We start from the raw sequence: 72,089 nt of genomic DNA, 5'->3' as shown, positions 1-72,089 counted from the left end.
CCTGCTAAAGTAGTACATCCATATTCAATCCTTAAGATAACTAAGGATTGTACTGCCATTTTGAGATCTGCTGGAGAGATGAATGGTTTCACTTTCCTAATATAGTTCAGGTGAAAGCGTGCATTTTTTGCCATAGATTTGATATGGGTTCTCATGTCAAGGTTCTTGTCTAATGTGATTCCTAATGATTTCGCTGAGTCTACTAGAGTAGGAGTGCGTTTAGTGCTGTGATCAATTTAGCCCGTTCTTTCACTTAAGTGTGGTTCTTAGGTGGAGAAATTAAAAAGAACTCCATTTTTTGTGCATTTAGCTTCAGATGATTGCTGGACAACCAGTTAAATGAAATAATTTTTAAGGCCTCGTTCATTAACATGATATCTTCCAGAGAAGCGATCTTGATGTATATCTGTGTGTTGTCTGCGTACATATGATAAGATATGTTTGCGACTTTAAGAATTTCTGTCAGAGGTTCGACATAGAGGTTGAAGAGTGAAGGAGATAGTGTAGACTCCGATCACATTACACATTAGGACATGATGGGGATAGTGTCTGGCTGACCAAAAATCTTTGAGTTCTATTCTGGAGGAAGGATTCAAACCATTTCAGCACATTTCCCAATATTCCCATCCTGTTATGCAGCCTGCTTTGTAATTTTTCATGATTTACCATGTTGAATGCAGCGGACAGGTCCAGAGTACTAGTAGACATGTTCTATTCTGATCTAGGGCCTGTAATGCATCGTCGACAAAATGCAGGATAGCTGTTTGTGTGCTGTGGCCTGTTCTATTTCCAGATTGGCAGTTGTCTAGCAGTGTGAAATTTGATATGTGGTGGCTCAGTTGGTTTTGTACACATTTCTCGATTAATTTGGCCAGTACTGGAATATTGGTAACTGGGCGAAAGTTATTAGGGTCTGCTGGGTCCGCTGTTGGTTTTTTGATGATGGGAACCACTTGGCCAGTTTTTAAGCAATCAGGAAGTATCCCTTGTGATAGCAAGGCATTTATTATTCTAGTCCATATAGGGATGACGATGTGGTTGATTTTTTGTAGACATTTGGCAGGTAGAGGGTCATTATAGTGTTTATTCGGTTTGATATCCAATAATGTTTTGGCGATAGTATTCTGATCATAAAGCTTGAAGGTATCCCAATGCGCTTTGTTTTTTGCCTCGTCGTGGTTGATTGCCAAGATGGGGTTGATCAGTCTGTGTGGTTTGTCGGGCATGTTGTCCATTGCCATCTTAAGCTCTATTTCCAAAGTGTTGGCCTTGTTGGTGAAGAAGGTTGAAAATTCTTCGCAGTTCAGCTGAGTTTTAGTGGTTTCTTGGCCCGTTTTGGCTAATTTGTTGGATTGTTGCTTTAAAATCTCGAAAAGCTTCCTTGGCAGGTTTTTAGCGTTATCTAGTTCTGATCTAATATATTCTTTTTTGGAATTGACGATCTTTTTGTTGTACTCATTTCTAATTTTTCTGAGTGATTTCAGTTTGGGTGTTGTAGAGTTTTGTCTCCACTTTCTTTCAGCTAGTCTTAGTTTACGCCTATCATCATTCAGTGCCCCATTGAACCAAGGGTTTTTGTCCTTTTCTGAGATCCTTTTCAGTTTTAGTGGCATGGTAATGTTGACTATGTTTGTTATTGTTGTAGTGTAATGATCCGTTAGGTCATTCACATTCTGCACGTTGTCGGGCGGATTCAGATCTTTCTCACAGCTTTCTACTAGTCTTTCAATATTGGCATCCTTGTTGTCCCGGGTCCACTTTTTGCGTTTAATCGGCTGCGTGGTGTTATTCCTTTTCAAGGTGGGTATTAGTAAGGTTATTACATAGTGATCAGACCAGTCACACTACATAACTGAGTGGATCACTATATTCTTGTTTTTTGATATTATCCAATCCAGTGTTGCTCCTTCTGCGTGTGTCGGCTGTGTGCAAGCTTGGGTAAGATTTAGCTCTGTTAAAAAGTCTTTAAGAACACTGATCTGTTTGTCTTTCTTGTCGTCCCAGTGTAAGTTAAAGTCGCCCAGGAATATGTCGTTAGAGTGGGTGTTAGAGTTTACCGTGATGATCTCCATTAAGTGGTCTATGAAAGTGGCATTATTTCCAGGAGGATGGTATAGGGCATGTAAGTTACATCTTTGATATTCTGTGGATCGTATATTTAAACCTAGGTATTCACAGGATTCGAGGGAGTCGCTTTGATTTTGGTTGATTTCTATGTCCGATCTGTGTATGCAGGCTATACCAACTCCTATCTTTTTTGGTCTGTCTAGTCTCACTATGTTGTATTGAGGGGGCACTAGCAGATCCATGATTGTAGACGATGATTCTGACAGCCATGTCTCTGTTAGGATTGCAAGGTCGATTTCATGGCTAATAATGAGGGACGCGATGTCTGAGGCATGTTTTACTGCAGACCTACAGTTGAGCAGTAGGCATTTCAGAGGATTTCTTGTGTTACTAGAGTCCTGTTCAGGCAAGTCTGTAGATAGTTGGACTTGTTGTAAGTTGTTAAGGTTACGTTTCCTTTCTTTATGTCTGGATGTTCTATTAGCATCAATCGGAACTGTTCTTATTTCTTCCCCTCTACTATGTTCCGGAGGCTCATATGTCCGGAGTAGGGCTAGGGTATCATCTTCTGTTAAATAACTAGGACTCCTATCTGGACGGTTTTGCCTATTTAGTGATGGTATGGCTATCTCCTTCCTTTTTTCTTGAGAATTATGCCAAACTTCTTGGATGTGTTCTATTTTGGAGTGGGTGCTTATCGTGAGTTCCAGAATCTTTTCCATTGTTTTCCGTTTGCTAAGGATGTCCTGTGATATATTGTCAATTTGTGCCTGTAACCCTTTGATATCTCTCGGGGTCTGAGGCGACGTATTAGGGGTGCCCATCCTCTCATTCCTGTCTTCACTGTTTGTGGTTTCTGTATTCTCCGTAATGTCTTCCAGTATCGATGATCTTTGTGTCAATATGGATGTTTCTGTTATCTCTGCAGTCTCTTCATCCAGACTGTCCTCCTTCTTCGTACTGTCTTCTAGTATCGATGATCTTTGTGGATCCGTCTCCTGGTCTAGCATTGATGATTCTTCCCTCTGTATTTTTGCCGGGGCAGTACACTCACATATTATCGCTGTTTCTGTGCTCTCTGCGTCCTCTCCCTCCAGGCTGTCTCCGTCCCTGTTTTGTTTCCTCGTATCGTAGATTGTTGATGATGCTGAGGTTCTCTTGGTAGTAGGATTCCTGTGACTCCTAGTGGTGTTTCTTGCTGTTGATCCTGCGGTTCACTAGGTGACATGAAGCATGTTGTGGTAGAATGAGTAATGCCTCGGTTGTTCACTTGTGCATTCCGCTGTAGTTGATCCTTTGGGTTTTCTACACATTCTTTTAATTTAAAAAAAATTGTTGTCAAATTTTCTAAATCATTATTGTCGGCTTGTAGTAGCACTATTCCATTCTTGCACGCAGTTATGCTCAGGTCCGCTCTGAGTCTTGATGATGGTATGATCAAGAATGTTGTGCCATGTGGGGTATTGCTAACAGATTTTATGTTGAGTGCGCCATTTAGCCGTTTTTCCGGTGAAAAATATCAGGTCGTTTATAGTCATGCCTTTGACTGGGTTAAATGAGAGGTATGAGATCAATGTGTTCGGGTTTTTCCTCATTAGATTGTATTTGTATTTCTTAACTGCGGTCTTGGATAGGCAGGATGGATATATTATGCAGGGTGCATTTATGCCTACCAATTCTAAGTTATTGGCCATTCTTGCTAGTTGATTCACTTGCAATGGTGTTAAGGTCTCTTATGGGTGGACTGTGCTCTCTTAAATGTTGTTCAGTTGAATTTCTTTTCTCCTATTGTCTTTATGGTTCACCTGGGGTGGGATGATCTATTTTCCATTTTTGTTGTGCTATCTCTTTCTGCACCTCTCTTGCCTCTTTCTGCATATCTCTTGCATTTTTCTGCACCTTTCTATCTTTTTCTGCACCTCTCTTGCCTCTTTCTACACCTATCTTGCCTCTTTCTGCACCCCTCTTTCTTATTTCTGCACTTCTCTTGCTTCATTCTGCACTTCTCTTGCTTCTTCCTCAATCAATCAATCAATCACGTCATTTGTATAGCGCACTACTCACCCGGGAGGGTCTCAAGGCGCTGGGGGAGGGGAAAGTTACTGCTCGAACAACCAGGTCTTGAGCTGCTTCCTGAAGGCGAGATGGTCTTGGGTTCGCCGAAGGTGGGTGGGGAGGGAGTTCCACGTCTTGGCTGCCAGGTAGGAGAAGGATCTTCCTCCGGCGGTGGCTCTGCGGATGCGTGGTACGGTGGCGAGTGCGTGGCCGGTCGATCGTAGCTTGCGGGTGGGTGTGTAGAAGGTCATGCGGTCGTTGAGGTACTTGGGGCCCAGGTCGTGGAGAGCCTTGTGTGCGTGGGTGAGGAATGTGATTCTCTTGCTGACGGGGAGCCAGTGCAGGTCTCTCAGGTGTCCGGTGATGTGGCTGAGTCGGGGGATGTCGAGGATGAGTCGAGCGGAGGCGTTCTGGATGCGTTGGAGTCTTTTTTGAAGTTTCGCTGTGGTTCCGGCATAGAGGGTGTTCCCGTAGTCCAGTTGGCTGGTGACGAGTGCCTGGGTGACGGTCTTCCTGGTTTCCGTGGGGATCCATCTGAAGATCTTGCGGAGCATGTGCAGGGTGTTGAAGCACGAGGATGAGACGGCGTTGACTTGTCTGGTCATTGACAGGGAGGAGTCCAGGATGAAGCCCAGGTTGCGTGCGTGGTCCATCGGTTTAGGAGCGGTGCCCAGGGCCGGGGGCCACCAGGAATCGTCCCAGGCGGAGGGTGATGATCCCAGGATGAGGACTTCCGTCTTGTCCGAGTTCAGTTTAAGGCGGCTGTTCCTCATCCAGTCGGCGACGTCCTTCATCCCTTCGTGTAGGTTGGCTCTGGCGGTGGTGGGGTCGCTGGTGAGGGAGAGGATGAGCTGGGTGTCGTTGGCATAGGAGATGATGTTGAGGTTGTGCTGGTGTGCGATGGCTGCGAGGGGGCTCATGTAGACGTTGAAGAGGGTTGGGCTGAGTGAAGATCCTTGTGGTACGCCGCAGATGACTTTGGTGGCCTCGGATCTGAACGGAGGGAGGCGGACTCTCTGGGTTCTTCCGGTGAGGAACGAGATGATCCACTCCAGCGCTTTTTCTAGAATTCCGATGTTGCTGAGGCGCTTCACTAGAGTTTGGTGGCAGACGGTGTTGAATGCCGCAGAGAGGTCCAGGAAGATGAGGGCCGCTGTTTCCCCATTGTCGATCAGGGTTCTGATGTCGTCGGTGGCTGCGATCAGGGCGGTCTCGGTGCTGTGGTTGGCCCGAAACCCGTACTGCGAGGGGTCGAGGGATCCGTTCGTCTCGAGGAAGGCGGCCAGCTGTTTGTTGACGGTCTTCTCGATGACTTTGGCTGGAAAAGGATGGCTCGAGATGGGACGGTAGTTCTTGAGGTCGGTGGGGTCCGCCGTTGGTTTCTTCAGGAGGGCGGTCAGCTCGGCGTGCTTCCAGCTCTCCGGGAAGGTGGCGGTGTGGAAGGAGGAGTTGATTGTGTCTCAGAGATGGGGTGCGATGGTGGCGTCAGCTTTGTTGAAGGCGTGGTGTGGGCACGGGTCGGTTGGTGATCCGGAGTGGATGGAGTTCATCGTGCCGGTGGGGTGGTGTCTTCGGTGCTGATCGGGGTCCAGTTGCAGAGGGTGGTGGTGGCGGGCGTTGGTTCGGTGGTAGGGTGCGTGATCTGTGCGTCGAAGCTGTTGTGTATGTCGGCAATCTTGCGGTGGAAGAACGAGGCGAGTGAGTTGCAGAGGTCTTGCGAGGGAGTGATGTCGTTGTTTACGGCGCTGGGGTTGGAGAACTCTTTGACGATGCTGAAGAGATCCTTGCTGTCGTGGGTGTTGTTGTCCAGTTGTTCTTTGGGTGCCATCTTCTTGGTGGCCCGGATCAGCTGATTGTGTTTGCGGATGGCGTGCTTGAGGGCGGTCCTGTTGTCTGTGGTGTGGTCGAGCCGCCAGGCTTTCTCGAGGGTGCGGCAGTTCTTCTTGGATTCCTTGAGTTCGTCGGTGAACCAGGGGGTTTTCTTGCTGCAGTGTCTGCTGGGAGGGTTTTTTAGTGGTGCGAGGTCATCGGCGCAGGTGGTCAGCCACTTGGTGAGGTTGCTGGCTGCTTCGTTGGGGTCCGTTGTGCTGGTGGGAGTGTTCTGGCTGAGGGAGGCGGTGAGCTGCTCGGCGGTGATCTTGCTCCAGCATCGGCGGGGGACCTGTTGCGGGTGGTGGTGGGTCGTAGTTTTTTTGAAGCTGAAGTGGACGCAGCTGTGGTCGGTCCAGTGGAGTCCGGTGGCGTGGCTGAAGGAGATGTGCTTGCTGGATGAGAAGACTGGGTCAAGCGTGTGGCCGGCGTAGTGGGTGGGGGTGTTCACCAGTTGCTTGAGTCCGAGGTTGGCGAGGTTGCCCAGCAGGGCGGTGGTGTTTCTGTCGTTGTTGTTCTCCAGGTGAAAGTTGAGGTCTCTTAGGGGGATGTAGTCGGCGGAGGGAAGGGCGTGCGGGCTGATGAAGTCTGCGATGTCTTCGCTGAATTGTGTGCGTGGTCCCGGTGGTCTGTAGATGAGGGTGCCGCGGAGGGTGGTCTTGGGGTCAGTGTATATCTGGAAGTGCAGGTGTTCGGCGGCGGTGAAGGTTTCGTCAGAGTTAGTTGAGATTCGGATGGTGTTCTTGTGTACGATGGCGATGCCTCCTCCCGTCTGGTTGACGCGGTCCTTCCGGGTGATCTTGTATCCATCCGGGATGGCTATGGCGATGTCGGGCACTGAGGAGGCGTTCATCCAGGTTTCGGTGAGGAAGGCGACGTCCTGTGCTGTCGTGTCGAGCAGGTCCCAGAATTTCACGGCGTGCCTGTGGATGGAGCGGGTGTTGAGCAGGATGCACTTCAGGTGGTTGCTGCTGGTGCTCGGCTTGGCGGGGGCCGTGCAGGTCCGGTAGCAGGAGAAACGGCAGGCTTGGCAGGCGAAGGGTCCATGGGTGCGTCTTGGGGTGGCTCGTTAGCAGGCAGGGTTCCGTCCGTCATTGAGAGCGTGGAGGGTGGCGGCGTCGTAGGTCCGTTGGGTAGTCTTGCATCGGTGGGGGCCAGGGGTCCTGGCACTGTGCGCGGTCCAGGCGTGGACGGGCGCAGACGGGCTTACCTTTGGCGCACCTTCGGCGCTCAATCGGTGCTCCAGCTGTGTGCGGTTGCTCAGGGGGCGTCATAAGTAAGGAGCCGGGAGGGGGGAGCAGCTGGGTGGCGGGAGCGGGGAGGCGAATGGAGTCACAGGGCTGCGGGGCCGCAGGTAGGCAGCGGCGGGAATGCGGGCAGCGGGGATTCCAGGAGCTGCGGGTGGCGCTCGAGGGAAACTGCAGGCAGGAGGCAGCAAGGCAAGGCAGGCAGGAGCGGCAGCAGAGGGTGGAGCGACCAAGCCCTAAGGAGAGCTGAGCGGTCACAAGCTGAGGTCCCCTTAAGTAAGGAGCTGGGAGGGAGGAGCAGCTGGGTGGCGGGAGCGGGGCGGCAAATGGAGTCGCAGGGGGGCGGGGCCGCAGGTAGGCAGCGGCGGGAAATCCAAGGGTCTGCGGGCAGCGGGGATCCCAAGAGCTGCGGGCGGCGCTCGAGGGAAACTGTGCCTTTCTTCCTCTTTCTGTACCTTTCTTTTTCTTTCTGCACCTCTATTGCCTCTATCTGCATCACTCTTGCCTCTTTCTGCACCTCTCTTGCATCGTTTTGTGCCTTTCTTCCTCTTCTGTCCCTTTCTTGCCTCTTTCAGTGCCTTTCTTCTTAATTCTGTTCCTATCTTGCCTTTCTGTGCATTTCTTCCTCTTTCTGTGCCTCTTTTGCCACTTCCTATACCTTCCTTACTCCTTCTGTAGCTTTCTTGCCGCTTTCTTCACCTTTCACCTTACTTGCCTCTTTCTATGCCATTCTTCCTCTTTCTGCACCTCTCTTGCCTCTTTCTGCATATCTCTTGCTTCTTTCTGCACCTCACTCTCTTCTTTCTGTACCCCTCTTGCTTCTTTCTGCACTTCTCTTGCTTCTCTCTGTACCTTTTTTCCTCTTTCTGCCCCTTTTTCTGCTTTCTGCAATTCTCTTGCTTCTTTCTGCACGTCTATTAGTTCTTTCTGCACCTCTCTTGCCTCTCTCTGCACCTCCCTTGCCTCTTTCTGTGCCTTTCTTCCTCTTTCTGTACCTCTCTTGCCTCTTTCCGTACATTTCCTCTCCCTTCTGCAACTCTCTTGCCTTTTTCTGTACTTCTCTTGCCTCTTTCGGCACCTCTCTTGCCTCTTTCCACACTTTTCTTTCTGTTTTCTGCACCTTTTTTTCTCTTTCTATATCTCTCTTCCCTCTTTCTTCACCGTTCTTCCTCTTTCTGCACCTCTCTTGCCTCTTTCTGTGTCTTTTACCTCTTTTTGCACCTCACTCTCTTCTGTCTGCATCTATCTTGCTCTATCTGCACCTCTTGTTTCTTTTTTGTACTTCTCTTGCTTCTTTTTGCACCGTTCTTTCTCTTTCTGCACCGTTCTTTCTCTTTCTGCAGTTCTCTTGCTTCTTTCTGTAGTTCTCTTGCCCTTTTCTGAACCTCTGTGTCTTCTTTCTGCACTTCTCTTCTTGACTCTTTATGTACTTCTCATGCTTCTTTCTGCCTTATCTTGCCTCTTTCTGTACCTTTCTTGCATCTTTCTGTACCTCTCTTACCTTTCATTGTACTTCTCTTGCTTGTTTATGCACTTCTCTTGCCTCTTTCTGCATCTCTCTTGCTTCTTTCTGCACTTCTCTTGCCCTTTTCTTCACCTATGGTGCTTCTTTCTACTCTTCTCTTTTTGTACCTCTATTGCCTCTTTCTTTACCTTTCTTGCCTCTATGTGCACCTCTCTTGCCTCTTTCTGTACCTCACTTGCCTCTTTCTACACCTCACTCTCTTCTTTCTGTACCTATCTTGTTTCTTTCTGCATTTCTTGTGCTTCTTTTTGTGCCTTTCTTCCTCCTCCTGAAGCTCGTTTACCTCTTTTTGCACTTCTGTTGCTACTTTATGTACCTCTCTTGCTTTTTTCTGCACCCCTCTTGCCTCTTTCTGCACTTCTCTTGCCTCTTTCTGCATCCCTCTTGCTTTTTTCTGCACTTTTCTTGCCTCTTTGAGATGTCTTCAGTCATGTCACTGACCATGTCATGAATGATGTAATATGTGAAGTCATCAGCAGTGCATTGCGGGGGAGCGAGTTATAGGTAGCTGAACTAACTATAACAGCCGAATTTCTCTGGTTTTGTACGAGTGAAATGTCCAACTAACTATAAAGTCCCTGAAACCTATGGTTTTTTGGGTGAATTTCTATATTTATTTTAAATGCTAATTTCTAACCATAACGTCCCTGAAACCTATGTTTTTTTCAATGAATTTTGAAGGTTTTTTAAATACTATTTTCTAACTATAACATAGCAGTCATGTTTGCAGAGTGGTGGAGAAAGGTGAGCGTTGCCTCCAAACACCTTTTAGCAATCTCACTGTGTGGGATTTACTTGAGGTAACAGGAGGGGTAGTTAGCCCCCAACGTCAAACTTGGAGGCCAACTTCCCCTTTTATTACCTCCAATAAGTCCCACACAGCAGGATTGCTAACTTGTTATATCAGGCCCACCCCCTCCCCGCACCACTGTGCAAGCGCGCCCCCTGGTGCACTGTAAGTTAGGGAATTAAGTTCCCTTGAATCCTGAGGGTACCTGGGGGCCAAATAGACTACCAGGTACTTCCAGTAAGCACCACAGAGCTGTGTTGCAGAGAGGTGTTCCGAGGCCATGGCCCTTTTTACACCACACTGCAAACACAGCTTCTGGCACACTGCTGCTCGGAGTATACAGTCCACTTGTGTCCTGAGGTCCATAGGACACAAGAGGACCTCATCGCCCCACTAGCAGTGCATCAGAAGCCGCATTTACTGAGTAGTGTAAAAAGGGGCGGGGCTAAGAACCACCTCTCCGCAATGCAGCTCTGTGGCACTTACAGGAGGTACCTAGTGGGCTAGTTGGCCCCCAGGGACCATAAGTATTGAAGGGGACTTAATTTCTCAATTTACAATGCACCAGGGGGTGCATTTGCACACTTGTTATAACAGGCTCCGCCCCCTCCCTGCACCACTGGCGCGTTGTAAGTTGGAGGAGTAAGTCGCCTTGAATCATTGAATATATATTACAAGTCAAATCGACAACCTTGCCAACCTCAGACTCAGACAGCTCGTGACAACACCCACCATGCTGCCAGCCACACGCTTGACCCCATCTCCGCCGCAAGCCCTTATGTCTCCTTCAACCACACCACCGAACCCCACTGGACTGACCATCACTGCATCCATTTCACCTTCAGGAAGCCCACCACGCACCACCGCACCCAACAGATGCCAAGAACGAACACCAGATAGCTACGCAGCCCACAAGAATGCCACCCGCAGACACCATCAGGTCATCAGAGCTGCCAAGAGGGACTCCATCAAAGACCGCCTAGACAATAACGCACACAACAGCAAAGAGCTCTTCAACATCATGAAGGACCTCTCCAACCCCAGCTCCAACACCAATGACATCCCACCTTCGCAAGACCTGTGCGACTCGCTGGACACCTTCTTCTACTGCAAGATCGCCGACATCCACGACAGCTTCAACGTTGCGACCGCCCTGACTACCACTGAGACATCCGCCACCACAACCACCACCCGCACCAACTGCCTGCTCTCCTGGACCTGCATCAACGACGAGGACACCAGCAAGATAATGAACACCTTCCACTCTGGATCACCGTTAGACCCATGCCCACACTACATCTTCAACAAAGTCAGCACAGCCATTGCACCCCTTCTCTGGAAAATAATCAACATTTCCTTCAAGACAGCAACCTTCCTAGAAAGATGGAAACATGCCGAGATCAACGCCGTACTCAAGAAGCCCAAGGTGGACCCCAAGGACCTGAAGAACTTCCGGCTCATCTCCCTGCTCCCGTTCCCGGCAAAGGTCATCGATAAAACCGTCAACAAACAACTAACCTGCTGCCTCGAGGAGAACAGCATCCTGGACCCCTCCCATTCCGGCTTCCGCCCAACCATAGCACAGAAACTGCTCTCATCACCGCCACCGACGACATCAGGACCTTGCTAGACAATGGAGAAACAGCTGACCTCATCCTCCTGGACCTGTCAGCAGCCTTCGACACAGTCTGCCACTGCACACTACGAACACGCCTACACGACGCCGGGATCTAAGAGAAGGCTCTGGACTGGACCACCTCCTTCCTCTTCAGCAGAACACAGAGCGTCCGCCTCCCCCCTTCCGCTCCGATGCCACCAAGATCTACTGAGGCGTTCCCCAGGGCTCATCCCTCAGTCCAATGCTGTTCAACATCTGCAAGGCACCCCTCGCCCACGTTGCCCGACAACACGACCTCAACATCATCTCCTATGCCGACGACACCCAGCTTATCCTCTCCCTCACCATAGACCCTCACACCACCAAATCCAACCTCCACAAAGGAATGAAGGCAGTCGCCGAATGGATAAGGAACAGTCGACTGAAGCTGAACTCGGACAAGACGGAGGTCCTCATCCTAGGCTCTACCCCCTCAGCCTAGGACGACTCTTGGTGGCCGACGGCGACAACACTAATAACAGCCACGACTCCCACCTACCATGCATGCAACGTAGGGTTCATCCTTGACTCCACCCTCTTCATGACTAAGCAGGTCAACACTGACTCCTCATCCTACTTCAACAGCCGCCCACCCGCACGCACCATTAGGATGTGCCCGCCACAGTGGCGAGCACATCCTGTATTTATAGTATTGTGGCGGGCGGAGCTCTCTGCTCCGCCCGCCACAATACTAAAAATGCTTAGCAGCATTTACGTAATCAAAGCGGCAGGCACAGCGCGGTGCCTGCTGCTTTGATTATGCAAATGCACCCCCGTGCACCACCCCCCTTTGGCCTTCACTCCGGGGGCCCACAGGGGGCCCCCAGAGTGAACACCGCCTGCCTTTCCATGGCGGCATTGGCGCCTCGGAAAGGCATTGCACACTTGCCATTGTAACATGGCTGGCGGTGTCTCATAGACACCGTCACCATATTAATCATTTTCCGCCCCGGCGCAATGCGACCAGGGCGGAAAAGTGGCGGGCGGTGTTTCTCTCCGTTGCGGTCCCCCCGCCATTGTAATGTGGCGGGGGGGGGAAAGGGTGGCGGGCGGTCATTTCTGTCGGGCGGATCGCCACCGCCACCATGGGGGTGGCGATCCGCCCGACATCCTAATGGAGCCCTAAGCATTTCTTCTCTACCAATGTTAGACCTGTGAAGACCCGCAAACATTCACTTCTCATGACTAGCATGGGAAACCAGCCTGATTTCATTCATCCCGGTGACATGATGAGGCATTGCACATGTGATAGTCTTTCGATGGTGGTATGATGATACACCACTAGACTTTACTAAAGAACTTGTAAAAGAAGAAATCCCCCAAAGGAGGGGCAATGACTCCCATTATGATTTTTCCTACTTAGGATCCAGATGCTATGCTGATCGATCTTTACTTTTGGACTATTTGTCAATGCTACAATCGGTAGTTGATGGACTGAGACATTCTTTGCAAACCATTTCTAATTTTTATATATTCCTATTTTACTTTGTAGCTAATGGACTCACACCTAATGGACTTTACATCTGTACCTTTCACTTTGTCCTGTAGGACCTGAGCTGTTAGAAATTTGAACCATCGTTGTGCCTCAGGGTAGTGGGACTTTGCACTCTGAATTTTATAATTAACCGACAAAAGATTTGCCTAAATGCTTGGTGCTTTAATGCAAGCTGGGATGTTCTTGACTGAAATTCTTAAGAAACTGTTCATTCTGATTAAATTTGATTATTTAATACAATAACCAAAATGATTTGGAATTTGTTTGAGTCTATTATTCAGTCCTGTTGATTCTTCCATTTTGAGTGTGACAAAAGTTTTAAATGCATTGTTAGGAGAATCATTAAGCTCTATCAGAACATCAGGTTTTGCTTCTTCTGTTATGTGTAACAATTGCAGAGCTATTGTTTTGTATAATCCACACATGTCTTAACTTTGTTCGGAGGTTGGAACTTCCTGTTGCTATTCTTTATTTCTACAGCATGGTCTTGAGAGTGTTCAATCTAAATCTGATTTCTAATCTGTAAATTGGCTGTTAATCAATGGTCCTCATTACACAGCTCATGGAGTTTAGTCACCCTAATATCCACCCTTAGATTGGTGGTAAAAGATTCATCAGAGGATCATTGTCTCTTTCATAAATGGAAACACTTTTGACTGCCTAATCGTAAAGGGCCCAGTATAGTTAGAGAAGAAGAGTAAGCTTGCAATATGATTTTACACACTGCTTCACATTGAAACAGTAGCAAGGTGCTGTCCCTGAAATCACTTACATAGAAATATTTCCGTTCCTAAACCAGTGTTAATGCCAGGAATAAGCAATATTTAGCCATTCATGGAGACTATAATACTTACTTGCAAAATGTGTGGTGACTAGTCTCACCTTCCTCCTTTGGAGCTTTAAACCAATACTTCAACAATTTTTTGGATAAAGACAGTGGTAGCTGTATTTTGCAATGCTGAAAAGTTTCTAGTTTTAGAAGCTGTTATTCTACAGCAGAACAATATAGAGATGTCCTGGAACTGGGATCCAAGGTACTTCTATAGCTGTTCAGTTCCAGGGTACTCAGGTCCCAAAAGACTTTGGGACATACGTACAAGCCCCTATCCCCACGGGAACAGCACTTTTTGTGACTTTTCCACAGCGATAGGGACTTCGGCTTATTTACAAGGCAGCGATAAGCCACTAAACATGGCTTAACGCTGCCTTATAAATTAGCCCCCCTTTCACACTAAGCTTAGGGTGAAAGGGGTGGGCAGTGGGTGTTGCGGTGGGCGTTCCACCGCAACACCCATTAATTTTGACGCTGGCCCCTATTTACAAGGGCAGTGTAAATAGGAGGCAGTCCCACAATTAATACCAGGGAAAACGTGGTCTTAAGATCGATAAACGAGGAGAAATGCTATATTTCTCTTCGTTTTATCTTTTTCCATGTGTGCTGCCTTGTGCAGCACACATGGAAATAGCAGAAAGCCTCTTATTGTTTATGGCCAGGAAGGTCCCCCTTCTTGACTTAAACAATATTTAAAAGAAAAATGACATTTTGTGACTTCCATGTGTGCTGCATTATTCAGCACACCTAGAAGTGACAAAATGGCATTTTAAGATTGTTTATGTACAACCCTGTTGCTGGTATCATGGAGCAGGAATGCAGGAATGCAGAACTGTCCAGGGCTGCAGGTCCAGGGACTGAGCTCTTGCTGTTAGCAGCATGCACTTGGTCAGTGCATGCATTATTTAGTAACCAAGTTCAAAACGAAGAGCTGAATTCGTAGAGAGTTAATGCTTTCAGTGGTAAATGTGACGTCAAATAAACTACTGAACAAAAGCCCTAAAATGGATTGAGTGCTGAAAATAGTTCCACCCCTCCTGTACAAACTAAAATCACACAAGCAGTAGAAAAACTACAAAAATAAGCGTCGAATAGCTTATGGACTTCCACCAACATTACATATACATTTTTGGGATTCGCCTTTTAGTCTCATACATAGCGGGGAATGCAGGACGTCTATCTATTTCAGCATTGTGTAGGATACACATTCACTGCCGCTTTTTGGCGCTCTAATGAGCACAACCAGCTGCTCAACAAGCCGCTACCTCATGCTTCACTATACATCTTCTGCCAGGGTCAAAACATCTTCAAATCGAAGGTAGTGAATATCCAATGGGAGAGCATCAGGACCAGATGATTTATTAAGTGCCATTTCATTAATAGCATATTTTATCTTGTCTCAAGTAATTCTGTTTCAAGGTTGCTCCTTGTTTCACCAGATATAATTGATGCACTGTCAAGGAAATCACAATGTGTGCTTTTTACGTAATAAATGTCCTACTGTGTTTTGTATTTACACCTATGTTATTTACCAATGTACCAGCCCTTATATGATTGCAGATACATTCCCTGCTATTGTTATTTTATTTCTGGTCATATTCGATTTCATATTGCATTTCACTTGCAGCGACATTACTTCGTCACAATACTCAACACAATAAATGAACCTCTATAATGAAGGTTAATGTACTTTTGGTGCTGCATAAATTAATACTTTCTAATTTAATATATAGCTTAAAGTTTATTGTAATGTTAAAAAGCCAATACAAAACCCTGATTATATTCCATGAAATTGTAGTTTCTAATTTAAAAAGACAGTAGTACAATAAAAGCAAGCCCACAGCTACAATACTTTTTGCAAGTTAAAAGGGTTCTTCTCAGTGCTAACTTCTCCTCTGCATGTTTGTAAAAGGTATACAGAATCTTAAGGCACACCTAAATGCAGATTTTCACCCGCCCCATGTGAGCATTTTCAATTTTGGAGTATGCCATCCCAGTGCTAGCTCTCGGGAGTAACAGGGTGCTTTACAGAGAACTCTTTTATAGCCGCACAAACATTTCGACCAGGAGTGCTGTATATTGAACATTATGAAATACAGGGTCCAGTTAAAAACAGATTCAAATTTTTTTTTTTTTAAAGTGACAACTGCGTTTTTTGCATTGGCACAGGAAAATAAAGGGATCTGACCAGCATCCAACGATCTTTGGTGAAGTGCTAAAGCCGGATTTAAAATTGTAGAGCCGGATTCGCAAAGCCATTTTTAACTGTTAACATTTGTTTGCAGAAGAAAAAACTGCCAGTTGAGGTCCACCACAAGTAATAAAGCCCCTATACTATTAGGTCCAGTTAAAGGTTTCAGTAATTCAGAGCACAGCTCAAACCCTGGTAACTTTTGCACAGTGCAGCAGACTTAAAATATGTAAAGCATTTAGAAGTACCAAAACAGTATAACATTCAAACAACAAGAGCAATAAAAATCCCACTTCAAATAGAGTAAAACGTAATAAACAAAATGACAACAATCCAATAAGTGGGCCCAGAGATATGAATTTTATAATTTTTAAGTAAAAAGTAAAGTAAAAGTAACACCAAAAAGCAATAAGCAACAATGGTAATCAATGGTCACGGTAGACTGGGGCGTAGACGCAGTATGAATCTGACCGTGGTGGAGTCCAGGTCAGATAACCAACCCAGATTGGCCCGGTCGGAGGATTTAACATGGGACTGAGAGAATTTGGCAGAGAGAGTACTCCATTGCAAATGCCATGGAGTACCATCACCACCAAACCGAATGCCCACCGACTTTTCTTTTTATAGTCGGGGGCGAGCCTTCAGTATGTTGTCAGCAGAGACTGCTCCGTCACTGACATACCTCTCTGACAGCCCGGCAGATTAAGGGTGGTTGGAGGTTTCGTCATGTGTACACCCACCCTAGTTAGAGTAGGTGAATAAATGGCAGTTTTTTTCTGTCCATTCCTTAAGGTAAAACATGGAGGTAATGGGCAGAGAAAAATAAAATGGACCCCCCATGCCATGGGTAAAACTCCCATGGGTAAAACTCCCATTGAGAGCGGTCATTGCTTTATTTATTTTTTTAAACAACATCACACTTTGGGATTCTGTTTTTGAAAATTACAAAAAAACATTTAAAATTTGTCAGACCGCCCGTCTATCAAACTTTTAATATATTGACAGAAAATGTCATGGCCGCAGTTCCTGCATTCCAAGAGATGTCCACTGGGCCACTGGTCATCTTTAAATTCGGCAGGCCCAATACCCCAGGCAGTAGTAAAGCAGTCTGCCCTGCCCACGGTGCATACCCCGTCCACTGAACTATAAAGTAGGCCTTAGTCTTTTTTCTGGAAGTAAAATCCTTCAGCACTCCTCACAAAGTCGGATAAGTACTGGGCCAGGTACCACTGAACCATTGGTCATGGAAGAAAAAGCTCAGAGTGAGAGAAATACAAATGTCATGCCTAGGTAAGTCCTCTTACCGATTGGACACCTTTGATGTCTTCGCCCTGTCAAGATTTTAACCTTTAGGGTTAATCTCTTGCTTGGAGCTCAGAATCCTTCAGCAGGACAAGGCTGTGACTGGATCTGACATTGGGCTTCACATGGCCAGTTACCTTCTCACTGAGGGTCTGCTGAATCAGCATCTTGTTACTTTGGACGCCTATAGCCAGACAGTCTGCTTCTTTGTCTTGAGTACAAGGGGGAGCTGGTCCAGTCCTTCAGAGCTCCCCTCAGGTCACAGCCAGTGAGTCCAATCTCCTCTGTTCTTCCACAAATTGAGAAAGTGTTCAGAAGAGGGCACCTGCGGATGGCACCTTTATGATTTGCACTAGCTAGTGGATGAGAGCGACCTGTGGCCCCTCCCTAACCAATGGGGCAAAAGTTCACAGGCATAAATCTACCCACTTTTGCAGCAGTGTCTGTTTTTTTTACTACAAACCATCCCACCATACCCCTCACTATTAAGATGCATGATGGGAAAACCCTTATTCCCTTGTGCAGAGCTTGTGTGCCCACCCAAGGGTTTACCCCAGGTAATGAGCAGTGACATCCTCTTTGGTCATTTCAAACCAGTTCTGGTGGCAGTTGCCACCCTCCCTCCCCCTTAACTGGTTTTGGTGCCTGCCTGACTGGGTGGACAAAAGCTGCGGCCCTCCCAAGTGTTACCCAACATTTGCTTGTGACTGACAAGGCTCTTTTGAAGTAAATTATTTCCTGGGTACACCCTAAAAAGCCTTCCTGTCAGGGAAAGAGAAACCGCCTCGCCACACCATAGTCATTCTCTCTGCTCTCTGAGCAGTTTTCGAACGTCAGCAGGGCTGAGCACTTACTGGACCACTGCTAGAGAGCTAATGTATATTAGTCTCCATGAGCTTCAGGTAGGGAAAATATCAAAATATAACTTCCCAAAAGTTACTTTTCCTTACTATTTATTACAAATCCAAATTCATCATTGAGTTAGGATTGTAAAAAAATATTTTAAAATGTGAAGTAGTCTTGTTTTGGTTGGTCTTAATCCAGAGCATGCAGAATTAATATCTAATATCGCTTCTCAGTGTTTGTCTATGGGCCAGGCAGTCATGCTACATTGAAAATAGCTTTTAGAGGCTACTCACTGCAGGGGCATGTTAACTTTAAATGTTTGTATGTCCTACCTATTTTTTAATACCATGTACCCTACCTTGTGGGCATTCATAGACATGTTTATAAATGAAAGAAAGGCTTACTCTTGTCAAAAGGATTATTTTGTGGCTCAGCACAAGTTTTAAAATGCAGCTGCCAGGCTAGAGTGGTTGGCTGGGAGTCATGTTTGACTGGTTACACTAGTAGATGGCACAGTAGTGTTGGATTTCATAGGTGGTATACATGTATTCCATTGGTGACATTTAACTTTCCATGTCATGCATTTATTTTAGGCACCACATACTATCACTTTATAAAAAGATAAAAATGCCAAGTTCAACATGTTTTAAGGGTCAGAAAACATGTACTGGGGGCTGGTAAGCAATGTTCCAGGCACAGAGTAAATAAATACTGCAGCATAATTTTACAAAAAGTCTAAGGGAACGTGGAGGTAGATCTGACTATACTGGAATCTCTCACAGTGGTAGATTTGAAAGCCATATGCAGAAACAAGCGGTTAGAATAGGGCCTGAATTTCAGGAGAAAGCACTGTGCGGGGCCTTCAAGGCCTGGGATGAAGTATAACAGATACAGGTCACCTCAGAGGAGAATGATGATGAAGTGACAAAACCCCAGAAGGGGTACAAGCTCAAAGAAGCTTCTTATGTGCCTTTTTTCAGGACAGGAAGTGAAAGTGCCATCAGACTGAGCCCCTCACAACTGGCAGCCGGCCAGGTGTTGTTTCAGGACAAGTATTCAGAGAGGGACCTTCAAGCCAAGGTGGCTGCTCCAGCCCTGGAGGAGAAGCAGATGTGAGATTTGAAGAAGATTTGGCAAATAGTCATGTGCAAAAGGCTAAAATAGACAATACGGAATATGTAATACCAACAGAAAACCATCCTCTTTGTATAAAAAGGGAGATTTAGTTAGGTTGTCTTTTCCAACAATTGACTCTGCCCAATAGCCAGCTTGCTCCCAAATTTTCAATACCCTTTGTAATCACTAGTTTTGTAGGATCTGCAGTGGTTAAGTTAAACTTCCCTGACTCCTGGCAATTGTAATTGCATTTATATAATTCTTACTACCCTTGATGAGGCATTGAAATGCTTTACAGTGAGTACAATGCTGCTCTGGAACCCAAGGTCAGTGGTAAATGCAGTCGTTTAATGGTGGGTATTGTGATCACATGTTCACAAGAAAAAAACAGTGCATGCATTTACTCCAGTCACTTTGCAATAGATCATGTTAATACCACTCAGGTGTGATCATTAATGGGGGCTATATGGTTTCAGGTGAATTGTTGGCAAGATAGACTCGGGAGATTAGGTAATTTTAGGTGACAGGGATGGGTTTTTAAAGCAGGAGAGTTTGGTATCTATGAAATGAGATGTCAGCTTTTTGTAGAGTTACAAAACAAGAGAATAAGGCTAACAAGCATGAGACTGAGAGGAGGCTATACTCAGAAATAGAAAGCATGCAGAGGACGGAAGGTAAGCGGAGAGTCACGATGAAGAAAGAAAGAGAAAATTCAATCCTAAAGGAATCAAGTGGAATTAAGTCAAGTTTTAGGCATATTGTGGAAGGCGGCTTTCTGAGATAGTAGGTAATCTATGTATGGAATCTGTAGAAATCAATCTGAGAATGTAAGCTGTAAGAATAAAGCATTATACATGGTTCTCCATATCTGTTGTAGACAGCTTAAAACTTGAAAGTTCAAGGGTACACATCAGTTAAACATTAGGAGTCTAACCTGCTGTGTGCCACTAGGACAGCTCTTTTAAACATAGTCTGGAGTATGCTAACTTTGGTATAGGATCTTTTTGTTACGCAATGCCTAAGTATAGTTTATAAACCTTCAATGAAATGGGGACATATCTTCACAATCATCACTTCCTGGATTTAGGGCCCTACTCCGGATATTCAATAATCAAAGGCACTCCAAGTCACACACCTACTGAGCAGCGTCTTCCTATTTTTTTATCTTCTTTCTTACATTTCTTGTCTTTCATGAATTGTTCATCCTAATCTTGCTCTTTCTCTCTTCAAGAACATTGAGCTCCCTCCTTTCTTCAGTGGGCTTGGGCTGGCCCATCCCTGGTACAGTGTATAATGATTGATTGATGCAGATCATTCATCCCCATCTCTTTCCTCCTCAGGAACTGAGTGAAGAACTGTTGATTGGTCCCTTTATAAGGGGAGGCCACTGTTCCTGCTGCAGGAGAGAAATGTATTTAACTTGGCAGAGCAGGATGACAAAAGGCCTGGACTCCGATCCGTAGCAGAGCCTGAGAAATATTACAATCCTGAAGGACCCATAAGTTGTACAGATATTGTCTTGAAACTCGCGTATTTGGGTTTAGTCTATAGGTTTCACCCCATTTTGATGTCACTGGTCTCTGTAGGCCAAAGGGAAGTAAAACTATGCTCTATGGCAGACTTTCCCATCTGTATATATTTGGGAAACTCTGAACTGTTAGAGTTGCAGGGCAAACGAGATCTATGTTTGGACATTTCTTTTGCCTTAATTGACTTACCTGAGCTTCATTACTTCGATGAAGAAAGATCCGCCTCAGGAGCAAGAACGCATACATGCCCTCAAACAGGTCTTTGACTTCCGCAATAGCAAGTTTTGCTTTGAAACAAAGTATGTTTTTTTGGTTCATCTTGCACAGAGCACCATAGTGCAAGGGTGCCTGTGTTGGAGCAAGGCAGTCAGTTGAACGCCAGCGCAGGGAAAGAAGACAGGAAAGGGCCATATCTGATTGATAAGGTACATTCCTGCCCTTTTCCTTTGCAGTAGGGCCCCACAGCAGGAAGGCTTGTGGCGCTGCCCCACGGCAAAATATTGTAAAAGAGGCGCAAAATTATTCCAGGTCATTACATTGCAGCTTGCAAAATCTGGGTCAAGCAAAGGAGCAAATCATCTGATAGATGCCACAGTGCTGAGTCCGTGAAGTCAAGAATTAGGAGGGAAAAAACTCTTACGTTGGCTGGGTGCAAGAACTATCACCCTGACCCTTCATTCTTAATGGTTCGAAAATCGATCTCAAGTAGCCTTTACATTAGCAAACTATTCCACCATATTAGAGCGATCTGTCTACACCCTTGCCCTCTTCAATTTCTTACCATATAAGCTCAAGGAAATGAAACATGTCTGTGATAATGACGCCACAGACTACACACTTTTCTGAAAAAATGTATACATTATAAAATGTTTACCTGACTTGTCAAAGACAATACACTTTGAACCCCACAAATGATTAGACATGACCCAGATGGGATTAAAACCAGTAACAGGAACCAACACATCCATGATGTCAAGACCACTAGCACCCAGTGGACTTCAAAAAAGTGAAACTACTCTATCCCTCTTACTAGAGTGACTGACTTTTATTTATTTTGGATAAAGCAAACTGCATACATCTGCCACACAGTCCTGTGGGCGCCTGGGCACAACTTTGTCTTTCCTTTCCCTATTCAATGTCTATATTATACACACAACCTTCCCAATCCACCTCATCAGCATGATCGGTTTCAATCAAACTGCTCATGCTGATCAGAGTAACCAACCCACCACAGTCTGGTACCTACTTACTACTAAAGTGCCATCATGAAGTCCATATTTAGACAACCTGAAACTGCCTATTTCTCTGTGCATGTGGTAGTGCAGTTCTCGTGTTTCAATCTAGCACACTCAATTGATCCTTGTTCACCTCCTGCAAATATAAAAATATAATATAACTATAATATATGATAAAGGCTATATCAGACTCTCTGGGCTTAAAGAGCTAGTTACAATTTCTCATTACTTGGAAGATATATTAAGTAACAGAAGGAACATGGGAACATACCTTATTTGCCCATGCTCTCGGATTAGGGTTAGCTTTCCAACGTAGATTTCCAGACAAGCTTTCGCCCATTTCCTTTCCAGCCCATGTATCTGTCAAACCTTAGCCCAAAGAAATCTTATTTTCCTTTCACTCATTGTGTGGAGTGGCTGTAGTATTCAGTCAGATGGTCAGCCGGATCCAAGGAAATCCAACCAGCTCTGGGCTTTTCCTGAGCACCAAGAAAAAACAGGCAGGTGTATATTTCATGGAGCTCAGAATACTTTCTTACCCAGAAAAATTTGCAAATATCAAAACTATGTTACAAAAAAGCCTATTATCACTCTTTTTCGATGGGGGGGTGGTCACAATGTTTGAATCCACATGCAGGGAACCATATCAACCCTGGGTATTTCTGAAAACTGCATACACACAGAAGTGCAAGGTGCTGTGACTTCCTTGGATCCAAGCACATTTTCACAAATGCAATACAGATATCAAGCATGGGTCACAAAGTACACATTTACCCATATTTATTTGACAGAAATCTTGGGCACTTCTAGCACATGGTGAAAATCTTAACATCGTCCCCACACCTCCTACAACAACAGTAACCCACATGTGTGGGTGGGCCTAATGAATATGATATGGACCGCAACTGTAACAATGTTCTGACCACATTCACACAGCATTGACTTCAAATGGTCCACGTGTTAACTGATTCCTGCCCTGTACAATATGCCCACCCACAAAAGTGGGTGTCTGTTTTTATCAAGATAGATGTGGGAATTCTGGATGGTAGAAACTGGTAGATCACTGCAGATTGCAGAACGTTCCATCTCAGTATTGTGAGGAAATGTATTATTTTAGCAAAGTTTGATGTTTGCAGGGCAATCTGGGTACGAAAAAGTAATGGGGAGGTCACATAAGTCACACCACCCTGAAATCCATTGTATGTCTAGTGTTAAGAAATATCTGTCATTGGTAGGGTTCCTGGGGACTGGCAAACCCTGTACCCAAATACTGCATCTCAGCACATACCCAGAAAGATTGAAATTTCAAAGGGAAATCTTGATGTCGCCATGTTGCTTTGCTTTCACCGGTGACAATCTCAGACACACATGTGAAGTGCTATTTTTATCAGAAGTGTGGGAATGCAGGGTGCTGGCCCTTTGGCCAATCACTGCAGATACTGGAACATTGTCTCTTAGAAATGTGAAGAAATTGTATTATTTTAGCTAATGTTTGGTGCTTACAGGGTGTTTTATGTAAGAAAACGTAGTGTGAACCATTTAAGTCACACCACAATGGGCTCCTACAAGTGTTTAGTTTTAAGAACCCCAAGATGGCTCCACACCTGGAGTCCAAATACCACAACTACCCCATCCCAAAAAGAATAAAATAACAAGGAAAAATCTTGATCGCTCCATGTTGCATTTTGCGACCTTTCCTGTCAAGTGTGATAGGCCCACCCACACAATTGGGGTACTGTTTGTATTAGCAGAAGTGTGGAAATGCTGTATTGTAGAATTTTTGACAATGCACTAAGATTCTGGTACTTTGCCTCTAAGGAATGCGAGGGAGATGTGTTACTTTTTACAATTCTGGTTACTCCCAAAAGTTGGCAACAGAGTGATCTAATTACCACAAAACTTTTGTTGATTCCAGTTTTAGAAACAGAACACGCATTTTGTTTCACAACACTTTTTCAATTTAAAAAAAAGAATCGCTACATTTAAAGCTATGTTCCTGTTTCCCACAAGGACAAATAAGCAAACCCTAGGTGCCTAAAGAATACCAAACGTGTGGTAAAAAGGCACAAATTTTGCCCTGGATATCTTTTGTGGAAAAAAGTTATGAAGGCTTATGGCACGAAACTCCAAATATCATAAAGAAGGCTCTGAACATTGGGGGTGGGGGGACCTCAGGACTTAAGTCGTTAAACCGTGAAACATCCTTTAAAACTACTGCAGGTGATTTATTGTGTATATTTATAGTTATGATCTTGGTGTTTCTTCAAAGGCCATTTCATCCAGCAATCTGCTCCTACTATGGAATCATGTGTGGATCCAGTGAACCTTCATCAGACATTGCAAAGGTACAGAAGTGAAGCACTCGATGCATACACTTAAAAAATTCGAGTGCTTACAGATGTGGTATTCTAACACTTGTTCATACTGCGATGTCAGTTTTACAAGGTAATTTACACCTAACTAATGGGGAGGACGTTTGTAATCATTGAACTTTACCTTTTTGCCAAGCAGCATTCCAAAATACACAGGGAGTTAGAGGATTTGCTGCATATGTGCATGGCACAACGTTTAAGAAATAAGCATTGACAGTACAAAATGATGTGTGTAACGTCTATACATCTATTCAGAAATATAACATGTAAGCATTTTTTATCATATTAAATATGTTTACAATGTAATACCACATAGGATTTATGATGCACAAATTATTGAATGACATGTTAAAAAAAATCAAGAGAAACAAACAGTCAAGTGATTAAGAACATATTACGTTTAGGTAAGTATAAAGACTTTAGTTCAGGTAATTTGAAACCATAGAAAAAATACACACTTTCTTTTCGCTAACTAGCTTACATTTATAGGATTTTCTGAGAGTGAGGTAATGGTAATGGTGGGTGCACAAGAAAATAGTCAATTGTTTCCTAGAGGAAAGGTGCAGAAAATAAAGACAAGAGAAGCAAGAAACATGTTTACCCATCACATGTTAGAGCCACTTGTCCACCAAATTAAAGCATGTTTTGCTCAACTATTCAATAACTTTGTAGAAAACCAACATCCATAATTAAATATCTTCCCCTGCCTGTCATGGGATCTCTGTGGTTTAAGATGAGGCACTGCCACATTAGAACTTCAGAAGGCAATGCTGCTTTCATGATCATAAACGATATGGTTTAATATGGCCACTAATTAACTTTTTCATTAACAAAACAATTTTTTTTAAAGATAAAATATAAGTAATACCATTTAAAATCCCAACATGTGTGGGTCACCTTTAAACATTCATGTTTGGGTCCAGCAGACTTTCACCACCAGTTACAAACATGTCAAAAATGTATATGAAACATAGGCATTCAATATGTGTTACTGTGTGATGTCCATTGACCAAAGGGACAAGTTGCAACAAAACATTGGTCTACGGTTTGCACCGTCAGAGCCCAAGGAGACTTCACCAGCAAAAATATGATTTTGTCAGATTGTTAATTGTACAGGTGCTTCAATATTTTTGGACAGAGTAGTAGGCCATGTTTGAGGTATAGGCCTATGTGTGCTAACGTTTAAATAAAGACCTCTGTCTATGATTACCTGGAGCTAGTTGGTCACTCTAGTGTCATATATTTGTAGGTTGTAGGGATGGTAGAAGTGGGGACGGATAGTGAACTCTTGCTGTTCAAAATATTTTATTGTATTTTATGATCAGACAAAAGACCATAGAAAAAAGGACACCAGTTGGTATTTGTGGTGTGCTGTGTTAGAATGTGTGAGGTTAACTTGTCTGAGGTTATGTTTGTTGACAGCTCTATGGTTGAGTCTAGGAGCTCTGAGAGGATTTGTTGTGATGGCCTGGATAGTTCCCTGACTATCCATGTTCTGAGAGTGAGTAGAGTTGTATGAAAAGAGTAGAGTTTGGAGATCATTGTAGGAGCTTTACATCTATTTGGTTGTGAGGGTGCGTTGGACTCGGTTTCCTAATCCAATGCGAGGGCAGAGTAGAGGGAGAGGTCTGGTTGGCAGGGAGGCGAGTTCAAGGTATGGTGGAGAGGTTGGTGGGTTGATCATATGTGGATGTATACGTCATGTGGTTTTTATTAGGCACCAGATAGTTGGTTGTCATTGTTGTGATGTGAATGAGTCTGTGTAGGTCCACTTTGAGATCTTGCAAGCTTTTTGCCATTTCATCCAGTTTGGAGTCTAGTGAGGTATAGTGGTGGGTTGACCAGTCTTGAGGCATTGCACATGGATGTGGTGGTGGGCATCAGCAAGGCCTACCAATGCAAGGTGGTCACCCTTCTCTGCACAAGTCCTCAGACCAATAGGAAGAAGTTGGCACAGAAACTGGAATAGAAAATACAACGTTTATTAAACCTCATGAGGTGGAACTACATTCACACAACACCCTTCGGCAATGTATGAAGTAGCCCACTGAATGGAAGGAGCTTGGTCCTTCCATCTGGTTCCCAAGTGCCATTGCTCTCTGATTGGTAACAGCTTCCACAGCACAAGTTAATCTCCTTATTTTTCTACTGTTCAATGCAGCACCCACGAAAAAGAATAAGCCTAAGTTAAAGTCAACATATTGTTGCAAAGCGGTGTCAGTTTGGTCAACTTCATCCATACTTATTGTCCTCTTATTGTTCTTGGAAATGTCATTGTACAGTCTATAGTCCTTATGATACGATGTAGGTGCCAGAAACACAGGGGGCAACAGAAAGGACACGTAGCAGACCCCAGACCACCCCACAGGTAGTTGGTAGTATCCCTTATTACCGCAAACAAAGTATGTATTATGCGATGAAAGAAAGCTGCTATTATTGGTACCTTCAAATGTCAGAATTAAAGTACATTCACTTCTCCCCACTGGAATTCTCCCAACACTACTAATACATAAGTCTGCTTTAGCTCTTTCACAGAGGCAGATATCTGTATATCTAATACTTCTTCTCTAGCATCATGCCAACGTTCAGCTTGTGATTTCACTACGTACCTGGATATGGTGCTTTGTTGCATCGCAGTCTCACGAGCTACGCGATCTGCAAAGGCGTTGCCTTGTCCTATCTTATCAATGACTTTCTTGTGTGCACTACACTTAATAATAGCAATTATCTTTTGATATGTAAGTGCAGTCAAGATATTATGCACTAATTCTCTGTGCATTATCTGCATCCCGTGGGAAGTAAGGAAGCCTCTTTCCTTCCAAAGTAGGCCAAAATCATGGGCCACTACAAAAGCATAGCGGCTGTCTGTATAGATGTTTACACGCAAGTCAGTGCTAAGTTCACACGCTCGTGTTAAAGCTATTAGCTCAGCGGCTTGAGCCGACTTCTGAGGTATGCGAGCAGTCTCCACTACTGTCTTAAGTGTTGTAATTGCATATACAGCTGAGGTCGTGCATCTGGTAACTTCAAACAGGAAGAATCCACACCTAGATGTTCTTTAGTGGTCCCTACAATGGTGGGGAGCACACTGTGTTCTTTAAATACCCCTCACTCACCAAAAGGACCTGTGGTGTCATGCTTCATCATTGGGGTCCAATGATGAAGCATGACACCAAGGGTCCTTTTGGACCACTGAAGAACATCTAGTTGTGGATTATTTTTGTTTATTTAAAATTGGAAAGGGAGAACGGATCCACTTTTTCTCTCCACTCCCCCCTTTGCTATATTTAACTTCAAACAGGAGCCATCAACCCACAGTTCCCCATCTACATCTGAAAGGAGCGTATCTTGCAAATCAACGCGACCTTTTGTCTGTTCCTCAGTAAGGAATATACAATCGTGAGATTCATGTGACTGAGCCTGAGTTGCTGGATATGGCAACAAAGTAGCTGGGTTTAGAGTCGCACACCTCTTTAAAGTAATGTGAGGGGCCAACAGTGTCAACTCGTATCCTGTTAAAGGAGCACTAGTCAAGTGTTGCGTCTTAGTCTGATTCAAAAGCGCATCTACTGCATGGGGTACTAGCACCACAGTTTATGTGACAAAACTATCCCTTCACTCTGACGTATGGACACAGCTGTTGCTGCAACTGAATATAAGCACTCAGGCAATGCACGAGCAACAGGATCAAGAACTGCTGAAAAATATGCACAGGGACACTGCTTGTCACAGTGTGTCTGTACTAAAACTGACAATGCACACCCATCGTTCTTGTGTACATAAAGTGTAAAAGCCTTTGTATAATCTGGAGTGCCTAACACTGGTGCCGAACAAAGAGCTTGTCCTAACTGACGAAAAGCATCCTGGCATTCAATTGTCCATGGAAGGGGCATTGGAGTGTCTTTAGTCAAAAGCGCTAGCAGCGGTTTAACAATGTGTGAAAATCCTAATATCCATTGCCTGCAGAACGAAGTCAAACCAATGAATGCACTGACATCTTTCTGAGTTGAAGGTACTGGTATATCTAAAATTGCTTGATTGCGATCTGGTGTAAGTGCACAGCCCTCCTTAGACAGAAGGTGACCTAAATAGGTTACCTTCGGTCTACAATAATGCAATTTCTTCCGTGGCACTTTATGGTTGTGGGTAGCAAGAAAAGAAAGTAGAGACAAAGTACATTTTACACAGTGCTCAGGCTAGCCCTTTAAAGCAAGTGTTTAGATAAGGCACTACGAGTAGCTCCTGTATCAACCAACAACTGATCAGTAGAAACCAAAACATGTGCTTTCACATAGGGACCCTTCTGATCTACTGGAACTTCAACTGATTCCTTACCCCATCCTAGACAATCCTATGCATAAGCAGAATCTTTCAAATCAGACGGCACATAATCAGACATTTGATATTGATTTTGTCTATCAAAAGTGTTAAACCCATCCTGTCCACATGTATTAGCATCAAACCTAGCACGATCGTCCGTGCTTCCTCTAGGCCCTGAAAAGCCTAAGCGATTTCTCATTTGTCCCCGTCCACGTGGATACGGCTGAGCACGCAATGCTGGACAATCAGAAGCCCAATGCCCAAATTTCCTGCAGTACGCACACTGGTCAACAGACAAATTCGAACGAGTATAAGAAGGAGAAGGCGAACCATAAGATACAAGTCCACCTCTATCATTACCGCTAGAAGGCGGACCATAAACCTGAGCCATCATAACCTTCATTTTTAACTCCTTAGTCTTCTGATCCTCATTACCCTTCGCTTCTTACTCCTGCCGTTCATAATACTGAGCCATAGTTAAAAGAGAAACCTGAGAAGAGGTAGTCTATGAGCTCTCACTGGCCTTTAGGCGACTAGCTATTCCTGGCAACAGGTTTGCGACATATTTATCAACAAACAGATGCCTGACTGCGTCATCTGTCAATGACTGGCCACTAAAACCGTGGAATGCCTCCTCAAAACGCATAAAGAAGTCAGAAACTGATTCATCTGCTTTTTACTTACAAGACGCTAATACAGTCCAATCTATCTTTTTAGGGGGAATAATCGTTTTTAACATAACTAATATGGCTGCGGGAAGATCTAAAATTAACTGACATGGTTTCTGTGCGGGTTCCCTCGCTACATCCAGCCGTTCTAAATCTTTCCATAATGCCCCAAAAGTCGCATGATCATCAACCTTACGTACAGTTCTCCACATATCAGGGGCTAATATCAAGCCAAAAAACAGGTCAATATCAGGGAGAGTCATAGTACAAGAACTAATGGCACCCTCAACTTCCTCATAAAAGGCTGCTGGATTTTTCCGCGGATCGGGCAATGCAGTTTTAAGAGCCATAACATCTGCTCTATTCCAAGGAGTGTAAACCCAATTATAAATAAAATAACCCTTTGCATCAGAGGAAGCCTTATCATCACTCGTACCCTCTCCTTGAGGAGGAACATACAAAGGTGCGTCTTCCCGCATAGGTTTCGCATGAACTATCATAGTCTTATCTGTTCCGAAGATAGAAGCTTGTGCCACGCTAGTCTGAGGTGTTTGTGCAGCTTCTTCTGCTGCCTTTTTCTCCTTTCGCAAACGACTGTCTCAACACATAATTTAACCAAACGCCTGATTGAGTGAGCCACCTGAGAAAAGACAAAAAGACCATCACGCATTTGCTTACAATCATTTGCTATATCAACAGGCTCCAATTCTTCAGAATATTTCCTAAACCGTTCAACAACTTCTGTTGCAAACACCTCTGTAAAATATATTTGCTCCCTTTCCTGTCAATCCGTTATGCTATCTAAAAGTTCAGAAGCAGAAGCAGTATTACGGGCAGCTTTGCGAGCAGCAGATCTAAGCTGAGACGCACGTTCAGCGGACAACATAGAACGAGTTTCTCGTGTTTTGTCCTGGTCTGTAGGAGAGTCCTCATCTGAATCTTGAGGAGCAGAAGGAAGAGTATACAGAGGTGGAGAACGATCTAATAACAAGAAATCATAATGAGGTTTATTAAGGATAGGATAGAGTGGTCGCCGAACAGCGTATTGGCCAGTTACCTGTAAATGGTGCTCCCTATCGTCCTTCTCTTTTAGTTATTTTATTTCTTTATTTTTCATTTCTAATGCTTTCGCATAGATGGTCTTTCGCTGTTCTTTTTCAATCAAGGCTTGTCACGCTTCATTCGTTCACGCACTTCTTTCTCCCACATTCGTACAAAGTCAAACATGTCTTGCCTAGCCTTTCACTTAAACATTTGTTGCTCCACATACTGAATCTTTCGCAAATCAACTGACCTATGCATAGGCCAACGCAACTCAGGATCCTTACGAGTATATTTATTCCATAACTTGCTGTACATTATAGAAGAAATACCATATTTAATATACATGTCCCTATTAGGCATCCCCTCTGGGGGGCGGGTTGTGCTTCATCGAGTCTCAAATTGGTACCACTACAAAAGCAACACATCCTAAGAAGTGTGCTAGAAACAGGCATGCCAGAAATAGTGCAGAATATGCAGTATTATAACCAAAGTAGCACTTATGGTACTGTAGTACGTTGTGCCGTTAAACTGAATTAAAAAACAGAGAAAATTCTCCTCATTACCTGCCTATATAAATTGCAATTTATATATTAATCCCATACGAATCCAAGTTGGCCAACACAATTCCAAAATTCCAAAGCCAAAGTAAGCGTTACTAAACTACCTTACCAATCCCAGGCATCACAACCAACAGAAAATTTTGCATAACAACTCTTACCAATCACTTGGTGTCCAGGTTCCACCTGCCAAGTTCTCAAAATCGACCAAATGACCACTGCACGGCGAATCAATAGAAGAGATCTCTGTCAAGGACCGGCACCACCTGGAGGGTCAGATCAGAAAGAGAGGAAAACCCCCATGGTTGCCAAGACGCGGGTCTCCTCTGGCAGTGATCATCCAAAGCGAGATTCCAATCCTCCGTTTCAACCACTCCTTCTGGCATCTGAGTCGCCACTGAGGCCCACGTGTCGGGCGCCAATTTGTGGTGGTGAGCCTCAGCAAGGCCTACCAGTACAAAGGGTTTGCCCTTCTCTGCACAATTCCTCAGACCAAGAGGAGGAAGTTGGCACAGAAACTGGAATAGAAAATAAAAAGTTTATTAAACCTCATGAGGTGGAACTACATTCACACAACACCCTTCGGCAATGTATGAAGTAGCACATTGAATGGAAGGAGCTTGGTCCTTTTATACCCACACAGGGGCTCAAAAGAAGGCGGTACAAGTACAAGAGAAGGTTTCAGGTACATATAAGGTCATACAAAAAATGCACAGTCAGCAAGTGGGTGGAGCTAACAGTTGCTAATTCTGGTGAACACATCCTGACATTTACAGACTAGGGACAGCTGCAAGGACAGCTGCAAGCTCAACTGAGCATGTGCGAATATAACCTAAATATAACCTGTCTCTAGGCAGATTTCAAGAGCAGACAACAGCAAGGTAGGACAGAGCACATGGCACGCACGTGGTAGCACATGGCAAACAAGATGGCTGCCAGAAATACAAAATGGATTCCACAAAACGGACAAGATAGCTTCTAAATACAGGATGGCTTCTGCTAATGCTAACCCAATCGCTGCAAAATTACAACATGGAGACATAAGTGTGAAGGTGGGGCTGAGGTGTAGATATATTGAGGAAAAGGTATGAGAAAGGGTGAATTGTGGGTAGAAGTAAAGACTGTGTTAGGATGGGGAGAGCTCGAAAGATGGATGCTGGGGCATGCTAACGGAGTGTCATTGGGCGTTAAAGGAGGAGCAGCATTCGGGGGAGACTGAGGTTGAAGGGGAGGTAGAGAGGTAGAGATGGAGAGGGTTGTTTAATTATGTAAATCTGGAGTGGTTACTCGGTGTGGGAAGAGCCAGTGATCTAGTGTGGTGTGCAGTGGTTACCGAATTCATGGTAGAAGAGGTTGAGTTGGAGAGCTCTAAGATGGTAGGAACAAATGGAGCAGCAGAGAAGTCTGAGATTGACACCGATTTCGTAATGAGTGGAATTAATTCTTCAAATAATTTAAGGTGGCTACCCGATACCTCGATGAGGATGATGCCATTGTTGTAGATGGTGATGATGACTGCTGCTTTGCATGTCGAAGAAGGGGCTACCGATAGTTTGAGACCATGTGGAGTTTTCTGGTTGTAAAAATCAAGAGCATTTAGTGCAGGGCCTGCCTCCATTTTGCGTGCCTATTTGAATAGAAAATTAGGTCACTTTTTCAAGTTCCTTTGTTGGCGCAAAAATGGGGGTCGGAAACACGTGTTTCTGGATGAGATTTGAGAAGTCAATGTTTTAGGTTCTTAGAAACATTTTTTATATATTCAGGAGGGTAAATGATTTTATGAGCAAATCTGCCCGATGGATCTAAGGTGATTTTGGTAGCATTTTTGGGATTCAGGTCGGAGAAAAGGAAGTAACTGAAGGGTTCTATGTAGAGGACGATACAAAATGGTATGGGGTTCGCAGGCTGGGCTTCTTTCTTGGGAGATGGAGCAAATGTATGATCTCTTACTTAACGAGTTGGTAGTGAGGACCGATTCTTCACTCATGATTTATGATCACACTATTCAAATCCTTGTGTCCAGGGTAGTGCTTTGGGCCTCGCAGAGGGTAAGAAAGGGCTATGCATATACCAATACAGTACAATATAGCATTTGCTTAGGCGTTGCCTGTGTGCATGTGAAGTGATATGAGGATATATCGGTAGTCAAGTGTGCTGCGGAAGGAGCAGTGTTAATTACGTTATTATTTGTGCCAATTTGTGTTATAATTGTACAATTATTTTGTAAGTAGTCTGTTGCTATTAATATTTTTATTATTACTATCATTATTATTATTAGCAGTAGTAGTAGTAGTAGTATACTTACTTCATGATTGATACAGTTTGTATGAAGAGATGTCTAAGCTTCCATGCTACATGTGCAGCGGGCATTAGCTTCTAAGCACCAGGATTATTTTTTTTTTTAATTCTTGTTTCAATGAAATGACTCTTTGCAAAATTATATTATGTGCCTATTGGAAATGTTATTGTTTGAAATTGACATTTTCTGGCCAAAAATGCTACATAGAATGCAATGACCAAACAAAAATAGCCCCTTCACACAGTTTTATTTGTGAAGAAAACAGAATAACATAAATATATCGAACCCATCATATTTTTCTGAAGGTATCATAAACTATAAAGCTGTTGGACACATTATTCAAGTTTCAACTAGCTCGTGGCACTAATTTATCATTTGTACTAGCAAGCTTTTTTTTATTCGTGCCATAGCAATAACGACTTCTAAATGAAATTGAACGATATCTTTTTAATTGAGTTCTAACGTCAAGGCCATGCCTTGGTGGCACAAATTACCACTCATTTTTCAAAGCTGCAATTCCTCATATTCCACGAACCAAAACGAAACACAAAGAAGCAGGGGCCTGCTTGTCACTGTCTCTGTCCGTCCCTATCTTGTTAAATAGCATGCCTAGATCACTATAATGAAATGTAATGCGGCTCATTAAAATTGTACGTGCATATCTGTAGAGCAATTACTCCTATTTTTTAAACGGTTCGACGAGAGAGGTGGCTTGGAATTGAGCGATCAGTACGCGTATGTTGCGATGTATTCAAACTTTTTAGGCATTACTCGGGCAGCATCTCGTCTACTTAATTTTCAACCGGGACCTTCATTAAACGAAAGTTGAGCACGCAGACCCGGGAGAAGAAGCATGTGGAAGGCAGCGGTATTCCCAGCTGGGTTACGTGTCACTCACGTGGCCTCTCTCGCGGCGTCTGCGCCAGATGGCGGACGCAGGAGACCTGCGCAGGATTACATCTCTATTGAGGGGGCGCCGCACTGTACTTGCGGGCCAGACTGTCGGTGAATGCAGCTCCGTCACGGTCTTTAAATCGCATTAGGCCTTTCTTTTATTCATGTACCCCTTGTGATTTTGTCTGGCGACCTTGCAAGGTTTAACCTCGGTGTCGTGATGTGCCACAACACGAATATCCTATTATTTTAGTAGGCACCTTTCCCTGCTAAATTTCGTACACGTACTATGTGGAATTTTGACGGGAACATGCTACTGAGCTCAATCTGACTTCAGCTTTTTGAAACTGTATTTTTTTAAATTCCTATTTCACTGCAATATATGTAGCGTCAGTATACATATGGTAAACCTGAATTATGGGCAATACTGTTTGAGGGAGTTTCGTGATAAGGGCAAATACCAAATGGTTTGTATGTGTCACTAGAACCTCGAGGTGACAATATAGGACCATATCACACTCTGCCCTTTATGTGGTTTTTATATTACATGTTTAGTTTGCGGTCTTTAACTAGGAAATTCTGTTTTCTTTAATGTACAACTAACAAGGGGCAAGCAGTGTAATTAGAATATTTAGGTCTCATGAACAAAATGTTGATAACAAATGTGCAAGGGTGAGGGCTAAAGGCTGTATGTGATTCTGTGGCTTTAGCATGTACACACAATTGTGGAATTACTGTGTTTGCCACATAGTTTGCTACATAATTTGCAACTTTTGCAGATTTCACAGGAATATGGCGTATAGCTAAAATTAATGGAATTTGGACCAGGTGTTGCATAATTTGAATATTTGAGCACATAGTTAAGAAAACCTTGCCTCGTGATTCGGTACCTTATTACCCATAATCCTACTAATCCAGACAATGTTAAAGCACTGCAGAGTCGTTTGGGGGCTGCCTTTTCATGATGTCATCTGTATTCCGCTGAGAACGGTGCTCATTGTGAAAGATGGATTTTTATACCACACCATTTTTTACAAGAAAAGCAGCTAAACATATTCAATGCATTTTCTGTACATTTATTTGGTTTAAAAATCTCACTTTAGGTAAAAATGTGTGTTAGACTCCAAAGATTGATGGCATGGTGCTGCCAGTGAATAATGGTCTGTCTTTCCCAGCTCCTCCCTGGGCCTCATTTCCACTGTCCTACGTTTTGCTTGTATGCCACAAAGAAAAATAAAACACTGGCCTTGGCAGAAATTTCACGAGATGTAATGTGCAGCTTTCTCCTGCCCTAAAAATAAAACATTACTTTATAAAATTCATGGAGAATGATAGAGGGCACGCTTCGTTCTGCTGGGAAGAAAAATTGATAAAAGCCATAGGCTATTGATACATTTCATCCCTGATGAACACTGTTTTTTCTGCCCTCGATCAATCTTTAACCTCACTTTATGTGTACTGTATATTATAGGGGACTTTACACTAAAAGATTCCTTCCTACCAAGGGAAAGCCAGGCCGCCGTCAGAATTAGCCTAGGAGATTTTTCTTAATGTAGAGTGTCAGCAGCATGATTCCCAAAATGTTTTCGAAAGGTCTTTGTTTAGACTCCTACAACAGGCAGTCTAAATGCAGACACCGAACTGTGATGATATGAAACAAAAAGCCAGTAAGCTGAACCTGTAAGACTGGGGAGATTGCTAAGCACAGAGACACCAGAACGTTTTCTGGTAGGTACCTGAAGGACAGATATGCGGACCCTTTCTTCAGGTATCCACCCCTATTCATGGATGACTGACCTTGAATGCTGCTGCTAGAGGACTGGGGAGCTAGTCCCCCAAGAATAGATCAAAGAGGCAGAAGATGATTTCTACTGGCATTTTTCACACTTCTTATGCAAGTGGAATGTGACTATTATTATATAAAAGACCCCCACCAGCAATTCTAGTGATGCAAAGCACAGGCTGGCAGGACCGTCAGAAGGGGCGGGTGGTCCTCATTCTCTAGGATTGCTAGCTTTTAAAGCAAGCCTGCTCTAACTTTTAAAGATGAGGCTGCTAACACGGAGAATACCAGTAGATGTAGCCAAATGCTGTCGCTGTTATGGGTATTTGTAAAGTGCACCCTTGGGGGAATCTTTTATTCAAACAGTATTGTTAGATTTCAAGTTAGTGAGGCCCTTACCTTCTGAAGTCCAAAGTGTGGATTGATCCTGTCTGTCTCCTAGGAGATTCTGAACATGAGAAGCAGCTTCCAACTCCCTGGCCAGCAAACCTTGTCTGAGGTCGCTGGGACCTTATATGGTCTGCTAGTGGTTGGTACATGTCTACACTGATTGGTGGTTGTATCTGGTGTTTCTATTGGATCAGGGTTAATGTCCTCATTGGTTGGGTATTTGAGGGTTCTGATTGGTTTCTGGGTCTGTTATTCAATCATTGTAGGGTTGGGACTAGGGCTAGGGTTAGGATTTCTATTGGCAGTATGGACTAGGGCTTCCTATGTTATTGGTTGTTGGGAGTAGGGTGGGACTAGGGCTAGGGTTAGACCTTTAATTGGAAGTAACGATTAGGGCTTCTGGTGTGATTGGTTGCTGAAGTAGGCACGGGACTTAGAGTAGGGTTAGGTTTTCTTTTGGAAGTAGGGACTAGGGCTACCTGTGCCATTGGTTGCATGCACTTGTTTTGGGACTACTGGTAGGGCTAGGGCCGTTATTGGATGTAGAGATCAGGGTTTTTGAACTGATTGGGTGCTTGGACTAGGGCTAAGATTGGCTGTAAGGTCCTGGTCTCCTATTGGTTCCTAGATTTTAGGGCTAGTGTTGTGATTGGATAGTGTTAGGGCTAGGGTTCCCATTGACTGAAGGGGTCACCTGATTACAAGGGTTATAAAAAAGGCCAGGCTTAGGGCGTCCCAGCCCAGGCGTCGAGGATAAGGGCAGAGAGGACAAGGGCAGTTTCCTGTTTGAGCCTGTTAAGGGCAGAGCGGACAAGGGCAGTTTCCTGTTTGAGCCTGTCCGAGACTGGTCAGGACTAGGGCCAGAAATGCTGCCCTTTTTCTCATTTAGCAATACCCAGCCCACACCGTCCACATCCACACACAGAGCAACACACTCACACCAAATGTACACCACACACAACACTACGCACAGATTAATATACCAGCCTGCACTACAAAACTAACCAAACCACATCTACACACACTAATCCAACTACCACACATATCAACCATCACCTACAAACAGTACACAACTCTATCCTATACCACTAACCAATACACTCATCACTAACACAACACCAATCGACACCATACATAACTACATCCCATTCAGACACACTCTCCCTGCTGTAATTACACCTAACAGACCTTCCATTAGTTGTCCAACAATCACCCTCCTCTCCCTTCTACCATGATAACACTAACGCACAACACACACACCTCACACCACCACACTTTGTAACTCTTGCAACACATATACTTACAATGTAATTATGGATCTACATATTTATCACTTTCTTCCAATTTAGCATTTCCAATGCACTACCCTATTTTTCAGCCTATACTTCGCTCAATATATCTTCTAGCCCAACCTTCTGACTCATCTCAAACGTCTTCTACTACTCCTTCAAATGGACTATCCTATCTCTCATCCTATACATCTATCAATATATCCTCTACATCCACTCTCTCATTTATCCCGAACCCGATACCACTACTATGACTGCCAAAATAACCGTTTCTAGACTCTCTCCTACTCTACCCCTCCTTGTATCATTTGACACCTCTTTTACCATACCAATCCCCTAAAACAAATCTTTCTAAACTCTTTCCTCTGAGTCCTCCCCTCCAAAACTCCTTTTTACTCATCCAAAAGCCTCCTCCTATTGCTAAGACCTAAAAAAAAAAAAATTGTTCACTCTTTTATCCCTTCACTATCCTTTTCAATCGAAATTAACAGACTAACATGTTCACTTCTCAAATTCCATATTAAACTATACTAATATACTACCGAAAACACTAAATAACATATCCACTACTCAAATTACTTCATATTTTTTTACTATACTAATTTTCAACAGTAATCCTTTATGGGTTCCGGAGTGGCGTGCTACTGACCAGAAAAGTGATTCAACACCCATCAGTGGTAACAAGTGCTATATGAATGAAAATCTTTATTCCCCTTTTATTCCTCCTCTATCCTTCTCACTCCAAGTAACTGACTAATATCCACCACAGAAATTACTTCATATTTCACCATATTAATTCACCACTAATCCTTTGTAGGCTTCCTGAATAGCGTGCGTCAACAAGCGCTATATAAATACAAACCTTTGTGGGAACTTCTGTCTCAAATATTACGTTTAGGTACGCCAACGCCAACGCCAGGACACTGCAATCTTGCCATTCAACAGTCTTGGGAGACCGCAACGTTTACCTCTGCCTTCCTGTCGTTCCCGCTGCTCGCCAACCTCCAGCGCGGGCCGAGGGACTACAAGTCCCGGCATCCCCCTTGTGGCACCAGTGACTGACGCCATCAGCAACCGCCAGGAGGCGCTTGCTAAGCGGAGTGGGGGTTCTGCTTTGCGGGCTCCACCAATGCTAATGCCAGGACACTTCAATCTTGCCATTCAACGGTCTTGGGAGACCGCAACATTTACCTCTGCCTTCCTGTTGTTCCCCCTGCTTTCCAACCTCCAGCGCGGGCTGAGGGACTAAAAGTCCCAGCATCCCCCTTGTGACACCGGTCATTGACGCCATCTGCAAGCACCAGGGGGCGCTTGATAAGCGGAGTGGGGGGTTCTGCTTTGCGGGTTCCGCCAACGCTAACGGCAGGACACTGCAATCTTGCCATTCAGCGGTCTTTGGAGACCGCAACGTTTACCTCTGCCTTCCTGTTGTTCCCAGTGCTCGCCAACCTCCAGCGCGGGCCGAGGGACTACAAGTCCCGGCATCCCCTTTGTGGCACCGGTCATTGAAGCCATCAGCAAGCGCCAGGAGGCGCTTGATAAGCAGAGTACGTTTCCTGCACTGCTGGACTCGTGCAGCAGCACTCCGGGCGAAGCCCGGGCCAAGGGGGGGCCTGTTCGAGCACGTCAGGGGCTGGAAGAGGCAGGGCAGGGCCACCCCCCTTGGCAGCTGGCAATTAAGTTGTTGAAGTGCAACTGGGTAACACTCTTTTGATACACCTTTAATGACTAGTTGATCCGCACCACGACGTTGAGTCTGTGTTGATATTTGTTATGTTATTGAACTGGGACCTTCGAGACCTAAGGATTTAAGGATCACCGGACTGTGGATTGTATTCTATTGTCACTTGCTATTTGTACAAACGGATAGTGGGGGTATATATTAAGGTGGGAGACACTGCAGGCTTGCGATAATCAGGCCCTAGTTTAAGTCTCACTGGATCTCCTAGCTGCAGGCACCAACAGGTAGTAGCTTATTGATAAGAAAATAAGTACAGCTAGGGCAGACGATCCTACATTACGTGGCAGGTCAGCTAGGATCTTTATCTTTAAGTGGCGCTGCCACGTTAATTTTTCAAGTTCCTTGGAACTATAGATAGTTAATAGATTGGGAGAATGGACAAACACAAAGGAGCAGCAGGCACCTTAGATGCCTTTCTAATCAGAGCAGAGTCACTGCTGACTCATGAGATTCAACTGGCAGAAAGGCGATTATTACTTGATCCCACACTGTTTCCATTGCATAGAGACGCAAATACACCATTAACACCGAGAATAATAATCCAAAGCGGACCTGAAACGTCTGCAAAGTCAAATCTAATTTTGATATCCCCAAACCAAGAAACAGACAATGACGCTAGTCTAAACACAGGAATTAGACCCAGAGCCCTAAATAAAACAGACAAGGCTCCTGGAACGAGGCAGAAGCACGCTTGGGGGTCCAGAATTTAAGAAAAAAAGCGGTTTAGGGTCCAATTTGAAGAAAAACCAACAAATAGAGGAACATCCAGGGGAAATGACAAAAACATGTAGCACACAGACAGAAACAGATTTTACCCTGACCATTGAAGTAGAACATAAAAAGCCTGAGGGTCTCGACTGTGTAATTAGCTGGATATTAGAAACAGCATTAAGAACTATGCTAACCCAGATACGTGGCTTAATAGACAAAAGATTTGACTGTATGGAGCAAAATATTGATCAGTTAACCACATTGGTAGGTGATATGAGAGATAAAATAGAAAGAACCAATCTTTGTATTGTGGAAAGAGGTGTAAACCCAAGGCACTCAGATGAGCCCCGCTCCCTGAGTTTTATTGGTTTGAGCAGTAGACCAATGGAAACCTCTGCACCTAAATTGATAACTGGAAGAGACAGCAGGGAAAGGGGCTCACAGGAAAAAGTTTGAAACAGGACGGTAACTATGAGGGGAACAGATATCTTGAATTGAAAGAATGAAACATTAAACCAGTCCACAAAAAGGGTAGGGCTAGATAGAAATAAAAACCTACAAGATAGTTCTCTGACTCCAAGCTCTAATATCATAGACCTATCACCTGCTGCGTGCCCATATGTTCTAATTCTAGCAGGGGTCCCGGAGTTAAAAACAGGACAAAACGAATCATGGACAACTCAACGAAATAAAACAGCAGATTGGCTGAAAAAACATTAAAAACTTAGTCCACGAAACATCAATGAAATCCTGATGGTTCATAGAGTAGGGTGGTCAGTGATTCCCCTAAAAATATAGACGGTGACTGTATAATAGTAAATTTCCGTTGCCCGCAGCTGGTTCGATCGTTCCTGAATACCAGGGAGGAAACTTTTATACAAAACACCAGTATTAGTGCTCTCCCATTGGGGTATTTTTATAAACCTAGTCCCAGGCTATTAGTATCTGATGACGCCCCAATACTATCCTTGAATAGGTTCCAAGCAATATCTACACTGGATGCAGTGGAATGACAACCAACCGTGGTGGTCTGTGAAAATCTCCATCTAGCAAAAAATGCAACTAATGGAAGTAGGAGAGAAATACCCACCATTAATACACAGCATCAAGAGGAGGGACAGGGGGAGCCAGCTGTCAGGACTAGGGTGGCTTGCGGTCTAGGGCCCGCCCCACTCAGGACTAGGGTGGCTTGCGGTCTAGGGCCCGCCCCACTCAGCAGAAGTTACTATCTTCCGCCATGTCTGGTGCCTTTATGTGGGAAAATGCACCAGTTTGATCTGGGAGGACGTTGGTGGCAGAAATGTACAAAATAGCTTTAGTTGTGAAGTTGTCCGAAAGCCTTTTGTTCTTGTATGTGTTCAAACACCTATTTATGTACTGTCCGCCAGATGCGTGAGGTTTAACACCCTTGTCGCATCCGCCGGATGCGTGAGGTTTCGCACCTTTGTCGCGTCTGCCAGATGCGTGAGGTTTAGCATACTGGTCACATGGGTGGGATTTAGCAAGGGCGTAGTCACGTCGATGTATGCGACCGCGCCCCATTGTCCGTGCTCACTATTCTGAATCCTTCGAGGGAGTAGCAGGCTGTTCCAGTTGCTCCGATCTGGTTTGGGGTATTTTGACTTTATTTCACAGAGCGGAATTCCAGCGGTGAGCAGGCCATTCCAGTGGGCGTGTTCGTTTCGTGTCCTTCGTGTTTCAAGGTGGAGAGGCTGATTCGGGTCGAATTTCATCAAGGAGAAGCATCTTCATGAGTCCAGAATAGCTGTCACGCCCTTTCTGTATAGTAGAGTAGGTCGTACTCTACAGGTAGGTGGAACTACAGTTAAAAAACAGAATTCAAAGTTAAACTCTAAAAGCTAAAAGATATTGCTAAACCTCTGGAATAGAGTATAGATTTTTGAAAGACTGTAATGTTATTTCCTAAGCACATTTCACTGCAATTCAATGTTCTTTGAATATTTGTGGTGCATTTAACCTTCAAAGTTACCAGTAATATTGTTGCGCATTTGATTTATCCTGACATTGTTGCAAAGTGAAACAATTCCGAAGTATTGAGTATTATGTAAATAATTCATTTACTGATCCTATAAAGACGCAAGCTTCTAGTGTTGGTGACTAATGTAAAGAGGATATTTACAGACTCTAAAGTCACTAATTTCGTGTGTTAATTCTTTGGGAGTCCGATTCTGCAAATATCTTTATTTGAGAAGGACTACAAAATAAGAAAGAAAGTGGAATAATAATACGTATGCATAAATATGTGATCAGTCTTTTTCTACTGAAAACTAAGTAGATTTCATTATTGAACTGGCATAATCTTTGTATTAGTTTTATTTATTGGATTTAAAAGAAGCAATAGAATACGTGCAACAATAACTTTTCCTTTTCAGATCTCCTTCCCAGCTGTTCCCTTCCTAATCCCCTTTCCCCCCCCGCTTGATCACTTCAATATTCTGTGTATTTACTACAATCAGAATTGGAGGTATCGAAAGGTGGGCCCTTATATCATCACATCAGATCCTGAGGAAGACTTCGTCTGACACCAGCAGACCGTAACGCAAATAAGGCACACATAACTGTTAGGGACGAGGAGCAACAAAGGACACTACCAATGCCTGTAAATGCTTCTCCTGATCCAGACATTAGTGTTGAAAGGTCAAACATAATAAACTTGGGAGGAAATTGTGGGGAAGTCCTAAGATTAACATCCTGGAACATAGCAGGATTAAATAGGAACCTCAGAGACATAGTCAGGATGGATTACACAGAAAATAGTTGTTATTGTTATTGTTATTGTGGATTTATATAGCGCCGGGTCACCTACAGGTCTCAGGGCGCTTTGACCACAGAACATAACATCCGGGATATAAAAAAAGGGTGGAGTACTTAAGCTAAGCTGAGTGCTGTTCTGAACAAGTTAGTTTTCAAGGCTTTCCTGAAACGGAGTAGATTCCCCTCCTTTCGGAGTGTCTCAGGCAGGGCGTTCCAAAGGTTCGGTAGTAAAACCGAGAAGGATCTCCCTCCCATTGTGGCCAGTTTAAAACGAGGACATACAAGGAGTTTGGCATCAGAGGACCTGAGATTTCTTTCCGGTCTATATATCTCAATCCGTTCCTTGATGTAGGTCGGGGCCTTCCCATAGATGGCTTTGTGGGCTATACAGAGGCTTTTAAAAACTGACCTCTGTCCAATTGGCAGCCAGTGTAGACTTTTTAATAGTGGAGAGGCATGCGTTCTCCGCGGAAGGTTGAAAATAAGTCTAGCGGCGTCGTTTAGGACTACCTGAAGTCTGTTTGTTAGCATTTTTGGCAGGCCTAAGTAGAGCGCATTGCCATAGTCGAGTCTTGACACTATGGTGGCCGAGACCACTGTGCGTAGCATCGACTGGGAGAGGAGAGGGACTAGTTTGCGCAACTGTCTTAGAAGACCTGTACAAGTGCCAACCACGGTGGAAACCTGGTTGGTCATTGAGAGGGCACTGTCCAATTTAATGCCCAGACTTTTGACCGTGGCTGCTGGCTGTGGGGTTGGGCCCAGCTCCTGAGGCCAGTACATGTCACTCCAGGAGGAGCACTTGGATGGTACTATCAGCACCTCTGTCTTTTCCGGGTTAATGTTTAGCTGGTTGGTGGACATCCAGTGGACCGTATATCTAAGTATGTCCTGAGCGTGTGACTGGGCTTGTGCTGTGTCATCTATGCCCAGCAGCAGCTGTGTGTCGTCAGCATAGTTAAACACCCGACAGCCCATCCCCGCTAGTCTGTTAATGTTAAATAGTGGCATCTTATTTTTGAAAGAGACCTGGGCCTTGGATACCCGTATAGGGTAGATATAAGACCTTTAATGTAAAAGCCATTCCTTCAACGAGAGGTAGGGCCTCAGGGGCCTTACTATATGGAACAGGATAACCCTTGAAATAGAATCAATGGCACTGCACATACCATCTGAGGATTTGGCTGTTGTAAAAATAAATACACAGGGGAAAAAATAATATATCTAATTATTGTCTATAATAGACCAAGTCCAACTACAAAGGAATCTGTAGTAATAAATCAACTGGATTCTTTTTTTAACTCAACAGAGGCAGGTGCAATGGTAATTGTCTGAGGTGATCTCAATTGTAAGTTCGAACCGGTTGTGGGGTTTGACAACCTATTTGAAGATGAGGACACCACCCATAATATCCCTGCTCTGCAAAGTAGTCCGACAGTGACCTGCTCTATAGCAGTTGCACAGATTATGAAATTAACAACAGGCTTAGAGCTTGTAACGGCCGGTTATCTTCAGATAAACCAAATACCCCTACTTTTTGTAGAGGCATTTATAGGAGCTGTATTGACTATATATTAGCATCTGTTGACTTCTGGACAAATATATTAGATATGAAAGTAGATGACAGGTCTGACAGTGATCATCAACCCCTGCATTTGCTAATAAAACCAGACCTCTTTTTTGGTACAGTTTGGTATAAAGAGGAACTTATATCCTCACCTTATAGTAGCATAGTGAGTAATAACCATTGTGCTTTAAAGTGGCCAAACATAGTAGGAAAGGTGGAATCTATGACACAAATATATAATATTGTTGCCGATATTATTCAATCACACTTAGATGCCCCAGAAGTGGAATTCCCGATAATGGCTGCACACAATCTATGCAGGAGGCACTGGTACCAATACTAAGCAAATTACCAGGGGAATAAAGTAGAGCAGGAACTGGTGCAAAGCCAGGTGCTAATCTATGGTATAACAAGGAGTGTCGAGAGGCAAAGGCTGCCCTTTTATTGTCAATAAAAGAGAATAATGTAATAGCTACAAGGTAGAAAAGAACTAAATAGAAGCAAATTTTAGATCACACAAAAAAAGAATGGGAGGACAACACTTGTACAGATTTAATTGAAGCGGCAAAATCCACAGATCAAGAAGGCTTCCGGCGTATAATAGCTAAGGGTAGAAAGACAAGCGGGGATGTTAAGGACCGCTTCTTAGATGCAAAGACTTGGGAAGAGCACTTTTCTTAACTTTATGCAGATAATACAACAGTAGAGACATCCCGCTCTGTACTAGTGGTCCCCAATTCAAATACAAATAACTTGCACTTTAGCCTGGAAGAAACACTTTTAGCAATTAGAGCTGTTAAACCAGGCAAAGCCCCAGGGCCCGATAAAATACCTGGAGACTTATTGAAACATGACAGCAGTGTCTGGGGCCCTTATATTAATTATCTATGTAACGCAATCGCGGGGGGTTCGCCAACACCGGAAACATGGAAAGGGGCGGAAATTGTCGCAATTTAAAAAAAAGGTAATCGTGGTGACCCTGGAAATTACCGACCAATTAGTTTAATCGATATTTTACAAAAAACTTATTCTAGACATATTTTAACAAGACTAAACAACTGGCTCGATGAAAATAAGGTGATTTCAAAATTCCAGGCGAGATCTAGAATAAAAATGAGCACAATCGATCAGGTTTTTAGATTTCTATGTTTATGCTGGAAATACATAAATATAAAAAAGGGCCATTTGTATGTAGCTTTGGTAGACCTTAAGGCCGCTTTTGACCTTGTACCTCGAAATTTACTTTGGGAAGCATTGAAACACCAGGGCGTCCCCGCTGAGCTTCTGAAGCAAATAATAAGACTACATGAGGACAATTTTGCCAAAGTAAGATGGGGCCCAAGGGGTGAATTATCAGAGGCAATCCCGGTTAGACGGGGTGTACGTCAGGGGTGCGGGTTGGCACCCACCCTATTTTCACTTTATGTTAACTACATCCTGAGTTACCTACTGGGCTGTGCACACGACTCTCCTAAGCTGGGTTGGGATCCAATGCCAGCCCTTTTATTTGCTAACGATACCATTCTGATATCTCAAACCACCAAAGGTCTAGAATCCTTATTGAATTCTTTTAATACACATTGTAATAAAAAGGGCCTTGAAATAAATTGTGGCAAAACAAAGTACATGGCAATAAATCCACATAAGTCTTTTAAACAGAATCTAACTAATAGAGGCCAAAAGTTAGAGTATGTACACTGTTTTAACTACTTAGGGATAATGCTGGACGCAAAGCTGTCCTGGAAACATCAGCTGGAAAAAAATAAGATTGTCTAACTCCAAAACTCATTCCCAATAATAAAGATGCATGGGAGTAGTACCTCGAAGGCAATGACTTCTGCCCTGGAGGTGTATAAATATAAAGTACAAGCGGCTTTGTTATATGGCACTGAAATCTGGGGACCACATTGTAAAAGGACCTTTGAACTGGGAGAAAATAAATTCATTAGAAGGGTGCTGGGGTTGCCAGTGAGAACACCATTAATACCCAACCTAATGGACTTAAATGTCAAACGCACGGATCACCACGCAGTACTACAACCCCTATTATTCTAGGTGCAACTCTGGTCAACTCCTGAATAGACTAGTTATAAAGAGGGTCTCCAGGAGATTTTAGAAATTGATAAAAGCAGGGGTACTCCGTGGGTAAAACATGTCTCCTTCTGGTTTGAGGAATTAGGTCTGAAACACCTTTTGGAAGCACCGATACAATTGACCAGGTGTAGCAAAAAACGGTTAAAAGCCACTTTCTGGACCTACATCCAAAATTATGTGTTACATAGTGCGGGTAATGGCACACTGACATTAAAGTTTCTTCTATTCAAGGGAATAGCCAGTTTTGAAACTTTTATGGATGAGATACAACCTCCATTGGCTAAGGCCCTGTTTATGAAGTTCAGGTAAGGTGTAATAAACATTAATGCAAACACATCAAATTGGGCAGTAAATAGGAATAGAAATAACAATGAATGGTGTGAATTATGCCAAAATGCTTCAAAGGTGAACGATTTACATGAATTATTCTTCTGCTGTGCATATGGCAAACCAAGGAACAAATGGATTAAACCAATTTGCCACAATCTGAACATCAGAATTTGCACTAAGGCAGAAAGAATACTGAAGACAGATACTTCCCTAAAAATTATTTTTAGCATTAGTAGGTTCTTATTCGATGTGAGTCTCATAAGAGCTAAAGTGGAATTGAAATTTTAATTGAGTAGAGGTTCCCTAAGGCTCACATGCCAACAGTTATTGATGAAAAAGTATATGGCAAGAAATACTAATTTTTATACCATAGTGTACTGTCCTATTTTAAAAAATTCTGTTCAAAAGCTTAAATTTATGTCTTGAATTCTAAAAATTAATCAATGAAATTGTGGAGATCTCTGGAAATAGTATGCCTTGTAGAAATAATGTTGATTTTTTTAAAAATCATGAGCAAGTATGAATTAGAGCAAGAAAACATGAATTATTAACTAAATGTACTGTTCTCTTAAAAACCTCAGGTCTAGATTTTAATTATTTAAATATTTTAATCGGATTTTTTTTGGTTTGGTATGGAAAATGCATTGATGATGAGGATTACCTGTTCTTACCTTAATTTGAGTTTTTTTTTCTCTCCTTCCAATGCTAGTATTGACATATGTATTGTTTGTGTATATTGTTGATGTAACTTTTATGGATTTATCTTGAACCGAAATAAAGACTAAATGAATTAAATGAACACATGTATTAAGACATCTGCAGCATGCGTGGTGTTTTTGTTTGAGTCATTACATTTATAAGGTTTGTGAGGAATGGAGTGCGCTATTGGGGTAACTTCACATAACCAAATAAACATTTGTGTTGCTAAAATGTACGAGAAGGTGTCAGTCGGCTACCTGGAGTTTCTTGCTGATTTAAGGGTGTTGGTTTGTGAGCAGCATGTGCTTTACTGGTGTTGTTCTACTAACTATGCCATTTTCTGTTGTGTTGAATAGGGAAAGGTGTGGAGATGTAATTCCAGAACCTCTTTTAAATCTGCAAACCTACTTCATGCCTTTTAGCTGGATTACCCAAAAAATCTTGTGTCATCTTTGATGATTCCTTGATTTTTGACACATTGGTCACTCGTACTACCAGCACTTGCTTTTACATCATAAGGATTTTGAAAACGAGATTTCCTTGTATCCCATCAGAACTGCACCAATCAGTCATCATTGCCCTGGTCACCTCGCAGCTGGATTACTGTAATGCACTGCACTTTAAAAATAAAAATGTTAATTATCAATTTACAATAACAACGACATGCTGTTCTTAAGCCTTTAAAAGAGTAAATAGATACCTGTGGTACACTTATGAGCATTACTTAATAGCATTTCTTGTACAGATCTGAAACATACCTAATAATGCCTTGGTCCGCCTATACAACTGTCATGTTTACTCATTTCCGCATTAGTGACCAAGCCCCTGTTCACAATAAACTGTTAAATTGACACTGTCGACTCATCCAATAGCGGGTGTTTGTGTTGTGTTACTTGACCTTGTGTCTGTGGGCCCTGGGTGTCGTCGGTATCGAGGAAGTATTGTCGCAATGGCGGCCAAATATCGCGTGGTCGAGATGCAATTGGCTGTAGAGTAGCATATAGTTCACAGTTAGTGTTGCAGTAAATTAAACTGTGAATCCGTGCCTTTTGTGTGGGGGGTGTACCTGCTGCCCAATTTTATGGCCATCTCCCATTTGGCTAACAAGAGGGCAATCATGACAAATCGTCGCATGGACTTCGGGAACTCATTCACACATCCCAGAAGGGCCAACTCTGCTGCCAGAGTAATAGAGGTATTCACCATGTTCAAGAAGACAGTGAATATGGCTCGCCAATATTTTTGGAGCTATTCGCAGTTCCACATCATATGCACGAAATCCGCAAATTGTGCCTGGTACTTGGGGCAAGTATTGGCTTGGGCAGGGTTGAATTTGTGCAGTTTGGCTGGTGTTGTGTATGGCTGCCTTTAAATTATGAAATGAAGAAATGTATGTCTGTAATTGATGGATACCTTGCATGTCTGCACACAGCAGTATTCCAATTGAGAGTCTGATATTTGCTGACCCAGATCGCTTTCCCAGGCTCCATGTGTCCTGGCATCCCTGGTTGGGATTCTTGCCTTATATAGCTTGGATATTAAATGCTTACCTCCAGTGTCTGAAATGAGAAATGTTAAAGGGGGGAAGCCATCCAGCTCCAAAGGGTAGCTGGGGATATGGGCTCTCAAAGCGCCCGGCAACCTGCGCAGTATGAACTGGTCCTTTATATGGGGCCCAGCGGAAATTGCCATCCTCCATTTTCGAATATGCACACTGTTCTGGGAACAAGTCTCTCATGGTGTCTAGGAAGTATTTTGTGAGGGTGCGTCGCACCAAAGCTACTTGCGTGACCAGCAGCCATGGATTGCCAGCCAGCGGGATCGCCGAGGAGTAAAGTGTACGGTTTCCAGTACGAAGGGCCAGTCTCTTCCAGGCCCAGCTAGTTGTCTATACAGTTTGGATATCCTGAGGATCCCTAGGTTGGCCCAGTGGCAGTATTGCAGCCAGCAGGGTTGGTTTGGAGAGGTCCGCCTCTGCTTTGGCATTCGGGTTTCTGGCTTCGGGATGATACCAGTGGTGTGCAAGGCTGCAAAGTGCCACCAGATAATACACCTGAAAATTTGTGACTCCAAATTCCCCCCTTTCATATGGCAGGTGATCCAGCGCGGCTCTCAAACAACCCTCCCAATCCATCTCACTCAACTCATCGGTGGGGCCCACAGCACCGTGAGTCACACATCCACACACCACACTGTTCCTAGGATCAGTGGAAACCAGAAGGCGAGTCGCTGGACAGCGGAGCACCCTAAATTTGATACATTATATACATATGCATACAGAGATAGTTTCTCTAGTTTCTTTGGAAATAACATCAAGGCACCCCACTCTTTTGGCCGATGGACCAGCTAGTAGAAGTTAGTTGATGGAAAATAAGACCATCTTAATTACGAGTTTTCCCATTACTCTTTATTTTCTACCTTGTCATGACTTTTATTTAAACAAACACATAACTTATATATTCTTATAAGAAAACTTTTTGTCTACGATTCCGGGAGCAAGATGGCGGCTGTGTGAGGAGCCGCGAAGCAGCAGCGCAGGCGAGGCGAGGTGCACTAACCCTCCTCGTTCCCCCCCGTAGAAGTAGCGGCTTACCTGGCTGATCCCCGGTCTAAGAGGAGGAGAGCCGATGCTGATCGTTCCCTGGTGGTTCGGAGCGGCGAGCTGCCAGTGGAGGCTGTCGGTGAACACGGACGGGCTGCTGGTGCTCTGGGGGCGTGGCAGTGGCCGATCGAGGCAGGCAGTGCGCGCCGGCAGAGAAGCAGGCAAAATCCTTCTGCCGATTAACTTCTTTTGGCTGAAGGAGCACTTTGCCCCTAACGTACTGGCAATGGCCCCAAAAACGGCAGCGAATGCAGCAGCTAAAGCGGCAGCTGCAGCCAAGAAGGAAAACCAGGCAGCCCAAGCAGCACAAGCGGCGCAGGCAGCGCAGGCGGCTCCTGAATTACCCTTAAACTCGGAGCAAGTACATCAAGGGACGGAAGACACATCTCAGCCCACAGTGGATCCGAAATATGGTGAAGGCGATGAAACACCAATGCCGCCCAAGAAAGGAAAACAGATGACACAGCACCCCCGGCAGTCCCCTTCCATTTCAGAGCTATTGATTCGCGGGGGAAGGAGCCAGAAGAATGCGGTAGTTGAGATGCCTCAACCCCTAGCCCAGGAACCAATGGCCCAAAACCTCAAGGAGGCTGGAGGGGCTGCATCCATCCCCCCCCTGGATGAGGTAGAAGGGCAGGAAGATGTACCATTGTCAACGGCTGCGTGGGCAGAGGAACAGGCTGAGGCAAGGGGACAAGAGCCAGCCACAGGTACCCCGGTGGTTACAGGTGCAGATATGGATAAACAATTTGATGGGGGTGCAGAAGGTAACGGGGGTAACTGAGACTGTAAATCTCCTGTTCACCTGTTGAATGAACAGCTGGAGGAGGCCGAGGGACAATGTTTGGTGACCGAAGGAGGTATGGAAAAAGGGAAGGAGAAAGAAAGTGCGCTATGTTCCCCATTAGCTCACCTCACCCTCACGGATCAAGGGGGTAAGGAGCAAGAGAGAGAGAAAGATAGCAGTGAGTGTTTCTTCTCGGTGGCAGAGGACGCGGAATGGTCCGATGAGGAGAGGAGCTCCCAGGATTCGGATAGTGACAGCGACCTAGAACGGGACTCCCCCAATACGGCCAAAAGACCTGGTGGCCATGGTGAGACCCATGCGCATCAGATGAGGGATTTGACCTGGGATCCCTCTTCAGCTATGCCCCTACAGGGAAACCCTAATACTGAGGCCCCATCATCATACCCTCCACTATTGGATGTCATATATCAGACCATCCTTACGCATAGAGAAGAAGCTAGGCAGGATACCCGGAAGTCACAGGCAGCAATGCGTAAGATGCAGGGGGCTGTTAGAAAACTCTCTAAGGCATGCACTAATGTGGGGGATAGAGTCACTAATTTGGAGGAACGGATTGTGGCAACCGAAGCTGAAGCCGCAGCACCATACTCTAAGGTATATTCTCAGTGCGCTCAGGTTGTCGACATCCAGTGGAAACTGGAAGATATGGAAAACCGGTGAGGCGCAACAACCTCCGAGTTTTAGGAGTTCCGGAAGGGGCAGAGGGCTCAGATATTAGGGCCTTCATGATCAACCTGTTTAAAAAAGCGTTCCCGGAACTATCTGAGTGGAACTGGGCTGCGGAAATGCAGAGAATCCATCGTACTCCATTTAGAGCTCGCCGGGGGGCTGGAAGTGATGATAAACCCAGGGCAGTCTTAATATTTTTTGGTAACTTTGTTCTCCGGCAGATCATATCGGAAAAAGCTCGCCCCGTTGCTAAAAGATCTAATGAGAGGGTTTCTTTCTTTGTGAGGCCAGACTTTTGTCATGCGACAGTGGAGAGGCGGTGGAGACTCCGCCAGCTGATTAAGCCCTTTCAGGACAAGCACATCCAGGTTTATTTAGTAAATCCAGCGCAACTTAAGATACTGAAAGATGGGAAGACCATATATTTTTCGTCAGAAGTTAAGGCAAAGGAGTTCCTGGACTCTTTGTGATTTAAATAGTCTGACTGGTGGAGTATTAAGTCCGCCAAGGTGTCTAAAATTTAGAATATATATATATATTTTTTTTGGGGTGTGTGGTACACTATCTATCTGAACTGGTTGGTTCAACAATGGGATGATTGATTAGGGGGAGACGGGTCGGGGGAGTTAAGATTTGGTTCATGTGACTGTGAGGGTCTAAGAAATAGCTTCGCACTTGTTCGGCGCTGCTGCACACAACCATCATTAGCTCAGACCAAGGTCTGAGTGCTCCTAGTGGGAGGGGGAAGAGGGAGGGTTCCTCTGGGAGGGCACTGGGGGGTGGGAAAGGGAAGGGGGGAAAAAATGAAAATTTGTATTGCAATGTTTTTTACAGCTTTGTGGTATTTGGAAAATGGTAAATTTGTTTTGGATAAGGTTTCTTTTTATGATTATGATGTTCAGTTGAAAGTTAGGCTATCCGTTAACAATAAGCATGACAAATCTTAATGTATATTCAATAAATATAGGGGGGCTAAACGATTGGACGAAGAGATCAAGACTGACACAGTTTGTCAAGACTGAGTCTGTGCCTTCAGGAAACTCATCTACCATGGGCAAAGAGGCAGCTGCTGAGGGTTGGAGGATTCAATATTTTGGCATGTTCTACCCAAACTTCAACAGTAAGGGGAGTAGCGATTTTTGGGAAATCCTTTTTGGGGGGGCAAAACGGGCTAAATCTGATGCACATGGTAGATGGGGTCTGGTGGAATTGGAGTGTGGCCTTACTATCTGTTGCGTATATGGCTCAAATCAGGATGACCCAGAGGTTTTTGAAAATTTGGAAGAGGAACTGTCATTATGGCCGATTCCCATACTGGTCTGTGGTGATTTTAATATCTTCACGGATCTTTTTGAGGGAAGCTCATATGCTGGCAGAAAGCCAAGGGTATTCATGGCTCTCCGCTCCATGATGTTGTCGCACGGTGTAATGGATATCTGGGGGGCAAAGGAGCCTAAAGATCCAGGCTATACATACTTCTCCTGTCCCCACCAGAGGTATAGCAAATTGGACTAGTTCTTGATATCATCTACAGAAATTAGTACGATCAGTATTAGGAAACTTCCCAAGGTACTCTTGGATCATAACCCGTTGGCAATTATATACAAAGGTTTGGGGCTAGTTAGGAATTCCAGGGTTTGGACATTCAATCGAAAGCTTCTTGCTGATGTACATTTTGTTGAACATATGCAGAAATGGGCCCGCGAATTCTTTGATGCCAATCGGTACAGCGCATCGAGGAATTCTGTGTGGGATTCATTTAAAGCAGTATTAAGGGGGGAGGTTATTAGTTACTCTGCGCAGTCCAGGAAAAAAGAGCAAGCCACCAAGGTCAAGCTTTTGGGGGAGCTTGGTAAGGCAGAAGAACAACACTGCCAGGATGTAACCCAAGGGAGGGAAGGTAGAGAGAGCCAAATCAACATCTGCCTAATTAAAGCTGAATTACAAAAATACTTTGCAGAAAAGGCGGCAGCAGAATATTGGACATACAGGGGGAGGGTATATGAAAATGGGGAGCAGGCTGGTAAGGAATTAGCACTAAGGATCAGGCAAGAATATACAAAGAGTATAATAACAAGCATTCGTGAGAATGGACGTGATGTGATGGAACCCCAGGGCATTCTCTCAGTCTTTGCTAATTTTTACGAAACCCTGTATAAGGAGGAAATGGGTGGGACACGCACAACCGGCGGTTATCCAGATAATGGGCCTAAACTGGGACCAGTAGAGAGAGAAAAATTGGAGCTGGATATAACGGGGGATGAGATCCGCGAGGCACTATCTGACCTGGCTGCTGGCAAGGCTGCTGGGCCAGATGGCATCCCTCTCGAGATGTATAAATGCCTCTCAGGAGAGCTGGGTCCAATATTATTGGACCTATTCAATGGCATCATAGGTACGGGTAAGATCCCGGAACCATGGAAAGATACCAACATCATAGTCTTCCATAAAAAAGGAAAGCCGAGGGAAACCCCAGGGTCATATAGGCCTATATCTTTGATACATTCTGATAATAAGCTTTATGCCAAATCCTGGCTATGCGGTTGGGGAGGGTTATTGGCAGACTCGTCTCCCCATGGCAGCATGGGTTTATCCCCGGTCGAGGAACGGCGGACCATGTTAGAAGAGCAATCTCGCTGTTCGAGGCCTATGCTGCTGGGGGGAGAGGAGTCGCCATGATCCTCCTTGACGCAGAAAAAGCGTTCGATCGCGTCAGGTGGGTTTACCTATGGAATGTAGTGATGGCGAGAGGGTTTGGCCCAAAAATCAGGATGGCCATTAAAGCCATGTATTGCAACCCAATGGCCCGAATACAGCTGATGGGCCAGAGTTCGGACAGGATTGGGATAAGCAGGGGCACCCGTCAGGGGTGTCCCTGCTCACCCATCCTGTTTGCTCTGTATATCGACCCGCTGGTTAGGCAGATTCTTGAGAACGGGGGAATACAGCCGGCAGTAACAAATGGATTTACGAGCAAAATATTGGCATACGCCGATGGCCTGGCAGTAATTACACCAAAGCCAGCTGAGGCTATGCAGATACTGGTAGAGATCGCTAGCGAGTTTGGTATGCATTCGGGGTATCGCCTGAATGAGTCGAAGACCCAGGTAATCTGTTCCAGGGGATAGTTAAAATCGATCAAAGATATGTCGACTCGGCCACTTATCTCGGGGTAGTAATTAATGCTGAAATAGGCTCTATTATACAAGATAATTACCTCCCACTTTTTAAGAAAATCGAATCGGACTTAAAGCGGATGGATTCATTGCACCTTACACTCATTGGGAGAGCCAACGTGTTAAAGATGACCATGCTACCTAAACTCCTCTATCTGTTTAGATGTATACCATACTTAATTGATGAGGGTATGTTAAAAAAGATAGAGTCTATCTTTAACAGTTTTTTATGGCAGTATGGTAAAACCAGGAGGGCACTAAAATTTATGACGCTCCCTCAGGAACGCGGAGGCTTGGCTATTCCAAATATCAGATTTTACCACAGGGCTGGTTTGTTAACTCAGATGTCTATATTATTCGAGCCAGCATCCAGAGGGAGATATACTAATGATCCTACCTCAGATTTATATGTTTTACCTTCAATTTTCGAATTACTGATGGGAAAGGAGGCTGTGGGGGTTTTGTTGAGAAAAACCAGTCGTAGATTTTTTTTAAATCCCGCTATAAGGCGGCTTTAAGCGCCTGGGATTTGTGGAAAAATCTGCAAAAACTGTGCCACATCCCTAAGATAAATCTATATACCCCACTGTGGAATTCAGGGTATACACCAAATTTGAGTGTGGATGGGGCTTGGAAGTGCTGGGAGCAGTTGGGTATTCGGACTGTGGGCGATGTGTTGTTGAATGGAAGCGCTGCTAGCTTCAACTGGCTGCAAGAGAAGTATGGTCTCCCCAACGACCAAATCTTTAGGTACTTCCAGGTTTCACAAACACTTAAATCGGTTATTTCTGATATCTTGCCTGAGTCATATTGCCCTGTGCTGGGATATTTGCTAGGAGGAGGAGATAGGATCAGTAGTATATATCAAGCCCTTATTGAAAAATCCCCTTACGATCTTGAGAAACATGAGGTTGCCTGGGCAGTTAGACTTCAAGATCCAGATACTGATTTCGATAAGGCCCTGAGCTTGGATAAGCAGGTACTTTGATCTGCAAATTTGAAGGTTCAGCATTTTAAAACACTTTTTAACCTGTATTATACACCATCTAAGCTACATGATTGGGGCATGAGGATCGACAGCAACTGCCCCAGGTGTCAGAAAGGTCCAGGGGACTTATTACATATGTTCTTTTACTGTGAGCAGCTTAGTTCGATTAAAACTGAGATAGAGAAATTTTTAGAGGGGCTGCTAGGCTTAAAGATCTGCCTATCCCCGACAATAATGATTCTTGGGAGTGACAGTAAAACGGCCCTTTTGAACAAAGAAACAGAGGCTTTTACATTTCTAGCTGTTGCTGTATTACAGATCCTACTATCAGCTGCTTGGAAGGACCCTAATGCCCCAACCTTCCAATTGTGGCTGACCAGGCTTCTTGGTATTCATAACATCGAATCTACTCTATATTCTTATAAGGGTAAGAAAAAGCGGGATTTTGGAAATAAGATATGGGACCCCCTTAAAATTTGGAGGGAGGGGCAGCTTTGATCACCCGACGATGAGTCTCTAATATGTATATTTATTTGTATATGTAAACTCCTGCACATTTATTTATTGAAAGTCTAGCTGTATTTATGATGTTTTAATGCTTACTGAAATGTATTATGAAATAATGGAATCTTCCTCATTAAGTTGTATCTGTTTTGGTACCAATGAAATTTCAATAAAAAAAAAAAAAAAAAACTTTTGTCTAGTTTGCACAGAAATAAACTAACATTTTAAATCAAAATTTTAGCATTTATTAGTACATTCAAGAAATAGTAATTTAGAAATGATATTACCAGACGTCCATAGACAGAAAACAGGATTAAAACGATAAAGGTTCCCAAGCTGACTCTCTTTCTAACTTCCTCGATGTCTACTTCCCATCTGGACTCCGCATTCAATTCTTTGCCCCATCAAAATTAAAGTCCAAAAATAATTCAAAGTCTTTCTGCACCAAAAATTGTTCAGTCCGACAGCATGTCGTGGTGCGTCATATATTCAGGAACCAACAACGACCCTTCTTTCGTACAAGCTCTTTTATACCCCTTTTCCCTAACTATTTAACTCAAATTGGAAATTTTAGGGTCCGTTCTCATTTTTCATTGGTCCATAAGAGGGGTGGTGAAATCACCTCATGTCCTCCAAGTTCAAACTGGTTTGGATTTAGCTATGTCATCTTTGCATTTTCTCACCCGATCAAATTTGTCAATTTTGCAATCTGTCATCCTGTCCTTGTTTTATACATCATGTAGTTACAGCACACAAGTTTCCCAGGCATCTCAAGTCAAACATCCTTTGGCACCACTCTGGTGTCCTAGGCGAAGTCGACCTTGACATCTTTAACCCAAGAACAGGCCATTCAAACATCTCTGGCACAGTCGCGCATGCACAGAGCCATATTTCTTGGAGTTTCGCATAATCAGCCATTTTCGAACTAGGCCACATGGGCCTCAATGGGAACTAATATGAAAACAAACGCAACAGACGTTAGATTTAGAATTTTAGCCCTTCTGTTACCTCCCACCATTCTAACTTTACCCTGTTAGTGGTTACCTAGCCAAAAGCAACACATATGCATCATTTACGTACCAAATTTATTCATTTTGCCATACATGTATTCATAGAAGCACATACACACCTTTATCTATAAAAAAAATAATATGGCACTATATTAGTATGGCATATTCACATTATTAGTACATTAATTTTTGCAAACCAGCAAGTTAGTTTTCCCACGTATAACTTTATTCTGTGTATGCTTTTGGTTGATTAATTTTCATGCTCCACACAGTTAGTACATATTATTGTTATGAGGTCTCCACTTTGCAGGGGGCACACACATTTTTTCTTCTTCAACCCTGCTCCATCACAGGGTCTTCATGTTCCAGTTAATCTGGGTTGTGTGCTCCCTCAACTCAGGCCTGTAAGGGCAGTACTTAGTGTCACATAGGTAAGCGGCATGGGGATGTTGTGGAACATGTATAAGAATTTAGGCAAAACTACCATTTTAATAATTGCAAATCGACTGGCCAGAGAGAGGGGGAGTTTTAGCATACGCTCAGTTTGACTGTTTAGTTTACTGAGTGCTGGTCTGTTATTCAGTCGTATTACCTGCTCTGCCTCTCGGTGTATATGTTTTCCTAGATATTTACCTGGTGTGTCACACCATGCCAATGGATACTTGCTGTCCCCATGTACTGTCACCACCATTAGGGAGAATGCTTCAGATTTGCTCCAGTTTATGTAGAGTCCAGCTAATGTACCTGTAGAGTTCAGCTTTAGAATGTTAGCTATGTTGCTAGGATAGAATGTTAGCTTTTGATTATAGGAGTTGATCTTTGAGCTGTGAAGCTGTGCTGGAGGTATCTGCCTTGATTCTCAAATAAAGCTATTTGATCTTCCTTAAATGGACTGGAAATTGGATCTTTACATTGGTGACGAGGGTGGGATTCTCAACGCCGGGGGCAGAGACAATGATACCTTCACCCCTGGATTTATGGACTCATTGGAGATTTATCTACCTGTTGAGATTTAGTTGGAACCTACAACTGCTGAAATCGTGTCCTACCTCCTTTGGATATACTGTGAATAAAATTTGTTGCATGAAAGAATTTTTACTACACTTTCCAAGATTTAATTCAAAATTGGAAAATCTGGATTTTCCAATGAGGAAAGGAAACGTTTATTTTCCTTAATATTTACTAAAACTTCTGAAGATTTTTTTAAATATAGAACCTGGATGTTTTAATATAGAACCTGGATGTTTTAATACTGAAACTTTAAGGACTTACATGCTTGCCTGAGAACTATCAAGAGTGTTAAAGACTGCATTCTTTGAACTGTTCCTAACTGGTATATGGTGATTGCGGCCATATCAGATTTTCTTCGAAGCAAGCCCTAACTCCCTTGAAAAGAGGACCGAATGTTTCTTTTAGTGGCCATATTGGATTTTCTTTGAAGCAAGCTCTACCTCCCTTGAAAAGAGGACCGAGTGTTTCTTTCGGTGGCCATATTGGATTTTCTTCGAAGCAAGCTCTACCTTCCTTGAAAAGAGAACTGAGAGTTTTTTTTTGCTGCCATATTGTATTTTCTTCGAAGCAAGCCTTGAAAAAAGGACCGAGTGTTTCTTTCGGTGGCCATTTTAAGAGATTGGGCGGATTTTCATTAGAAAAACATTACTGTACGATAATTTGTATCACAATACGATCGCGACTTTAGAAAACTGCATCTATCTTGAGGAATATTTAAATTTGAAGAAAAGAGGAGAACAGTTTTCTACAGTTTGGAAGTATTGAACTGGAAAAGACTACAACAGTTTAGAAGTCTTTGGAATTATAAATAGAAGGACTGGAAATGAATTATAAATAGAAGACATCAAATATTCTGGTTTGTTATTTTAAACTATTGTTTTATCTTTTTATATTAACTTATTGTTTTGATTTTTTGTTTTCTTACCCAACACTTTCCTTCCAGGTACACTGTATTATATATATTCTAATCCTTTTTTTTAATCATCATGGGTGATCAATCCATGTCTGCTCCTCCAAGTTTCCTTCCTACTCCAGGTGATCCGGCGATCCCTTGGAAGGATTGAAAAAAAACTATTTTTGACTTACATTTTGGCTACTGGGGCAGATAAATATGGACCCATAAGAAAACAAGCTATATTACTCCATCATCTTGGAGTTGAAGGGCGTCAATTATATGAAGATATACCTGAGATCTCTTTAGGAATGGGAGATGGTCAACCCATTAATCTATATGAAATGTCAATGAAAATGTTAGTTACGCTGTACTACTAAAGTGAATGTAGTCCTTTAGAGGCATACATTTTTTAGTTGCGAACAGAAAGTTGATGAGGATATTGGTACCTATGTTGCTGCATTAAGGGGTCTATCTCTTACATGCCAATTTAAAAACCTTACAGATTCTCTTATTCCAGACCAGATAGTAAGATGTACTAACAATAAGAGACTACAAGAAAAACTTCTCATTAAAGATCCGTCTCTAGAAGAGGCAATTCAAATCGCTAAAAGTCTAGAACATACTCATATATGGATTAAGGAAATGGAAGTTTGTAGTGATTCAGTAAGTAGAGATCAGAATACAAGAAATGTGAAACTCAAGCCTATGTTGATGGAACTAAATTTGTCAGGATTCAGCCCCTGTACGGCATTGGGCGGCACGGAACTACATTTCCCATGATGCCGAGGTGCTGACAGGAAGTGATAAAACCTGTCATGGCGCGCGAGTGGTTGCGTGAAATTTTTCCTGTTTAGGATCCTTGTCGTGTTGGCGAGGATTGTTCCTGGGTCTGGGGAGCGTGTTTGGAGCTGACGAGGCCTGGGACTGGTTATTCGGCGGAGTCAGTGAGTAAACGGAGCGGTGCCTTCGGATGCACCGTCTCTCCCCTGTTGCGGTGTTCTGCTAGCGGGCGCTTGCCGCTTAGGGGATCTTCTCTTGGGCACAGCGGGTTACTGTGAGCCTTCCGCCGCGTAACTCCGTATGTGAGGATCATTCTTGAATTGGGAGATAAACATTACAGCGGGTTACTGTGTGCTGAGGAGGCAGCGTAACGCCGTCTGTTGCTAGCGATTGGAAGGTGTTCTTTGGACATTACAGCGGGTTACTGCGTGCGGCTGCAGCGTAACACCTTCTGTATTTTTGGATCCTTACAATCAGTACTTTATGTGCGGAGCTTGGCGGTGGTCGCAACCGCAAGTTACCGTACCTTGTGGAATTACCTGTGGATTGAACTTCTTTACTTTTGCTGTGAGGATAACAGCGTTCCTGGTTTGTTTTGATATTTAGAGCTACTAACTTCCTAGGTAGGGGGTAACCAACGCTTAGTCCAGGGAAGGCTTCCGTATTGTTTCGTTTGGTAGCCTTCAGTCAGGGTGACTTTCAACCTTGTCTTTTTGCCTTCGGATTCATTTATCCCTGGTGGTTACCAGTTCCTGTGTGGCTCATAGGATTTACAAGCAGGGTAGGGGTCATGATAAAAGCATTTGTGTTGAGAGCTCATTGATGATGGAAAATACACTGATGCTTTATTCTGCTTTTCTCATCAGATGGTGTTACAGGGTGTCATATGGTGTTTTGTTATAAACATATGCAGAGGACATACAGGTATTCCTGACATCTGTGATCTAGCGAGAATTGATGAGAGTAGTCTGTGTAACATTATCTTATTGTTGTGTTTATGTCTTTCAGAGCCTTTGTCTCTGTTGACCCCTCCCCTACCTGGTGTCCCTCGCTTGATAACTCGAAGACCCTGGGGGGAACCCCATGTCAGGGTACTTGGTGCTGTCAGGAGATTGTCATTTATTCTACTGCAGCTGAATCCTGCGAAGCCAATCCTGACAAAATTAGTTAAGCAAATAGAGAACTATCCTATAAAAAATCCTGTGAACATTGATAGATCTGTAGGTAATAATAATATTCCAAAATTTGACATGAGGACTGTGAAGTGTTACCATTGTGGGGCACCTGGTCACATTGCTTCTAGTCCCAATTGTGCTGCGAGGAATGCCTTGTGTAGAATTTGTGGAAAAAGGGAAAATCTTGCCAAAGCATGTAGGACCAAGATCCAGTCAGGACAGACGCAATCAGATCAAGTACATGAAGTGGGTGATGTTACTGATAATATGCGGGAGCATATGTTATGTGTTGATGGTTACAGTGACTCTACTAAATATGATCAAGTGTACAGTAATGATTTAGAATCACATTCTGAAAATTCAGTTTTGGATTGTGATGTGGTTCGAGAAAGCACAGAATTGTTGACCAAGCCTCACTGCATCATAAAAATAGACTCATATGATTTTAATATGCTAGTTGATTCAGGGAGTCTTTACACTTTGTTATCCATAGAAACGTATAATGAAGTGTGGAAAAGTAAATCTGATGTTAACTCATGGAATAAGCCTGACATCAGAGCTGTCGGTATGGAGGAAAAACTATTTATATAATTGGCCTCAAATGGATGTTAATATTCTTTAAAGGAAAGAAAGTATATGGAAGGGTGTATTTAACCAAACAAGATTCGAATTTGTTGAGCTGGCGCCATCAAAAGGATTTAAGTATTATCCTCAACCCTAATGCTGAAGAACCTGTTATGTCTGCTGTTGTGCACAATATTAATTCTATCTATCAAAATGATTTATTTGAAAACTACTCAAGAGTGTTCTCTGATGACCTTGGGAAATTGAAAAACGTCTCGCACAAAATTATTTTAGATTTAAAGTATTTTATTGCATCATTGAAAAAGAGAAACAATACAAACCAACAACTACAGTTGCCTCGATAGGGGTAGTGCAAATAGTTCGCTACAGGGGTGCGGCCTGCAAATACAGTGCGATAAGTCCGGCATTTCTCAGTGCTTTATATCAGGCGCACATGCGGGTGAGACAATTCCAAAAACCAACTCTCCCTTACCCAACTCCCCCCCTACCCCCCATTACCGAACCCCACCCCCACCCTCCGTACTGTGCTAAGAACGCCACACTTCTCCAACTTTGCGGTATGTCCACCCCCTTCGCTCCTACTTTCTTCTTGAATATTTCATGTGGGCGGGGCTGCCGGGGATGTCAACCGTAGCAGCCTGAGGTATCTGGGACAGGTAATCTCCCTGAATTCGGGTTGCAACAGTGTATGGAATGGCAACCACAACTCCTCAAATGTGTCAACCTCTCCCGCCACCATGAGGGACATCTTTTCCATTCCCAGGACATGCCACAATCGGTGTAACCAACCAACAACAGTGGGAAGCGTGGTAGTACGCCAGTGAATGAGTATGTTTTGGATTGCCGAGCCTAAAGCGATCGCTATCTGTCTGCCTTTCTTAGATTTCAGGGGATACATCAGGCCGTTGGGCAGACCTAGCAGAACATAGGCAGGGAAGCGTGGCAATTCAATTTCAAAGCATTGGTCTACCTCCTCCAACACCTCCTCCCAATAGGGACTCAATAAAGGGCATTCCCATGGGACATGAGTAAGTGTGCCAATCTGTCCACAGTCTCGCCAACAGGTCTGTGGAATGTTATGATTCATTTTGTGCAATCTTGTGGGGGTATAATACCAGTAGGTGGAGAGCTTAGTGAACGTTTCAGTGAGCCCAGTGTGGTAAGCGGAGTGTCGTGCGCGGTAGGAAATGTGATCCCAGTCAGTGTGGCTCAGTGGCCTTCCAAGTTCCCGTTCCCAGCGCTCCCGTCCGGGATTGTAGATGTGAAATGGAGGGGGCTGCAGGAGCTTATAGAGATCTGAGATGAGCTTGGCGTCTGAGGAACGCGTCACTAGCCATCGCTCATAAGGCGTGAGCTTCCGGTCTGCTAGGTCGCGCACCTGCGGTTGGAGTGCCCAGTGACGCACCTGCATATATCTCATGCGTTCCGTTTCGGGTAGGTTGAACTCTCGACGAAGGTCCTGGAAGGGTATGGCGCCCTCCGGGCCATACATGTGAAACAGTGCGGAGCACCGAGTCGCTCGCCAGAGTGCAAAGGCTCCGGGCTCCATGCCCTGGGTTCTCCACTATCGGGGTAAACGAAGATGGAAAGGTGGTGAGTTCATGTTTGCTATTCACAGCATCCCACACCTGAAGTGGAACCCGCGTAACGAAGGACGCATAAAGGTTGAGGGGGCGGTGGGGTCTGCGCAAGAAGGGCACCTCCTGTAGCGTCCTGCCCACCACCGCCTGATCTTGGAATAACCAATGTTTGTCAGATTCCCACCTGCTCCACTCCACCAGATACCGTAGTTGCGCTGCCTGAAAATATTTGTGCAGGTCCGGAATGTCGAGTCCACCGGACTCAGGTGACAACGTGGACAAGGCTCTCTTGAGCCTGGGTTTGCGGCCTTGCCACACAAAGTGTGCGATATCCGTCTGGGCCTGTCTAATCCACCCCTTGGGGGGTTGAAGTGGGAGGGCCCGAAAGAGATATAGGACTTGCGGTAGAAGGGTCATTTTCACCACGGCTATTCTGCCCAGCAGCGATAGCGTTCCTTTGTCCCAACGGGTTAATTCTTCCTTGAGTTTCTTGCCTAAGGCCGTGTAATTGGCCGTCACCATGGCAGAAATAGAGGGCGCCAGACGGATGCCCAGATAGGGCACCAGATCCCTAGACCAGCTCAGGGGGAAGAGTCTCTGCAGTTCAGTTCTTGTGGTGGTAGATAGCGAGATATCATGGGCCGCCGATTTCCCCAAGTTCACTTTAAAGCCCGCCACCGTGGCAAAGTTCTCCAACTCGGCGATGCAGGCGGGGAGCGACTTTCCAGGATCATCAAGTGTTAAAATCACATTGTCCGCATGGAGACTGAGGGTGTGAACAAATTCCCCCATTCGGATGCCCGTCACTTCAGGGTTCAAACGAATCCTCTGAGAGAATGGCTCCATATAGAGGGCGAAGAGGAGCGGTGACAGCGGGCACCCCTGTCTGGTGCCTCTCTCAATCATTAACTTTCGGGAGCTGCAACCATTCACTCTCACCACTGCAGATGGGAATCTATAGCAGTTGAATATCCAGTGTCAAAACTTCTCCCCCACACCTAGCTTATACAGCACTTTCTCTAGGTATGGCCAGTGCACCCGCTCAAACGCTTTCTCCGCATCTATGGAGAGCAACATGCGTTCTCCGGGGATCCTAGAGACCTTCTCCAGTATATGGACCACCCGTTTGGTATTGTCAATCGTCTGTCTACCGGGAACAAACCCCGCCTGATCCGGGTCAACCAGCCCAGGCAGGTGCAGTGCTAGACGTGCTGTGAGGACCCCGGTGTACAGCTTGAGGTCCACGTTTAGGAGTGAGATCGAACAGTAGGAACCGCACTCGGTCCGGTTCTTGCCCGGCTTCGGGATCACCGATACTGTCGCCTGGAGTAAGTCCGGAGGGATAGCCCCCGGCTCAGAGAACGAATTGAAGAGGCGTGTCAACAGCGGCGCCAGGTCCTGGCAGAATGTTTTATAGAAGAGAGGGGTGTACCCATCAGGTCCCGGGGCCTTCCCAAGTTTGAGTCTGGAAATAGCTGTGATTACCTCTTCAATCCTGATCTCCCTCTCCAAGTGCTGGGTTTGTTCTGAGGTAAGGAAAGGGAGATCGACCGACTCCAGATAGTCAGTCTCGGCTTGCACCGAGGGGGGCACAAACGTGTAGAGATCGGCGTAGTACCGACGGAAGCCGTCCGCAATCTGGTCATCCTCAGTGGCCGTTCCCCCGTCGGGAAGCAACAGCTCTTTCACCCGGTGTTTCTGGTGCTGTATGCGAAGCTTATTCGCAAGGAGCCGCCCACACCTATCACCGCCGGTATAGTACTTATGTTTCAGGCGTAACACCACGTATTCTGCTCTATCCATGTCCAATGCGGACAGAAGTTTCCGGGCGGCTTTAAGTTGCCTCCAGACTCTGGGGGCCCCTGTTCTTTGGTCCACCTGTTCCAACTCCCTCACTTTGCTCGTAAGTTCGTCCCGTTTTAGCTGTCGTTCCTTATTCTCCGCTGAGGAAACCGCGATGAAGTCGCCGCGGAGTACCGCCTTCAAGGTGGCCCATTGCGTCGCGCGACTGGTGTCATCATTATAGTTGTGTTGTCGGTATTCAGCTATCGAATCACGTATACGTTTTACTACTGACTGCTTATGTAGCAGGGCGTCCCTGAGACGCCAGACCCCTCGCGAGGGAGAGACAGGGGGCAGTCGAAAAGTGCTCACTACCGGGGCATGATCCGATATGGAAAGTACCCTCACATCAGAGGCCATGGCCAGCTCATAGACTGGACCCGTCACCAGGAGATGATCCAGCCTCGCGTAGGATTTATGGGCGTGTGAATAGTATGAATAGGCCCAAGCCGTAGGGTGGAGGCGTCGCCACAGATCATGTAGATCAAGATCTTCCATGTGGGACCTGATCAGAATTCCCCCGCCTGTAAGCGTCTCTGTGTCAACCTGTCTAGGGGTGCGTCGAAGACCATATTCAGGTCTCCACCAAGAATAATATGCCTATCCGGAGTGGTCGCCACCTCCTCCAGGGCCTTGTGTAGAAACTGTTCCTGACGGTCGTTAGGGCAATATATCGAGCCGACAGTGAACACCAGACCTCCTACTTTGACCCTGTAAGCCAGGAGCCTCCCTCTCTGTTCGGCCACTTTATGTAGAATCTCCCCTTTAAACTTTCTAGACACCAGAACTGCAACCCCCGCCGTTTTGGAGGTATCGGAGAAGAACTGCGTGGGGAATTTCAGTGTTCGCAGTCTGTGGCATTCTTTGGCTAGGAGGTGGGTCTCCTGTAAGAGACAAATATCTGCCTGGGTATCATCAAGTAGGGCCAATACTGCCTTCCGTTTGACTGGGTTATTCAGCCCCTTCACATTTAAGGTTAGAATCTTAAGGGCCATCAATGAGGAGGATAAAGGCAGAGCTTAGCAAGGCGGGCTCGGCCTTGTACGGGAGGCCTCATGGTCAACAGTGTGTGAAAGTGGCGTGCAGTGAAAGCAAATGGTACTACAGCACAGTACGGTGCCCGTTGCCCTTCCCCCCCACTCCAGGAACTTCCCCCCCAAACCCAACTCCACCCCACCACCCCCTCTGCTGTGCAACTCCCCGAACCCCGAACCCCTCAAATCAACTCCCACACCCACCCCCTTCACACCCAACCGTTCAAAGAACTCCAGTGTCCCAGTCCGATCCTCAACGGACAAGTCTGTGGAAAGTTAAGTAAGTGGACATCCAGCCACAACCCCTTCCCTCCCGCCGCCCTCCCTCCCCGGAACCCTCGCACCTGCAATGAAGATGAGTCTACTGTAATCTCCCCCCGGAGTACGTTCAAGCCATCAAGGCCAGTTCACCAGTCGATGTGCTTCTGGACGCCTCCTGAATGGCGCTGTCCATGTCTGCCCGGACTGTGGGTGAGTCGGGCCTCGTGGGTGGAGGCGGGGATCGCCGTCCTCTGATCGATTGCCAGCCGTCCCTTGTGCTGCGCCTACGACGAGGCGTTGGAGTGTCTTCATCCGTTGCGGTAATTCCCAGCACCCCGCAGACGTCCTGGAGGGATCGGAGCTAGTCCAGAGTCCCATTCCAACGGAAGATAAGCCGAAAGGGATGGCCCCAGGAGTACTGCATTTCATGCTCTCGTAGAAAGTCTGTGGCAATTTTGAAGGCTTTGCGTTTTTGTAGTGTTATTGTGGACAAGTCTTGATACAGGGCCACTTGATGGCCTCGGAAACATAGGGGGTGCTGTCGCCGGGCTTCCCGGATGATCCGCTCCTTCAGGGGGAAGTCCGGTAGAAAGGCCAGAATGTCCGGAGGAGGCGCCGAGGCCCGCCACGGTAGGCCCACCCTATGAGCTCTGTCAATTCGGATAGGGAATTCTCCAGCTTCGCCCAGTATTTCGCGAAATAGGTCCTTCAGGTAAGCAGCTACATCCTCCCCCTCTACTCTGGATGGAACGCCACGGACCCGGATGTTATTGCGCCTAGACCTGTTTTCAAGGTCTTCGGCGTGGGCCTGGAGGTCGATCTGCTGATCCCTGAGTCTCAGGACCTCCTGCTGCAGGTGTGTGATCTCCTCATCTCGGGAGTGACCAGCTTCCTCTACAGTGAACACTCTTTCCCCCAAGGAGTCAACCTCTCTACGGATTTCTCGGACCTCTCCGGTCACCTCCTGCTTCAGCATCTGGAAGTCCTCCCTAGTGAGCTAAATAGTGAGTCCAAGAAAGATCTGGTTACCGAAGGCTCCCCTCCCTCCACACCTCGAGAGCTGGTCGGGGGACTCGGGCTGGTTGATTCCTGTCCTGTCTCAGGGTGCCTCTGCTCAGCATGTCTGTCAAGGTCCGGTCTCCCTTTTTACCCCCTCTGGCGTTCGACATCGTGGAGGCGGGGGCGCGTTGTGAGAGGGGGGCACTGACAAAGTATTGTGCGGTATGATAGTGTATGGGTCAGGACCCACTCTGCAGTCTTCCCGGGAGTGGCGCTCCTCCGTGCAGGGCCTATTGGTGGTTTCCCTGGGTCGCAAAAGCGTCGATTCAAGTAAGGGCCCGGCTGGTCGTCTCCAATTTAGGGTATTTCCAACTGCGTCACAGGGCCGGAATAAGTGGTTCGCCGCCGTGACAAAGAAGTAATCCGCGTCTTCTCCAGGGCCAGTCACTACGGAGGTAGGGCATCAACTCCCACTCCTGGCCGATGTTACTGCACTTCTATCGGTTACGGCGAAAGGTGCCAAAGGCCGGACCCCCTTCTGGTCACCGCTCGCGGGCTCAGCCGTGTCCAGGGTCGGTCTGCCTCTTCCAGGGCCCAATGCCAAGTGAGGGGGGGTGAGAAGGCAGGGGCCCACTCTCGACTCGGCCTCGTGTCTGTTTGCCTATTTCACGCCACAGGCCCGGTATAGGAGTTCACCCACAGCGTGGGGCCGGGCGGGGGTCAGTCTACCGCAGATGTGAAAAGTGGGACCCTTCTGGATTCTTCTCAGCACCTCGTCCACCACCGGCCGGTCGGGACTCAGGGCGGTGGTCCGGGGCAACCTTGGCGATTCAGGCCTCACGGCCTACCTGATCCTCGGCTTGGCGTAGTTGCCGTCTGCCGGCTCCGCCCCCGTCGTACTCCGGGTAGCTTGTCTCTCCTCCGCTGGGTGCCTTTGTGTCTGGGGCTCACCGGAGGCCAGCAATAGAAGCGACTGTGGGCCGTTGAAGCACGTTATGTCTCCGCAACTCCCCGCCGGACTTCTCCCAGTTCGTGGCTGGTGGCGCTTCGGAGCCTCGTCGTCACTGTGGCCCGCTCTCGATTTCAGGACGATGCCGGCGTAGTACCTCCGCTCCAGCAAGGTCTCTGGAGGTTTCGGGTTGTTCCTCTGCACCGTCGACTGCTCTGGGCGTGTAATCCGCTCGATCCGGGGGAGATCGGCGGTACAAGGCGGCGCAGGGTCACCGGGTACTCGGGAGCTCACGGCAAGAGCGTCCTCTCAGCCCGCCATCTTGGCCACGCCCCCCACAAAATTATTTTAAAGAGAAATTCTATTCCAGTAGTACACAAAGTTAGAAATGTACCCCATTTAATGAGAGAACCATTGCGATGTAAACTTAAAAAACTCCTTACTCAAGGAATTATTGAACCAATCGAGGCCTCTGAGTGGTTGGCCCTGATTGTCGTAGCGCCAAAGGATGGAAACAAAATTTGTTTGTGTGTGGACTTACACGATTTAAAAAAAAATATTTGGGTACATAGACAACCTTTGCCAAATTTTTCTAAAATGCTAACAGCTATAGGTGGTGATACTGTTTTCAGTGTGATCGATATGTCTTCGGCGTATCATCAGATAGATTTGGAAAGTGGATCAAGACATATTACCTCTTTTGTGATGCCGTTAGGGGCATATCGATATTGTAGGATGCCTTTTGGCTTAGCATCCACCTCTGCGGTATTTCAAAGAGTGATGGAGAGGATTTTTGGAGACATGAATGGTGTTTTGTGTTTTCAGGATGATATTTTAATTGTAGGAAAAGACAGTGTACACCATGATATTGTTCTGAATGAGGTATTGAAAAGAATGGATGATAATGGACTGACCTTAAAGAAAGAAAAATATCAGTTAATAAAAGATAGTGTGACATATCTTGGACACGAAGTTTGCAAAGATGGTATTAAGCCTAAAAAAGTTCTCATTGCTGCAGTTAGAGACTCTCCCATTCCAAAAAATAAGGATCAGCTTAAGCCATTTTTAGGACTTGCTGAGTATTGCTCAAAAGTTGTCAAGGGTTTTACAGAAATTGTTGAACCACTGAGACTGCAGAGGAAGAAAGGAGTTATTTTTACTTGGAATGAGAGTTGTGACAAGGCATTTAATAACATTAAAAGAAGCATCATTAGTGCTCCTACTCTTGGGCATTTTAATGTTAAGGATAAGACTTTTGTTACTACTGATGCATGTGCGGTAGGGGTTGGAGCTGTTTTGACTCAGTTGAGTAATGGTGAGGAAAAGATCATTGGATTTGCTTCCAGAAGATTGCGAGATGCGGAACTATCATATTCTGTGATAGAAAGGGAGGCCTTAGCGTGTTGTTGGGGGATTAGGCACTTTAAGTACTTTGTATGGGGTCTTCCTTTTCATGTGCAAACTGATCATAAACCGTTAGTTCATCTTTTCAAAGGAGGCAGAGGATTAGAAGGAAATGTTACCCCTAGGATTTCAAGGTGGATCTTGTCTGTACTTGATTTCAATTTTGTTGTTGAATATGTTGAGGGTCTCAGGAATGTAGTAGCAGACTATTTATGTAGAATGCCAGCTGGGGGTGTGGAAAATAATATGGACTACATGATTGATGTAGTACATGATGTTAAAGGAGTTGAACATGCTTTTAGCAAGCAGGAATGAACAAATGCAATGTCAAATGATGAACTTTTACAATAAGTGATTACTTGTGTTTCTCATGGGTGGCATCAAAACATTATTGAAGATGTAAGATTCAGAGGTTTCTACCATGTTGAGGCTGAACTGAGTGTAAGTGAAGGAAAACTATTGAGGAGATATCAATTTGTACCACCAGCAAGTCTGAGAGGGAAATTTCAAATATTGCTCATGAGGGACACTTATGCAGGAATATGACTAAGAGAAGGGTCCGACAATCGTATTGGAGGGCTGGAATGGATAGAGAGATTGAGGATGCAGTAAGAGAGTGTTACGCTTGTGCTCAAGTGGATAAAACTAAAGTTGTAAGGCAGCCTTCATTGGTGTCTACAACTTTTCCCAAACGTCCATGGGAAAGAGTGGCGATTGATTTTCTTGGGCCAATTGTTAAGCTTGGTACTCGTAGCAAGTTTTTGATGGTCATTGTTTACTACCGTTCTAAATGGTTTATGGTGAAAAGCACAGAATTTATAAATACTCAAAGAGTTGTTGATTTTATGGAAAGGGTGTATATGAATGAAGGGATAACCAAGACACTAGTGTCAGATAATGGTGTGCAATTGGTGTCGAAAGAAACGCAGGAATTTCTTTCTAAATTTGGGATCATTCATGAGAGGGTTGCTCTATTTAGGCCACAAGCTAATGGTTTAGAGGAACGAATTAACCAATTGATTATGGATAATATTCAGTTGTCCCTGTCTAAAGGATTGTCTTGGCCTGAAGAATTAAAAAAATTGGTGTGGTCTTACAGGATTACCCCGCATTCAATAACAGAGGTTTCTCCATTAATATCTTTAAAGAGACGTGAACCTGGTGTCAAAGAGGTTTCTGGTTGGTTGAAAGTGAAAGATTGTGGGTGGGCGCACAGAACTGATGTAGAAGATAAAGTTGTTAAAATGCAAGCTGAATCTACTAGATATTATAATGATAGGAAGAGTGTGAAAGATATTACATTTGAGATTGGTGATTGGGTGACCATAAAACATGGTGGTGTAACTACAAAGGGTGACAGCAAATTTTCTGCACCGATTCAAGTGAAGTCTATAAAAAGAAATGTTGTTATCCTATCTGATGGATCAGCTTGGATTACTGGAAACATATGCAAATGCCGTGCTCTGGTTCATGTTTCTGAATATTGATGTCTTTTGAGTATAAAAAAAAGGAAATGTATTATATTCCTTAAATATGATTTATATGAAAAAAATATTATAATTTATTTACTGTATGTTAAGTAGGGAGATGTGTAGAGTTGAGTGCATCTGCATGTCATCATTAGAATGTTAGCTATGTTGCTAGGATAGAATGTTAGCTTTTGAATATAGGAGTTGATCTTTGAGCTGTGAAGCTGTGCTGGAGGTATCTGCCTTGATTCTCAAATAAAGCTATTTGAGCTTCATCAAAGTGACTGGAAATTGGATCTTTACAGTACCATACCGAATTACTTCATGATTACGGGAACCTGGTTTTCATTGAGGTGCCGGATGTTAAGGACAATATCTTCAGCATAAGGTGAGATTAAGAGCGGCTGGTCTTAAACTGAAACACTCTATGGAGATGATGTTCCTCCAAGTACCTTATTAGGGAATCAAGTGCAATAATGAACAACTGGGGCGATAGCGGGCATCCCTGTCTCATGCCTCGTGAGAGGACGAAAGGAGGGGTCACGGTCCCATTTAATCAGATTTGTGCTGTAGGTTAGGTGTAAAGTAAGGTAATGAAAGTGGTGAATCCCAATTGCATACCTAACTAGGGCCACTCCAAAGAGTCAAATGCCTTTTCAGCATATAACAACGCGGCCACAGTGGGGGTCCCAGGTGAGATACTATGCAGCACAGAGAAAAGAGTACATAGATTCAGGGCAGTGGACCTGTATGGTAAAAAGCTAGATTGGGCCGATGAAATATTGGTCTAACAGGAGGGAAAGTCGAGTCACAATCATTTTAGCAAGGATTTTATTATCAAAATTTAATAATAAAAGGGGCCTGTGTGAGCCACACACCTGAGGGTCTTTTCTGGGTTTGGGAAGCAGTACAATACCCGCTTCTTGCAGTGTATGCGGTAGGACTTTGTTTTCTAGAGCTTCTCTGTATACATCAAGGAGATGCGGAGCGAGTATGTGCTTCTATGTTTTATAAAAATGACCAGTGTAGTGATCTAGTCCAGGGGCCTTCGTGCCATCC

This window comes from Lissotriton vulgaris, chromosome 1_1 (assembly GCF_964263255.1).
Source record: "Lissotriton vulgaris chromosome 1_1, aLisVul1.2, whole genome shotgun sequence".
NCBI lineage: Eukaryota > Metazoa > Chordata > Amphibia > Caudata > Salamandridae > Lissotriton > Lissotriton vulgaris.
The sequence above is the reverse complement of the archived record's forward strand: the minus strand, read 5'-3'. Positions refer to the sequence as shown.